Below are 72,089 nucleotides of genomic sequence, written 5' to 3'. Positions count from 1 at the left end.
TGTATAACAACTAGGCCATGATTAATTGCTTTCCAAGCATATGTATTGGTCTGCCACTGACATGTATTAGTCTCATTTGCAATATTTGGCATCTAGGCATAGCATTTTGTTCAAATTGAAGGAATTAATCAGAGGAACTAGTAGTTTGTGGTCATTCTGGAGGTGGAAACTCCCTAGCCACAACAGGCATCTTCTCACATGCCCACATACTGCAAAGCTATGTCCCTGAATCATGGCACACTGCAATAGCGATGCCTTTCCATAAGGGTGGCCCCAACACTGACCCAAGTAACTGCAGACTTATTAGCCTTAGGATTCTTGTTTGTAATGCTATGTAACACATCATCACTGACCTGATAAATCTTGGCATTAAAATTTGATCAGGTCAGATCTGTTGAGGGTAGGTCCCTACTTAAAGTTGTGAGCTTCTTTGAAAAGTTTGTGTTAATGATGGTGGATAGTGGTCACACCATTCATGCTGCCTACCTGGATCTAGCAAAAGCATTTTAATAATATACCACATAATGAGATTGTAAATAAGCTTGTGGCTTTAAACATTGGCCCTATATGGTAAGATGGATTGCTATCTGGCTCCATAATTGTATTTACAAACATACATATGATATAAGGAAGAGAAAAACTATTAACACCTTGTACAGGCATCTAAAACAACATCATAACCATGGTTTTAAATTTAGTGTTTTGGAAAAGGTGGAAAGAAACCCACAGGGGGTCCTTGGTCCATTCACCTGGAAAAACAGGAATTAATCTGGTAAATGAGGTTGGAGTCTTATAGGTATCCAGGTCTTAATGATGCAGTCAGTATAGCTTCTATTTTGAAACTAAAATCAATGGAAAGGTAGAAAATCTATTGTTTAGTAATTCTTTACATGTACATATGTAAAAGAAAAATATGTGGTTTAGAAAAATATTTTTTACTATTTTAATTTTTCTAACTGTTATTTGTTAAATAGGAACAGCTATTGTCATCACTGTCATATTGTTCATAGGTTCATAAGTTCATAGGATGATACTAGGCTATTGGCATGGAGGCCCTTATAAGCCTAGCTAAGAATTTCGCCCATGTTCCCTCAAAGTCATCCCCTGTTTCTCCTGTCCTGCAGGGACACAGGTGGGATCCCAGGGGTATATTTTCTGTTTCCCATCCAGTCGTCCAGGTTCCTCTTAAAGAGGGCTACAGAGGTACTCTGCTTGACATGGAGAGGGAGTTTATTCCACAGACTGGGGAGTCTTTGGGACACAAATCTATCCTGCCAACAAGTTCGATTAATGTCACAGACCAGGTTAAGGCCTTGCGTGTGGGTTGCGTGAGTGGAGTTTGTCTTACAGATATGCAGCAACTCCATCAAGGCTGGGTCTGAAATGACTTTGTATGCCAGACACATGTCACCTCTGAGCAGTCTGTATGAAACTGAGTAGAGGGACAGAGCTTTTAGCCTATCTGTATAGGATAGGTGTTTGAGACCCTGGACTTTCCTGGTCAGGAACCTCTGTGGTCTCTCCAACTGCTGCATGTGCTTGGCAAGGTACATGCCGAAAGGGGCATTGTACTTGAAGATGGGTCTGATAAGGGAGGAGTACAGGGATGTTATGACCTCCTTATTCCTGGATGAAATTCCCTTATTTATGAGGTGGGCCATGTAGAAGGTCTTCTGTACAACGGAGGCATCGTGGTGGTCAAAAGTCAGGTTGCTATCAACCTTGGTGCCCAACTCCCTCATGACTGGTTGCATGCTTAGTACATTGTTATCAATGTGACAATTACTGGGGATGACATTTTCCCCAAAGGGGATAATGATGCACTTCTTGGCATTTAGTTTGAGACCATGCTCCTGGCACCAGTCATTAGTTTGGGTAAGACCCTCTTGGAGGATGTTCACATCACTAGGGGAATTTAAGACAGTGCCAAGCTTGCAGTCATCTGTAAATGTGGTCAGCCACAGATCACTGGTTTTGGCTTGCACCTCAGAAAAGTATATCCGAAACAGTAGGGGCCTCAAGACTGATCCTTGGGGTACACCACTTGTTACGGGTCTATTACTAGAAGTAGCTTCCCCTACTTTGACTGAGTGGGTTCTATCAGTGAACCAGTTAGCTACCTATCTGGTAACATACATGTTGATGCCTAACTGGGAGAGTTTATCTATTATGCCTGAGTGGGGAATAGTGTCAAAGGCTTTGGCTAGGTCAAGGTAGGCGGTATGCACTGTCTTCCCCTCATCCATGGCTTTGGTGACTGATTAAAATGAGTCAACCAAGTTTAATAGGCATGATCTCCCTTTGACAAAACCAAATTGTATGGGGTCAGGTGTCTGGAGATTGCCAGTGCCCTTGTTTATAAAGTCCATGATAATGCATTCCATGTTCTTGCAGATCAGGCTAGTAAGGCTGATGGGCCTATAATTGCCTGGGTCAGTGGATGCTCCACCTTTGTGTAGAGGGATGACAGCGGCTGTCCTCCATTCAGCTGGGATGAAGCTGGTGCTCAGGGTTTGGTTGAATAGGGTGTCTAATGGAGTTGAGCACTCATGCCTGAGTTCATGTAGGAGGGATGTTATCGGGTCCCATGGAGACTGTATTTTTTACCTTTGAAAGGACATTAAGGATCTGCTCCCTGGTGATGAGGAAAGGGGAGCAGGTGCTGGGGATGTCCTGGTTTACTGATGAGGGGGGCATGGGGGTGAAGTTTTCACTGAACCTGTCTGCCAGCAGGTTGGCTATATCTATGGTGTTTGTGTATGTGATGTTATTGACCACCAGTTCAGAGCAGATTTGGGTGTTGCCTTTGATTATGGACATATGTGAAAAAGGACTTGTGATTGTCCTTGGCGGATGTGGCCAATTTGGACTCGAAGTTAGCCTTAGAGGATTTCAGCAGTGACCTTATTTGCTTGTTCAGACAAAGGAGATATTGCCTCCAACTTGGCACTTTGGTTGGTTGGTGCTGCTTTATATATATATATATATATATATATATATATATATATATATATATATATATATATATAAAATGATTTTTATGTTATTATTTTTTTGATTAGGGCAATATATGATTTGAAGTTTAAATCACATGATTGGTAATGGCTGTGAGGTCAAATGATTTCTTTATTATTTAAACTGGGAAACTCAATGTCCTGTGTATCTGAGCAAGTTTTAATGAATTGTAAAATGAAAGTGCTCATATTTTATTAAAGGCACTTGTTTTTGAGAGGTTTGTCTTTGAAGCTCTATCCTTGGCCTGGACTCATAAAATCCCGTCGAAGCTCTACTGCTCCATATGTAGCCTGCAGTGAAAGAGGAAGAAGAAGCCATCTTAGAAGAAGTAAGAATGGCACTAAGAAACTGAATTCAGGCAACGCTGCAAAGAGCTAAATTGCCCAGTGCCTTTTCTCAATTTGGCACCAGAAAAAGAGTCCTTTAAGATTTGGCTGGCACTCCTAACCTAAGAAGTCAGCCAGGTCCCATTGAGAAGCAAACAAAAAGACTGTTTATGCGTTTGAAACTGTAGCATGCAACATGCTACAACTGATACTACACACAGAGTGATGTACTTCCATACTGAGGTCCTGACATCCTGACAAATAAAAGTAGCATTGAAATTAATTTCTGTACCAGCATTCAGAAATCTTGGTACAGAAATGAATACTGGCACCACACTACCAATCAAATGGCATCTCCCAGTCAAGCCACCTAACACCTTACTGCCCTTTTGCCCCACCCTAGCTGTGCAGCTGAAGTCAGAGAAAGGAGATGAAATTAGGGGAGAAATGACTCCCAACGGTACGCATAGCATACCCCAGATGACTGGAGAATAAGCATTCAAGTGCCAGTATACAAGAACAAAGGGAACATTCACAACTGTGAGCAGTATAGAGGAAACAAACTCTTGTCACACTGCATGAAAGCCCTGGAGAAGGTGATTAATAAATAAATACACACAGTAGTAGAAATTAAAATGGGTGATGAGCAATATGGGTTCAGATAAAGATGCAGTACAACTGACCTGATATTTGCAGTGAGATTCCAGAAACACTGGTAGAATTAGTGCAGGCTATGTACAAGGACCCAATGAAATGAGCACAAACAGTGTTAGAACTCATATGAGGTTCCTAGTGGGAATGAGGGTTATTCAGGGTTCAGCAGTGAGCCCACTGCTGTTCATACTAATGATAGAGTACATTAGCAAACTGGTGAGTGTGTGTGTGTGTGTGTGTGTGTGTGTGTGTGTGTGTGTGTGTGTGTGTGTGTGTGTGTGTGTGTGTGTGTGTGTGTGTGTGTGTGTGTGTGTGTGTGTGTGTGTGTGTGTGTGTGTGTGTGTGTGTGTGTGCAGTTGGGGGGCTGCTGACAGATCAATATAGTTGGTGTATGCAGACAGTGTGGTATGACATGTAGACTCTGAACATGAACTTCAGAACTGACTACAGAGAAAGCATTTGTCATGGCAGCAGATTGGGAAAGTCAGGAGAAGCTGAAAATTTAGACAGAAGGGAAATAGTTGAACAGGTTATTGCTTCAGGTATCTAAGAGGGGTGGTTGAAGACAAGTGAAGTCTGAATGAAGAGGTGCAAGCTAGAATTAGAGGGGCTGCAACCAACTGACACAGAGTGTCAGGTGTCGTGTGTAGTAGAAGAATAGCAAAGAAGCTGAAGAGTAAGGTGGACAAAACAAAGGTGTGACCAGTACTTTTGTATGTGTACAGAAACATGGGCAGTAAAGTCATAACAGTCAAGGAAGCTAGAGTTAATGAAGATAAAGTGCCTGAAATTGATGGTAGGATGTACACTATGGCACAGGCAAAGAACTGCGTGGCAGCTAACGGAATGATGACATTAGAGCAGACGCCAAAGTAGCTCCAATTGCAGGGAAGGCCAAAGAGAACAGATTATGGTGGTTGAAGCACATGTGCAGGAATGCAGAAGATGATTTGAGATAGACAGGGAGATAGCAAAAAGAAATGAAGATATCCAGCAAAGAGATGAAGGATGGATTATGTGAGAGAAGACCTGTGACAGTCAGGCATGATTGTTGAAGAAGCCAGATCAATGGCACTTAATCAAGGGAGATGCTGAAACAACAAACCAAGCCCATGTAGAAAATGGGAAAAAGGAGGTGGAGGAGGATGGCAATAATGATGCTGACTACTGCAGCAATAACACCCCATTATCAAATGATTTGTTGTGTTTTTCTGCTTTTCCTGGTTAGGGGTTGCCACAGCAGAACTCCAGTCTGCTAATGATTGGCAGTGGATTTTTATGTGCCGAGTTGCCGGCCCTGATGCACAACCTTCAACAAAGGTACACCCATTTATGCATGTCTCCACACAGAAGACGCTCTAGCTGAGAATCGAACAGGACAACGTCTTACTATGAGGCGACAACGCTACCACATCAAATGATTACTGCAGCAATAACACCCCATTATCAAATGATTACTGCAGCAATAACACCCCATTATCTAATGATTACTGCAGCAATAACACCCCATTATCAAATGATTACTGCAGCAATAACACCCCATTATCAACTGATTGCTGCAGCAATAACACCCCATCATCAAATGATTAGTGCAGCAATAACACCCCATTATCAAATGATTACTGCAGCAATAATACCCCATTATCAAATGATTACTGCAACAATAACACCCCATTTTCAAATGATTACTGCAGCAATAACACCCCATTTTCAAATGATTACTGCAGCAATAGCACCCCATTATCAAATGATTACGGCAGCAATAACACCCCATTATCAAATGATTAGTGCAGCAATAATACCCCATAATCAAATGATTACTGCATCGATAACACCCCATTATCAAATGATACAGTCATTGGGATTTGGCTACCTGGGTTGATGGCTCCCTGGATTTTGATCACCATGTAGCAACAATAGTTAGAAAATCTTTCTACATCTCACAACTAATCACCAATGGCATTTCTTCTAAAATCAAAGAAGTTATTCCCCCACAAACTCTGCCCTGGTTAGATCCATTATTGAACATACCGTACACCATGGTATGTGTCTCACTAGACATATAAAAAACCCCCTGAAAAATCATAGAGGTTGCAAATGAAAAGTATCTCGGTCCTCAAAATCAGGAGAGGATGGAATCCCTTTGCCTGTACTCCATGTCATATGGAGTCTTTGGAGGAGACCTTTGCCTTGCTTACTGTGCCCTCAGGAATCCTACTAACCATAATCTCCTTTTTCTTGATAAGTCAAATAATGTGGCCTACACTTGAACAAGAAACCTCAATCTTTACTAGGAAATAAATAAAACTGAATAGAGGAATAGATTATTCACCCATCACCTCCAATTGCTCTAGAATAGTCTTTCCTTACATGTCAGTCAGTGTGATTCCCTGTCAGCATTCAAACACAGCTTAGACAACTAGACAGGCACCCTAAAATTCACTCCAGGACTTAAAGACCTTGCCCTCATTGAAAAGGTTAGTAGTGCCTGAGGGTGGTTATTGGTAAGACACATGTTGGCTCTGCTCTACTAACCTTTTATTCTCTATGACTTCAAAGGCTCTCTTTTTCTTTTTGTGAACATCTCTGTTCAGTATTGACTAACATTCTAGAGAAATATGTAACAGGTTTCAAAACTTGTCTTTTCATCTAAAGTAAAACAGCACCTTGATCATAGCTACTAAAAACAGCACTTACAACTGTAGGTTTCATAACATTGGAGTAGGCAAGCACTGGAACAAACATTAGCATTTGTTTAATGTTGTTGAAAGCTTGGGCTTGAACATTCCCTCATACCAAAGTACAGCTATCTTTAGCAAATGTGCCAATGAACATAGCACAATAGACAGAGCTGGTGAAAATTTGCCCAATAAATTTATCATGCCCGTGGTCTGACTTAGCTCAGGTGCACAGCTTGGACTCCTTGGTTCAGCTTTTGCTCTCACATTACCTGAATCCAGTCTGATTCCACTAGCACTAGTGTGTGATCGCTTGAATCTCAGACTTTCTAAAACAGGTTTTTGTTTCTGTTCAGTTTCAGACTTGAGTTTTTAATGGATTGGAGGACTGCCTTCAATCTCATGTCATACATTTCTTTATCAGGACCAGACATCAGTAAATCATTCATGGCAACAACATCACCATATTTGTGCTCTTTCGATACATTTCCCATCTCAGACTGAAATATTTTAAACTAAAAGGTAGTCTTCTAAAAAAAAAAAATCATCCAATTGGCGTAATGAAGGTTACCTTGTACTGTATTGCTCTAGGAGTGTTTTGCAAAACCCACATGAAGTGCCTACTGTGGGAAGCATTCTAGCACCAACCAGTTTAGGTGCAATATCCTCTAGGGTTGGTAGTATACATTTCCCTCTCATAACTAAAGTATTGAACATGTTATGGTAACACAACATATTCATACACTGCTATACTTTAGTTTCTGGAACAATCAGTGCACACTTAATTAAGGTTTCAATCACACCAAGGGATTCAATGCACTTACCTTCTGCCTCCACTTTGGACATTATTGGAAATTATGCTTCTAGGTATGGTCAAGGCATACGGGACAGTGTCTGGCTTTAATTTTATTTTTACTGGTTAACCGGCCAACTTCACCAAACACATCTGCATTAATTTCATTTATTGTGGCAATCAGCCTTGCTTGAACTGTCAGACTTGTATTGAGCAGATAGTTTCTGTATAGGACTTCCATCACACAACTTGAGAGTTAATTCTTGTGTCCCTTTCACTTACACATTGCTAGAAATCGACTAATGCTCCTGAGTTTGCCTGCAGGGTTATGTGTTTCCATTTTTGCTTCGCACAACAGTGGACAATTCTGTGAGTAGTTAGCACATAATATTATAGTAACACTGGCCCCTGCATCAGTCTTAAGAGTTATTTTGGGCAACATGAATTGGGAATTCTACTTGCCAGTCTAATTCACTAGGTTTCTCTACACATGCTTAAGGTGAAATTGCTTGAGTGCCAGTAGCATGCAAAAAAAAAAAAAAAAAAACCCCACCCCCCCAAAAAAAATGACAAATGGCATAAGACCGAACACTGTTTCTCATAGAAAATCATTGTTGGTGTAGTTTCTAATGATGCACTAGCAATTACTTACTTGTTTAGGGAAATTTCTCCCTTCTTCAAGTTGGTGCGACTGTTGAAATGGTATATATAAGTCAGGGGTAGAGGTATGCAACCTGCAAAATAACACTTAAAATGGATCTGTTCGCCCTTCTGAATTTCGGGCATTTTTTGGCCTTTTAGCTCATCAGCTTCTAAGAAGTCAATGTTTCATAGTAAAACCATTTCAATGTTTAGCATAGCAATTGCTGAACCCAGGAAAATGCCTTATGAACACTTTGCTCACTTCTGTTCTCAGTGACTACTTCTTTCACTGGCTTTGATTCCAGACAACAGCAAATGTCCCATCTTGTTGCATTTCTTACATCTTTGCTCTTACTTAGCATGTAAATGGTTGCATTGAGTGTATCTGTCAAGCTTGCATTCACTCTGCTTCTTGTGCACATGTTTAATCTGGCCAGTATCATGTGTTCTGCTAAATTTGCAATGTTCTTTGCATTTCATCTCACACACATCATTTGCAGTATTCATATTAGCCTCTGTAACAATCTGCATTGCTTTTTTTCCAAAGCTAAATTCACTTCTAGCTGTAACTTTAGAGACACTCCAGTATCATCCAGTCTAATCACAGTTCTGTTTCTCATTTCTTCATCTTTTATTGGTCAAACCCACCATTTTCAGACGGATCATATAAGCACCTGACAAAAGCTTCAATAGTCTCTCTAGCTTGAACACGTCAGAGAAGGCATGCCCTTTCATTTATAACATTTCTTTTTTGCACAGAATTGTCAGTGATCTTACTTATTTCTGGCCCGTATACAACGTAATAACTTTCTGTAAAATGTAAGTGAACTGTAAATAGCTTCCACTTTGTTCACAGCGTGAAAGGAAGGTTTCCTGCATTTCTTCACTTTCTTTATCCAGTTTGGCTCCAGTATGAAAATGTGTAAATCTCTGTATCTATGATGGCCAGCTAAACGGCTTCAAAAAGCTGAATGGTTCTGTGGGTTAAATTTGACCTTTTTCATAAATGTTCTATTATTTCTGACTAAAATGCTAACATCCAGTGAAATAACTATTGTGTGAGGTAAAGCAGCTATTTTCATTATAAAACAGTTTACTCTGAACCCTTAAGACATTCACTGAAATGCTTGGCATAGTTTTCTTGTCTGAATGGCATTTTCAATCATTTTATGTGAAAAAGATTTCACTTTTAATACCATGTCATGATGTGTACCAATGGCTATCCAGACATCTTGTTTAGCAATGTTATGAATGCTATCAGACTTCAGCATTTTGAAATAAAATAGCAACATTAATAACTCACAAACAGATAACATAGTAGAAACACAGTCTCATCTCACAATTCCAGTGTATGCCAAATGGCATGCCAAATTCAGTACATTAATGGACTGCTTAGTTCTTAAAGACACAGTAATATATCACATATCCACGGTGTATAGACACACATTAAAGCTGCACAGACTTATTATCATCAGTGATTTCATTATTTGTGATGTCTTTCAGAAGTTAGTGGCAAAAATAACTGCTTTGTCACATTCAATTAAGTCCCACGTCTTTCGCGTGACCAGATAATTGTCAAAATTCTTCACAAACAATCAACAAAGCCTTTAAAAGTCAATTATATTTTTTATTTTAAAGTGCTGTTTTAATAACCTTAAACTCACTCGTATCCTGGGTTACACTAGTCGTTGTATGCATTGCCAGATTACTAGCTGTCATTATCTGTCGAAGAAGGTATCAGTGGTAATATATATTATACTTCCCACATCATGTATACAGCAGTGATGGGGTATACCATCAAATATTATCCAATAATTTCCTGCATTGTCTAACAGTAGCTGTATACTCCAGCCTAGTATTATTGACTTCTTCCAGCATTCTGCATGTACTAACCCAATATCCCCTAGTAGTAAAATCCTCTTACTTTGCAGCATCTTCACCCACTGAAATCGTTTCACCTAGCTGTTCCTTCAGGGTGCCTTGCTACTCAAGATTCCTTTCCATACACGTATATACCAGGAAATGTGTTTTCTAACTTTTCACTTATTTGCAAACACTTGTTTTAACAGTATATATATTTTAGTAAGCATACTAGCAGATATTCATTCACTCATTCATTAACCAGTGCCCAATTACTCTATTTAGGGTCAATGGTGAACCAGAGACTATCCTGCATTCAGTATGTAAAAGACAGAGAGCTAATGTTGGATAGGATGTCAGTCCATAACAGGATGCACATACATTCACAAGCACAACATGTACACACACACACACACACACACACACACACACACACACACACACACACACACACACACACACACACACACAGGCAATTTAGAGGACCACCAAGGATACAGGAAGAAATGTGAGCTTCCAACACAAAAAAGCTTATCTGGATGCAAGGAGGACAGGCAGACCCCACACAGAAGGTAGCCCTGCAATAACTAGACTGCTAAACTAGTCTCAGTGTCAGTGTGCCACTTAAGGACACCACCTTAAGGACAGACATTATAAGTGGTTACAAAGGAATTATGGGGAGAAACATAACACGAAAAAATACTGTGTCAGCATATATGAGAAAAATAAATCCATTTAACAAACATCCCTCATTGTGTGCAATGCCCTTATCCAGTACTTAGTTCCTAAAAGCATGCATAGATTCTTATTAGCCATGCTATCCATGTATGTTGTTGCCAGGAAGGCTGTTATTCTGCCTTGCAGCTCTCCAGCAACTGGAACTCTGGATTTTCATTGTCTAGGACAGTTATAAAAGTAACCTATCTAGAGCTATCTAAAGAAGCAGCTACCATTAACAGACAGCATTTTGTTTCCCCATTACCAATTATTTTGAACTTAAAATTTAAAGATTTTAACGGTAGGAATTTACTAAATCAGTGTTTAAATTACTGCTATAATAAGCCATAGACTGCTTAGTTGTACAGTATTTTCTCTTATTATGTCCTTCCTAATCCTTCCTCTACTACCACTACCTTCTCCAATCCTATGGGTGCTTATTCTTGCTATGAAAAACAATATACTTGTAAGGAAAGAATACTTTGATTGCTGTAGAAAATGACTTTGTATGTGGTGAACAACAAATTAAAAATTGAGGCAACGGTAACACTATTGTAGGGCTCACTCAAAGAGTTTAATTAAAGGCAAAGCCTACTGCACTGATGACTTCACAGACAGTTAACCCTATGTTTTTCTTATATAATTATTCATTACTTTATGATTTATTCTTTGTGTCACTATAATTGTCTGAATTATTGGAAGGCACTAGGCATTGACCCCAGCTTTATAGCAAATTTAGCTGCCTGCCTTTGCCATTGCTAGAATAACAGGATGTAATATATAAGGTACTGGGCAAGGTGCAGGGTAGATCACATGGCAGGAAATCAATACCAATGGACCAAGATGTGGTTCTATATGAATACAAGTTTAATTTGATTGAATTTTTTAAACTTTTTTGGGGGAGGACGTAACTATTGGAAGAGCATTCATCTATACTTCATCTGTCTGCATCATACTGTGGTGAGCACTCAATAGGCTACATGAATCCAAAATGAGACAGCAGTTTTAGTTTAATGTATGTGCAAAAGGAACTGCTGATGTCTGAAGAGCCATAGGAGTTTTAAGCCGAGCACAACTGAAACACTGCAAAAAAAGGAGAAGCAGAGGTATACAAGTCTAGTTTGGGAAGTTGTGGTTGACTTGGTCAGAGACAGTGGTGACAAGAAGGGACTATTATTATAGTAATGACTGCAAAAACTGTAGTGACTAAAGTCACAGCAGGGCTCGCACTGTCAAATGCAGCAAAGCTATAAAAACCTCTTGCCATAGGTTTCATAGTTATATAGTTTCATAGTATAGTACTAGGCTATCTGCCCTGGGGCATTTGTAAGCCTAGCTATAGTGATGTGGGTTTTGCCACCCCATGACATGGTACAAAAAATGTACAGAATAAATTTAGAATACTGTGCCTCTGTCTAGTAGTGACACAATGAAGGTCCCCTTATATAATAGAATTAGTTTACTGTGCCCCTGTCTAGCAGTGACAAAGATGTGACCCTGGGGTAACTACGATCTCCCATCCACTCATCAAGATTTCTCTTGAAGAGAGTCAGTGAGAGCTCTGCCTAATACTGAACTGGGATCTTGTTCCAAAGCATGGGAAGCCTCTGGGTTATGAATCTATCCCTCCAGCATGTCCTATTCATACTTGTGCGAGGTTTAAGTCTTTAGCTCTTGTGGTCCTGATGGATTTGGGAGATCATTGTGGAGCAGGAGATCTGATTGGGAGCAGTATTTGGAGGTCTTCTTGTGAGCAGAGAATACACTGGGAGCAGGAGACCGAGCTGCTGTCTGGGTGAACTACTTTGTGGTCTCCAGATGTGGACTCTCTTGGTGTTGAAGTTGACTGCAAATGTGGGTGGATACTCATGCTGAGGTCTGGACCAGGTACATACCAAATGGTACATACATATGTATGGTGGGATTGAATAATCTCATTGTATGGGGGTGTGTGATAGATGAGGATTGAATCACTTTGTTCTTTCTGGGATGATGAGCAAAGTGAGGTGTGTTGAGTTGGTCGTTGTCAACTGGGGTCTTTTTTCTGGGTGGTTTTTCCTACTGGGTGGTGTGTCTAGGTGGGTGATTTTTGTTGGTGACTTTGTTTCTTTGTTGTTTTTTTTTGGCATTTTTGGCATTTTGGGCAGGGCCTTTTGTCCGGTGTTGTTTTGCCGTTTTTTGGAGGTATGTTGTTGCGTGTGTGTTTCTGCTGGTGTATTTTTTATTGTCTATGTTTTGTGGTGATGTTTGATTTGACAACCACATCAGCTTCACATCTGGTCAGACATTGCTGCCAAGATTTTGCCCAACAACCACTCCTCCCTGACTTTGACATGGACCACAAGGGGGTGATTTGGACTTGGCTCCAGCTGTTGACTATTGTGTTTGTTTTTTAGTGAGTGATTTTTTCCAGTTTTTTTAACTTGTTGGGTTTACTTTATGGCCCTTTTTGCCCCCATCTGTTTATCTAAGGGGTGTGAAGCAGGTATGTATTTTAAGCTGAGCCCTAGTCCATGTATTGCTGTGCTGTTTGGTGTGGGTCAGCCTTATGTAAAGTCCTGCCCTGCTAAATCAAAAGCTCTGCTGGGTGAAAAGGCTGTAGTGGTCAAAAAGAAAGGATGTGCCCTTTACAAAGCCGAACTGGGTGGGTGGGTCAGTATGTCCCCTTGTCCTGTGTCTGTCCATTTCTTGTAGAGTCTCTGGTGTGTTCCATGGTGTTGCTTGGCTGTTTGGCTGGGAGTGGGCCCCCTAGGGTCTGTAGGAGCACCCAGGTTGTCGCTGTTGTTCAGGTTCATATCCCAGTGGTTCAGTAGTTAGTTTACATTGTTTTATTTTTTTCCTATTTTTTAGGATTTTTTGATTATGTTTTTATTTATTTGTTTGATTTTGTTTCCTCTTTGTGAGTTAGTAGTTTTAGTTTAGTTAAGCACTGGGGATTTTTTACTTTACCACTACTAAACTGTTTACCAGTCCTGTAACTACAAAAGCACCAGAGACTTTGTAAGTTGAGAACTGAGAGTTATTTTTTCATTGCATGAGAAGAAAGTTTGAATTTTTTCTTAGACAGTCAAAGTAGGAATGTGTAGTGATAATAGTAGATTGCTTGCTTCTTCCTGTCTCAATTTCCCTTACAGATTAGCTTCTAACTGGTACAGCTGTTTGGCATGCAAAAAGTTATTCACATTCTGATGGTGTTAGTAATACTGTAAAACATTTAACTAGTCTCCCTCTCCATAACTGCCCATGTGATGACCCAGGTCTGTTAACAAACCAAACCATACCTCTCAACCTCTTAGAGCAAGAAATCTGAACAAAGCTGTAAATAAAATAAAAATGGGACAAAGGCCCAAAAATAGTGACACTTTTTAAATATTGCTCTTACAAACTTAGAAAGTTGATAGAATAACAGTTTTTGCATTAGCATGAAGTTATGAAGGGTATGAAGTCTGAAACTCAAATGTCTGTCATTATTTTCTAACTACAATCTTTATTAATTTGCCACTAATTTGCAGAAAACCACAATTTTATGAAAAACTGAAGAAAAATATGAGGCGAAAATCTGGACATTCTGTGAAAATCTGTACAGTTGAGAGGTATGAACCAAGCTCAATGTTTTTTTCCAAAGCAAACACTTCACTGTATTTATCCAAACCAGGGTAAGGCACAAATCAAAATTCTCAGTTATATGATTTTAATGCCATTAAGGCATGGGGAGATATGACAAGATTTAAGATCTAATACATTTGCAAATGTCGCATAGAAATACATAGAAATCTACCATAGCATATTAAGACAAATTCATGTAATGTTACATGTTCTATGCTTTTGGTGACACAGTGGGACTGAAAAACTGGTACAGGGTAACCATGCTATCAACAACTTCAGATACCAGTAAAAAAAAAAAACACGTTACATTCAGCTTAAAATAACTGTGTTGCTGCTACTGCACATAACCGGCCCCCTGCCTAACTCTTCACTTCCCTAATGCTGTACTTCCCTACTCAGTACTGCCTTGTTTGGTTGCTTTTGTTTTCTCATTTTAAATTCCTTCCAGCTGAGTTACAGCAATGTAACATTTCTAAAAAAGTTCTGACTGTGATACAAAAAAAAATAATTTAAGTAATTTTACCAGACACATGTAAACTGAGATATTTTGTTTTGCTTGCAAGAACTTTAGAAACATGCAACTTAATAAATTTAAACATTCTTGTAGGAAAACCAGAAAGAAAGAAAGAAAGAAAAGGCAACTCTTCTTTTTCTGACGTATTTTTTGTTATACTATCCTTTGTATGAATGTATACAATACTCATTTGCAAAAGAAAATATTTAACAAATCAGTGTCTGTGAAAGCAAAGCTGTATTAGTACATAATCTGAACGCCAAGTATATGCTAAACTTTATCGGTTGCAGAAAGGCATCTGCAGCAACATCCCTATGGCATGGACACACAGTGGATCCAATGCAGTAACAGCAGTTTGCAGGAAACTGCTTATTGACTTGAGCTGGTATTCATAAATGAGTCACACATTGAGTAGGGTCCCTTCATAGCATGTTATCTGAATGAGCATGTTATACCTACTAGACAACTTTGCATTATGTAAACCAGAACAACTTAAAATAGTACATGCAAACGAAAGTATATGCAACATAAAACTGTATATCATAAGCAGTGCATACATGCAAATCAAAAGATGCCAGAATTCCATAGTACACACTGATTTGTTTTAGTAGATGGGGTAAAAAACAAGCATTGTAATGGATATGATAGCTTTTAACATGGTGCAGCTGGCAGTGATGTAGGATGAGAATGCAATGGGAACTCAAGCTGAACATCATGCCAAGATGGATCACAAAACTGTGAGACACAGCTTTGCTAGTTTGTGTTACTAACAGCTACTTTACATGATGTGGAACAGGCAAGCCCAACCACCAACACATACGTGACTTATGGAGCTGACCCCATCTAGTCTGAAGAGATAACCCATCTTACTGAGACAAAGGTACTACAGCATGCTGTTTTCTGGCAAAAGGACTAACTTATCAGTCTAACTACAGTGCTCTAAGCATCTTTCAAGCACTTGCCTCCTGAAAATGCTTCAGAGTATTAGGGAATGTGTAACATTGGTTAATACCCTAGGAACATTTCACCCCTATAAAAGCATTACAAAGGGTTTATTTTTCTACTGATGGCATTAGGCTCAGGACAGTTCAGCAATACTTGCATTTTGATCCATTGAAGACGCACAGGATAATTCATCCTGTGAGCTGCCAGCTCATATATTATTCAGATAACATCATTATAAGTCTGCTCAAGACACAGTGGAAGTGCTCATATGCATATATCAGACAGATAACAGACTTTGTAAGCTGTTCTTCCAGAGGTCAACGATACGTGGCAATACCTATTTTACCCCAATCTCCCACAAAGTAATAAAGTAATTTCAGCACATTGCAATCATCTGACTCTTCAGTCACTTGTGTCAGCATTAAAAATGTTCAATATTCGGAACATTTCTACAGTAGGGCTAGCCATCTGGTGGTGTAAACCTTGGCTCTAGATGATTGATTGAAGTGACACCCCAACCCCATTTGCAAAAATGGGAAAGAGGGGTTGTGGATGGATGGATTTATGGATGGATGGATGGATGGAGTCTGAACATTTGACTAATTAGAATGTTTTATATATATAAAGATGTGTTTGTGTGCATATACGGATATGAGTTTATATATATATATATATATCTATATCTATCTATATATATATATATATATATATATATATATATATATATATATATATATATACATATACATATATATTATATATATATTTTATATATATATATATATATATATATATATATATATATATATATATATATATATATATATATATATGTATATATATATATACATATATATTATATATATATTTTATATATATATATATATATATATATATATATATATATATATATATATATATGAGTGTATTATCAAACATTGACTTGCAGAAACATCAACACTTATTCACTCAACTTCTGCAAGTCAAAATTAACTTTATCAAAGAAAACAAATGTTCAAAATTCAGCTGCTTGCAAAAGTAAAACATTTTTCATTTTTTAGCTGGTGAAGTTAAAAGCATCCAAACAGTAACCCTGGACAAACTTTGCCTGAATAAGAGGTACTACTAGAGAAAGGGTATTTCATAAGATACTGTGTAAGGCTGGGGTTAGCTTCACCCGCTCCAACTTACTCATCTACCCTTAACCCAGCCCTACACATCACCTTATGAAAAAGCCTTCCCCAGCAGTAACATTGCATAAGACACTAAGCCACACTTCCCATACAGTAGCACACACACACAGCATACAGAACCACTTACCTTTACTCAAAGCACATCCCATGTAAAAAGTTGTCATTACCTTATTCAGTATGCTCTGCACTTGATAAAAACAAAGTTTAGTGAAAAAAAAAACACATTAGTGTTCTGTTGACCAAGTCTATAGTCAACAGAATGAACTTTGAACCTATATTAATATATATATATATATATATATATATATATATATATATTTATATAAATATATATATGTATGTAAATATAGACACATATACATATATATATATATATATATATATATATATATATATATATATTTATATATAAATATACACACACACACACACACACACACACACACACACACACACACACACACACACGCGCGCGCGCACAATGGCTGTTTCACTTATAAAAATGCCATTTTGATGTACTGTATAAACACACCAGATATTATGGGAAGAAGTTGGTGGTACGTATATGCAGCATTTTATACTTATAGAAACTTGGAATGACATACTCTAATTTGATTGCCTACAAAATGCAGTTAAAAGATGGCCTAGAAGCTCAAAATATCAGAGATGTTTGCCCCTCTCAGAGGCGGATTTTGAGAATAAGAGTGGAGACTGTTAGTGGACCCTGACAAGATCAAACTGTAGAAAATACCAAAACAAAGCATAACAATGCTGAGGTGGTTCTAAGTGCATATATATTATCAAATCCAATAAAACATCACACAATGAACACAAGGAATAAGAAGGCAATCATAACTATAAAAATAACTCTCTAAGCCTCTTTTAACATTGGAATGGATAGAGACTTCATCAGATTGAAAATTGTATCTAGCACAATCCTTCGTTTTCCAAATATTTACAATGGAAGTCTGTTCTGCCATCCCTAACCAAATACAAATGGCAGATTGTGTTAGACGCAACAAACTATTATAGCTTGAACACTTCTTCTAATTTCAAGTGTCATATAAAAAAGTTGAGAAGTACTGTTTTAGTCATGTGATTTTTTTTATGACCAATCATGAGTGTTACTTGCATATTTAAATGGATGAGTGCATTACATTTTCAGTCTAATGAAGTCTTAATCCATTGTGAGATCATAAGAGATGAAAACTCTTTCCCCGTTTTATAAGAAGTTCATTTTATTAAAGTGTTATTTTTATAGTTAGAATTGCCTTCTTATTCTTTATGTACATCGTGGTGTTTTTGTTGGATATCATACTGTACACACTTGGAACCACCACAGCATTTTTATGTTTTTTTTCCATTATGTCCATTCCAGAAGTTATTTGCATTCACAAAGAGTATGAAGATGTCATTTTGGACCTTAGTACTACTCACCCTGTGATTTCCACTCAGGACCTGAGCAGGGATATTTTGGCCAATAAAGCAGTAAAAATAGCAGTTCAACACCTGGAAAGAGTGGAGCAGTGTTTTGTCAACACTCAGCAATGGCCCAGTAAGGTTATTTGTAAGTGGTTGAATGTTAATATTAAAACTGGTATGTTTAAAGAATTTTTTAATGATCTCTTTCTTGAGACTAAGGGTGATGTTTATGTTCATGACACCAGTTATCCACACAATGCATTAAATATTGATTTGGAGAAAGGAGAGATTTTTATAGAGACTGAATCATTAATTTTGAGGTACAGACACAAACAATGGGACTTAGCTTTTTTTTTAAGACTGTATAGACTCTAACAGAGTTCTCAGATGTTTACGTTTGGATAAAAAAAACTACTGGGGAGCTTAAGTCTACTGATTTTGCTAAAGAATGGCATTATATCAATCAACAAACAGTGTTGAATTTTGTCAAACTTTTATTAAAGAATACAAATTTTATTCTATCCCCTTTGGATAAGAAATGTCAAGTTCTTCTAGATAAAATGTCCCTTGCAGCTTCTGCTATACAGCTAGTGGACAGATTGAAAAGTATGAAGGATAAAGTACAAAAAGAAGATTCCATTTTGAAGAAATGTAATCAGAAAAAGTTAATGAGGGTTTAGAAGATTATAAGAATCTGTCCATAACCACCACTATGAATGAGGAAGAAGCGATGAGGAAGAAGCAATTGTTGCAGGCACATCAAATTCATATGAAAGTGTGAGGGATTTCATGGAGTCACTTCCTGTTACTTCATTATCAACAACAGAAGCTTTTTTAGAACTACCTACAACATCCAATGTTGGGCCAAGAAGATCACCCATATATATAAGAAATAACAGAGTGAACAAAACCAGTACAACAAAACGGGCAATGTTCAAAATTTTCAACAGAAACGACCAACATGTGGAAGTATTTCAATGGAACCAGATGAACAACAATTACAGTTGTTTGGTGGTTGTACAGAATTCAGGGAACAAGGACTACAGGAAGTATCAGAGTTCTTAAAAACATCAAGATTATTGGAATGTCTGAAGGTAACAATGCCTCTTGACCTTAATTTTTTTAATTTATCTAGCAGAACTCTAAGTAGAGAGGAGATTCAAGTTTTGTAAAAAGGATTTACATATGTTCCCAGTAGCAGGACAGTTTATTTCACACCATAAATGATTTGAAATATATACAGGAAATTGCATTTTAAGTTGTTTTTAGGGACTCTAAATCAGTAAACAATGAAAATGTTTCATTTAAACCAAAAGTATTTAATCCTCCTCTTCATCATGTAGAACAGGCATATGAAAAGTTATGTGAAAAACAGCTTAGACAGCTATAATCAGAACTGTCTAATCAAAGATTTTATAATTTAAGTTGTGGTGAGAGACTGGCATTAATTTGTATGTTTAGGAACAGTACCATAAGGGTCAAAAATGTGGACAAAGGGGGTGCCACTGTAGTTATCTATCAGTAACTTTTATTAGACTAAAATGTTAGATATTTTAAAAGTTACTAGATTTTTCAAGAAGGTAGATATACATAAAATTAAGGAAAATATTAGTTTATTGATAGTTGGCTGTATGAGAATTTTTAGAAGGAGTAATTTCACATAAAAATGCTTATATATTTTATAGTGAAAAAGCCTGTGGCAGGCTACATTTTTGATATATTCAAAATTCACACAACAGATCCACCTTTACAACCCATAGCTTCAGCTAAGGGTCCTAAATTGGAACTTGTGTCTAATTTTTATTGATGTTTCATTAAAAGAAAGTGTCTAAGACACCTTCTTTCATTATAGATTATTTTAATATTAAAAAAGATTGAACAAAGTTCAAATAAATCAAGAGGATTTATTGGTCACATTGGATCTGAAATCCTTATATACAGTGATCACAAAGGATATGGGGTTGGAATGCATTTGTCATTTTTTATTTGATTTTCCAGAATATTATGTGAATGAAAATTAGTTTTCTTAGTGAGTGTATTCATTTTGTTATAAAACTTAATTATTTTATGTTTAACAATTGTTATCAACAATTTATGGGGATGGCAATCGGGGCATCTTCTGAATTGTGTTAATTTGGTCACAGTATATTGACAAGAGCACTTTTTTGTGTATTAGACAATATTTTATGTCTCCTCCATTAACAATATATATATATATATATATATATATATATATATATATATATATATATATATATATATTTATTTTTCTTTCTTTTGGAATGGGGCAAGGACAATTTGTCATCCTTTTTAAGTAATTTAAATGAAGGAGTGGGATTTATGAAAGTTTTTAGCCATATCAGTAATAATATATGATGTTTTTAGATATTTCTGTTTGGAAAGCAAATGATAAGGTATAAACTGTTATTAGTTTCAAAAATTCAGACTGCAATTATTTGATGCATTACAATAGTATGCACACTGGAGTGAAAAATCTTATTTGCCATGACAGCAGTATTATATTTTAGAAGTAAATTTAAAGAAAAGATTTTTATGTAGGGGTACCTAGATGTTCAATTAATGGGGTTTGTAATGATTCATCACTAGGACCCCATGAAAAACAAAGCACCTCAAAATGGGGAACATCACTGTGTTTAACTTATGCTTTGGATATTGCAAGTAATACAAAGGTGTTGATTAACAGTTGGAGGCATTAGAATACTAATGAGGAAGTATTAAAGATTTTGGGTGATGAGCCCCTATTTATAAACAAACAAGGGCATAAAATTAGAAATATTTTGGAAAACGGTACTATTATTAGTAAAGGAGGAACGTTTAAGTGTTATAGTTGTTCAGCCTGTAGATTCATTAATGAAGGTCCTATCATTTGTTTTGTTAACACAACTAGATTTTATTCTTCTCCTGGCATGTTCACTTGTAATTCATTTTTTTTGGGTTAATAGCTGAAGTGTTTTTGTCATGTGATTTTTATAACCAATAATATATGTTCTCTCTGGGTCTCTGTGGAGTTCCTTCCACTTCACAAAAGCATGCTGAGTTTTTCCACTTTAAACTCACCCAAGAATGGAGATGTGGGCAGCTAGACAGTGCCCCATAGAGGGAATAGTTGTATAGATCAACCACTTCAGGCATCAGCAGTGGTGCACAGTATCCTCAAGACAGGAGAAGACAGATCACAGACTGTGCACCGTGCTAGCCACTCCAAGATGTAAAAAGTTGGCTCAACAGATGCAGTATCAGGTGTCTCATCTGCAGTATGATATCTTGCTAATATATAGATACAATAGTTAGGATCTTATACATTGTAAGAGATAAATTGCTTATCAGGCATACAGCAAGCATGTATGTGTGCCTGGCCTGTGATTTAATGGATGCAACACCTGAGCCATGCATACTAGGGTGTGGACCAAACATAATTCACTTGGCAGCTTTCATGACATATGGATATACACCAGATATACCTGAGGGGTAAATGAGAGCATATGTTTTTCTTTAAATGGATCACTAATGCAGTTGCATCAGCTATATGGGTTATATCCTGAACAGGATATAACAGCTGGCCAGCTTCCAAAGTTTCAGAGTACCTTCCATGCACCCAAACCATTAGTCAGCTGGAGCTGAGCTGACTAAAAAGTCAGGTCTGGGCACTAAGTCCTTCAGAACATTCCTGATGCCAAGAAAACACACTTCCGCAGACTTTCAAGGATCAACATTTTGCACCCATATTAATTACTTTTTTACTTGTGAAAAGTAACTTTTTTTCCTGAAGAACAAGTACTTTTAAGCTAGGAAAAAAAGCATTTTTGTTTACTGTCTTGTGACTGTTGTGTACTTTTAAATGGAAGTGCACGTTTTACTTTTGTGGTAAAAAGTTGATTAAAAGTTGTTCAAATATACAAAAAGCACTTGCAAGGTGTTGCAATAAATTCCAAAAGCTTCCAAGTGGTGAATCCCAAAGAAAACTTCCTTTTATTAACACAAATACAGGCTTAAGCACTTTTGGCCATGAAAATGGCCTTCATCAGAAACACCCATAATCCCAATGGCAAACACTTAAATACCCTTCAGTAACAAAAAAAAATACTATTCAATTAACCAATTAATATTTTTTATACAATTAACATAAATAACAAACTAAAAACACTACTATAAGACACTTATAAAAACTGCAATTTTACTTGCATTTATTATAGTTTGCTTTTCTACGTAAAACAACTTTGTAATTCACCCCACTATTAAGACCAGGTTTATTAAAAGCATTGAGCAGAATCTGCCATTTAAGCTCTTTGTATTCAAGCTCTCCTTCTTTGTCCCCATTAAAATCAGGAGAAACATAGTCTATTACTGAAACCATAAACTTTGAACACTTGAGACTTTCTAATGTATGTTTAAACAATGCATTATTGTTGTTGTTGTTGTGTCTTTCGGCTTTTCCCGGTTAGGGGTCGCCACAGCGGAACTCCAGTCCGCTAATGATTGGTAGTTGATTTTTACATGCCGAGTTACCAGCCTTGACACACAACCTTCAACGAAGGTACATCCATTCACGCATGTCTCCACGCAGAAGACGCTCTAGCTGAGAATCGAACCGGACAGCGTCTTACTGTGAGGCGACAACGCTACCGCAGTACCACCACCTCGGTTAAACAATGCATTATTGTAATCTTTCTTTTTTTATTCCATAATAATGTTCATAAATTCTCCTTCTCGGTGATCTATTGGTTTTTCCTAAGTAGAAGGAATTACATGCTAGGCACTTTGCCATGTATAACACAAATTCTGAACTGCATGTAAACCTACCTGGCACTGTAATGGTTTTTTCATAGGTACTTACTTCTACATAGGGTCCCTCTGCTATAAATCTGCACTCTTTGCAGTCTAAACACTTATACATACCACTAACTCTACTATTACTGGGTGCATGTTTATTTTCTAGAATCTCTTTGAAATTCCTAGCCCTTTTGTTAATGTATATGGATTCTTCTCCCACTGCAGCCTTAACTTCTTTATTTGCTACTAAAATTCTCCAATTATTATTAATAATTCCTTTGATGGCTTCACTGTCCACTGTGAAGATTAAGGGCATGGCCGCTTTCCAATTGTTATCCTGCTTTGCCCTTCCTTCTCCTTCCCTAGTCTCTTTTCTTGCACCTTCCAATAAATTACTATCGTACTGGGATATCCCCTGTGCTTAAACCTCTCATGTAATTCTCCTACAAGTCTGTCTATTTTGCTAGCATCACTTGTGAGTCTCTCTACCCTAATTAGCTGCCCCTTCACTATATTATTTTTGACGTATGTAGGATGCATGCTAGTGTAATGAAGCTATTACTAGCCACATTCTTGTAACTTATAACTGTACTTAAGGTCTGTTGTCCTTGTTCCTTGATGATGTCTAAATCTAAATAACTAATCCTAAAGAAATTACATCCCAATGAAAATTTAAAAAAACTTGTGCTGTCATTCATTTATTTAACAAAATCCTTTAATTTACCTTCTGTGCCCCGCCACACAAAAAACAAACCATCAATAAATCTGTAATAACATAAAAGATTATTGTACCCTGCTATGTGGGGCAAGAGATTGGTCTCCCAATAAGCCATAACTAAATTAGCATAATTAAATGCCATCCTTGCCTCCATAGCCACCCCCCTTGTCTGTAAAAAAATACATTTTCAAAAGTGAAACAATTATAAAACAGAATGTGTTCTATGCTTTCCAAAATAAACTTACTTTCTCCTACTTCAAATTGGTGACTTTCAACTAACATATAACCTACCCATTCCAAACCTTTTTCATGGGGGATGCGGGTGTACAAGGCTTGCACATCTATAGTAACTAATATGTCATCTTTGTCTATCTCTAATTTTCTTATTTTATCAAAAAATATTTTGAGTCTCTAATAAATTACTTGGTTCCTTGTACCAACCTAAATAGGGCCCTGTCAACACATTTAGATAGGGGCTCTAACTTGGATGCCCTGGCTGCAACAATTGGTCTATATGGTGGATTCTGCTCATTTTTATGTACTTTGGGTATTCCAAAGAAATACCCAACCTTGGGTTTGTTCACCTGAAAAAAATCAAACATAATCTCTGAAATAACCCCTTTATCCAGTTGATCCACCAACCATGCCTCAATATATTTATGTTTATTTCCACCTTTGTCACTTTTTTGTATGAATGCACATCCTTTAAAAGGTCATATACACCAGTGAAATAATCAGCTGTATTTACCACCACCATAGACCCCCCTTGTCTGCTCTCATGATCCTGATGGAAGAATCACTTTTTAAGGCTTCAAACTTTCTCTTTCCTTCTTAGTTAAATTGTGATACTTTCCTTTGCTTTTTTGTTGCAACAAACTTCTAATTTCTGTTTCACAAATATCTTCAAAGGCTTTAATAGTAGCATGAAGCGGCGGGTTAAACACACTATGTACTTTTAAAGTCACTCTTTACATATTCCTGTTCTTGACCAAATAACAGTTTTAAATTTAACTTGCTTGTGAAATCTTTCAAGTCTATAATGGTATTAACTATATCAGACCTCCTCGATGGAATAAATAAAAGACCTTTACTTAAAACTTGTTTTTCATGTATTGTTAACTGTTTATTCGACAAACTGAATATTTCAAATGTCTTAGGCATTACCTGGCTTGCCTGCTTGAAAGCCAGTTGTTCCCTTTCTGGAAAAGTAGATAAATCTCTGCCAGGTTCGACGTTTCCACCACCATTGACCAGGTTCTGCCTGCTGGACTGTTTCTGCCTCTTCATTCTGGTGTTGGTCTTATATGTCTGCTGGCTTCTCACTGTGGTTGATTTTGCTTGCATCTCCGCTCTTCTATTCTCTTGGAGCGTCTGGGAGATAAAAAACAACTATTTTCCTGCTGCTGTTGTCGATTATCATCTTGCACTTCACTATCACTGAATACTTGCCCCACAGACTGCTCAACAGTTACTTGTGTTGAGGTATTTCCTCTGAAAGCCTCTTCCACTTCCTGTGTAGCGTTTAAGGTCGTACTGCCTGCATTCTCATTATATGTAATGCGATCTCTATTGATTTTCTTCTCTTTTTTAAGTTTTCTATCTTATTTTGCATTTTTATTCATAAAATCTTAAATTTCTTGAACTGCAGCTGCCAAAGTTAATTTGTCCAGTAAACCTTCTATCCACTTGCCCAGTTTCTTTTCTTCTTCTTCCTGATGTTCCTTAAGAAGTTCTACTAACTTTAAGCCGGTTTCTTTACGTACCTGGTTCCATTTATTTAAAAATGTTGAACTAAATATACCACTTGGTTTGTTGTTGACTTTTAAGCCCTTCGGCACTCTTTGCACTTCCAAACAAAACTTAAAATAAAAACTTAAAATACTTGTTTAACGTGCTTTTAACTGTTTTTTTCAAGAAAAAGTTACTTTATTGCTACATTCCTGCTTTACTGGCTATTGATCCTAAGCTTCCCTAAGAAACAACAAACAACATTTTCTGCTTGACCTGGGAGCAAAGTCTGCCTAATGGTTGGTCCTTCTTCCAGCCACCAAAAAAAAAAAAAAGATTATTAAATGGACTTTGCCACCGAAGCAGGCTAGTAATTTGTCTCACCTGTGAGTAGATGTCCCTGCAGTGCCTAAAGCTGTTTCCTCAGATGTCATCCTTTTCTTTGGATCCCTGTGGTGTAGTTCCTACAGCCATCATGGACCATGGGTTAGCCACATCCTTTGTAGCTGTTGGTAACCCCCTTAGTAGGCAAGGGACAGACACTTTTGCTAGTCATGCAGAAGAGATGGGGAATGTGCCCCTGCCTAATGTTGTGCCCATCCCTGGAGAAACTGTTGCTAGCAATACTGGATCTGTTTTTTTCCACAATTTCCTGTCAAAAAGAGACAGAAAACTAAACAATTGTCTTCCCTGTGTCAGTTACTCTGGACAAGAGTAATATATGGTGCAGTCTCTTGACCCTTCTTGTAAGGAAGTTTCTAGTGAAAGAAAAAGGATTCCTATTTCCCAGAAGAGGTTGAAGAAATGGAACCTGTAGCAGATTGTAAAGGGACTGATGCAGCTTTTTTTTTCCTTAAGCTTCTGATTCAAATTCTGAGGAGAGTATGGTATCTGATTCCCCTGTGAGGGATTCTCTATCTCTAAGACTATTTCCAGGATGAACCAATGTTTTCATTGGGAGGATATTGAGGTTCCTTAGTACCTAAGAAAATATTATGACTTGTTAGGACTGGAATTTCCAGAACTTTCACCTTTACCTCCATTTCTGCTGGCCTTGGAAATTGTTTCTATCACAGCCTGTGATATGCCGTGGTTTGGCGGTATCATTGTTACCTCACAGCAAGAGGTTCTCCCGTTCGATTCTCGGCTTGGCTTGGGAGTGCCTTCTGTGTGGAGTCTGCATGTCCTCCCCGCGGTTGGGTCACGTTCGAAAGACATACGTGTGTAAATGGGCGTGCCTTCGTTGAAGGTTGGGCATCGAGCTGGCACTTTGGCGTTTCGTAAAAAGTCTACTGCCAATAATTAGTGGTGACCTCTTACCGGGAAAAGCCGAAAGACAAACAACAACAGCCTGTGGTTTCCCTGACAGTCAGATGGCTGCCCCTAAGAAAGCAGATAGATTGTATGTAGTTCCTCAGTCTTTTAAGTTTTTATACACAAATCCCAGATTTGGCCCAGGTATAGCTTTAGTAAATCCAGCAGCTGCTAAACATTTAGTTACTTCAAATTCTTCTCATTTAGATAGGGGTGGAATAGCTTTTGATAACTGGGAAAAAAGTGTATGCTTCTACAATTTTGATATTTTAGAATTCTGTCAAGCTCATATATTTGTTCTGATTAACTGTGAAAATATGAGGAATGTTTTGGCTTCAATTTCCTGTTATGAGGAAAAATCTGAATTGTGTACTTCAGTTTCTTCTATTCTCAGGTCACTATTCATTGTTTAAAATGTGTTTATGACTCTGTCAATACTACTTCTAGGCCTGCTGCCACTGAAACTGTTTTATGGCCGCATTCTCTAAACCTCTCAGAAGATGTCAAAAACGAAATTTTGAATTCTCCATTGGAGAATGGCCTTGTAATTGATCATTCAGAAATATCCTTGACTGTACCTAGCAGGCTGGAGCAGTGTCCTCCCCCCCACAATATTCAGATCACATGATGTGTTCTACTCCCAAAGCCAGTCTTTATGAAATGACTGGCTTCACTGTCTGAACAACATAACCTCTTGTATACATGCAGTTTGTTTTAGTTTATTTCTGAAAGTTAACAAAGGTAAATCATGGCATATACAGAAAATGTTATATTATTTTATTCAGAATTAAGCTAATGACAAAAAGAAACAAAAACAGGCAATAGTGCAATAGTGCTATAGTTACAGAAGCAAACAACAAATATGAAGGCATTGCTGTAATATCTCTATAATGGTATATTGCCACTCTGAATACTATGCAGGTAGCACAGCTTGGAAGAATGCCCTTGAGTGAGACAGTGAAGTTATCTCAGTTATATTTATTACTCAGCAATCATTTTATGGAATGTACTTAAAACCATTTATTATTCCCAAAGATCACTCATTTATGGGATGGAAAATACATAAGTATGCTTTAAATCTTCACGTCAAACGTAATACTTCTAGAAACACTGACTGATCCCATTTCACTCTATGTTGAACATGTTAGTGGTGCTTTTATTTTGTGCAATGGTGTTTTTCTATAAAACTGGATATTGTGACAGTCCTTCCTTCTTGATGCTTCTTGGCTATGGCTGTACCAAGTTTATGTAACGTTTTTCCACATGATAAAGCCTTGAATGCTGCTATGCAGCTTTTCCCTAAATATTCACTTATGCCATTCTGGTCCATAGGATAATAGATAATAGAATCACAGGAATTTCAGTTCAGTTCAGTTCTCATGATCATATGCTTCTTGCCACCCTCAAGCCATACCTATATTATCTAGGAGGGCTAGGCCAGTCAAACCCTGGGGTAAATTTGTGAGTACACATCCATTTGTTCCATTTGAAGGATAATAGTTCATACATCTAAACTGTACAGATTTTTGCAGAATGTCCAGATTTTTGCCTCATATTTCTGGTTTATTTCTCATAAAATTGTGTTTTTTTAGCAAATTGCTGCAAGTCATTGAAGATTTAAATCAGAAAATAATGACAGATATTTGAGTTTTAGAGTTTATACCCTTCAGAAAATTCATGTTAAAACAAAACATGTTCTATCTACTTTCTAAGTTTTTAAGATCAATATTTAAACATTGTCCCTGATTTTTGGGCCTTTGTCACCCCATTATTTATGACTTTGTCCAGATTTCTTGCTCTAAGAGGTTGAGTGGTATGTGTATCATACTGTCTGACCTGCAGGGCAGATTGTTCCAGAAGGGGTGAGGAGCTGCATAATAAATCCATCTCTCCAACACATTTTGTTTATCTGTTGGTGAAGATTTCAGTCCCTGGTTCTGGTATTATAGGTTCATAGGTTCATAGGTTGGTACTAGGCCCTAGGGCCTATACAAGCCTAGCCATAACAATTCCCTGGATATTTCTTCCCACAATATTTACTTCCCTGGACCCCTGTCTAGCAGGGCAACTGACATGATCCCCAGGGTGAATTTCCTATCTCCCATCCAATCATCAAGGTTCCTTTTGAAGAGGGCCAAGGAAGCGCTCTGCTTGACATGTATGGGCAGTCTATTCCAGAGTATGGGAGTCTCTGGGTCAGGAATCTATCCCTCCAGCATGTTTTGTTCATTGTGATGACAAGGTTTAGATCCCTGGAACATGTGGCTCTGAGGGATTGGGATTTATTTAAGTGGAGCATGTCTAACCGCTCAGGGTTTGACTTACAGAGATGCAGGAAGTCCAGAGTATGTTTGGCTTTCGCCACACATTTTAAATTAATTTTGCTATGCCCTTTTTCGAGGTTAGTATACTGTGCCTCTGTCTAATAGTGACGCAGAAGTGATACCTGGGGTAAACCTATGATCTCCCATCCACTCATCAAGATTCCTCTTGAAGAGAGTCAATGAGGGACTCTGCCTAACCTGGACTGGGATTTTATTCCAGAGTGAAGGGAGCCTCTGGGTTATGAATCTGTCCCTCCAGCATGTGCTATTTATTTCAGAGCTGAGGTTCAAGTCTCTCGAGCTCGTAGCTCGATGGGATTTGGATTTTTTGAGGTGCAGCATGTCCCTTAATTCCGGGTTGGACATGGCTTTATACATCAGGCACAGATCGCCTCTGAGCAGGCGGTATGCCACTGAGTAGAGCTGGAGTTTCTTTAACCGGGCAGCATATGGCATCTGTTTGAGCCCTTTGATCCTCTTGGTGAGGTACTTTTGGGGCCTTTCCAGTTGCTGCAGGTGTTTGGTAAGGTACACCCCAAAAGGGGCATTGTACTCGATTATGGGCCTGATGAGGGATGAGTAAAGAGGCACGATGACCTCCCCTGATCTAGATGTGAATCCCTTCATGATTAGGTGGGCTATATAAAATGTTTTTCTAACCACTTTGGCCACGTGGTTGTCAAATGAGAGATTGCTATCAACTTGGGTGCCCAGGTCCCTAATTACTTCTTCTGCACTTAATGGATTACCACCTATGTGGTAATTTGTGGGCACTTTGTTTTTGCCAAAGGGGATGACTATACACTTTGTGGCGTTTAGCTTGAGGCCATGGCTCTGGCACCAGTTGTCTGTTTCTATGAGGCCCTTTTGGAGGATGCTTCTGTCGGCTGGAGAGTCGATTACGGCACCCAGTTTGCAGTCATCTGCGAACTTGGTCAGCCACAGTCCTTCTGTTTTGGCCTGTACCTCCAAGAAATATATACCAAACAAGAGAGGTCCCAGGACTGAGCCTTGTGGGATGCCACTTGTAACCGGTTTGGAGTCTGACATGGCACCAGCAATTCTAACCATGTGGGTTCTGTCCTTGAGCCAGTTTGCAACCCATCTAGTGACATAGGGGTTTATATTTAAGCTGGTGAGCTTATCTATAATACCCGAGTGGGGTATTGTATCGAAGGCTTTTGCGAGGTCCAGGTAGGCTGTGTGAACCACCTTCCCTTCGTCAATGGCCTTGGTGATGGTTTCAAAGAAGTCGACCAGGTTTAAGAGGCAGGATCTGCCCTTAACAAAGCCGAACTGGGTAGGATCCAGTGTCTGTAGGTCCCCAATATCTTTATTTATGAGGTCCATGATGATCCTTTCCATAGCTTTGCAGACCAAGCTAGTCAGGCTTATGGGATGATAGTTTCCAGGGTCCGTTAAGGCACCACCTTTGTGGAGAGGGACCACTGTTGCTGTACGCAACTCTTTGGGTACATATCCTGTAGTAAGGCTGAGATTGAACAGTAGTTTTATGTTTGGGTTTAGCTCTTCTTGGAGTTCATGTATGACGCAGCCCAGGACACCGTCTGGTCCCATTGATGCTGTGTTTTATGCTTTGGAGAGGACGGCTCTTACCTGAGCATCTAAGATGTCAGGGGGGCAGCACTCTGCTGGGATAGATATTTGCCCTTTTGGTGGGGAGGGGGGAGAAGTTTGTGCTGAACCTGTCAGCTAGGATGTTGGCAATGTCTGTGGGTTCAGTGTATTTTTTGTCATTTTGGACTAATTCTGAGCATATCTGGGAATTCCCACCCAGGTTCCTAACATAACTAAAGAAAGCCTTGTGATTATCCTTAGTGTCCTGTGCAATTTTTCTCTCAAAGCTGGCCTTAGACGATTTTATGAGTGCCCATAGTTTTTTGCTAATACTGATCAGAGATGCCTTCCCTTTTTGGGATTTTGCTCTATCATGTAGTAGCTTCCTCCTTCTATTGTATAGTTTGTTTATGGCTGGGGTCCACCAGACAGGACGTCTGCCTTTGTAGGATTGGGTCTTGATTTTTTTTGGGATTGCATGATCCATGCATTCCTGAAGGTGTTCATAGAATGCATTTATAAAGGATTCTGCTGTCTGGGCTGTATTTTCCACAGGCCTGGGGGCTTTGAAGGATTCCACCTCGGTTTTGAGGAGTGTGAAATTTGCTTTAGAGAAGTTTTTCACTGTGGTTTTCTGGGCAGGGGGTGGGGTCGGGATGTGAATATCCAGTTGGATTAATTTATGGTCTGATCTTACCAGTGAGGGATACACTTCTGGTCTGGAGCATAGAGTCCCCATGTTGGTGATTATCAGGTCCAGTATGTTTTCCCCTCTTGTGGGAGTGGTAACAAGTTGTTCCATAGCATTTGAGTTTATGAATTCTATGAACCTTTGGGCTAGGGTGTTGGAGCTAGAGTAATGCTCCCAGTCTATGTTTGGGTAGTTGAAGTCGCCCAATATAATGGTGTTTGGAGAGACCTTCATATTTTCCAGTGTTCTCAGGAAGGCCGAGTGGGGTTCCTGGGTTTGGGAGGGTGGTCTGTAGCAGGCTATAAACTGGAAGGCAGTTTTACCCATTGTTAGTTGCACATGGATAGTCCCTGATGCTTCGTGCTGTGCCACCAACCTGGAGGTGTGGGTATCTTTGATGAATATTGATACTCCCCCTCCTTTTGTAGTTCGGTCCAAGGTTTGGGGCCGAAAAGCATGGTATGAGGTGTAACCTGGTAGTGCTGGGATGCTCTCGGGAGCCCTGAACCAGATTTCTGTTACTGCACAGATATCGAAGTTCTCCATGCTAAGGAGAGTTTCGAGTGCGTGCATCTTGAGGTTTAGACTTCTGCCATTGAGTAGCATTACTCTTATAGATTCATAGATTCATAGATTAGTACTAGGCTAACTGCCCTTGCGAGCCATTTTAAGCCTAGCTAATTATCCCTTGTGAGACTCAAACCCTGCACCTTGTGTTTGTAAGGCAAACACCTTAACCATTAGGCCATCCTCCCAAACCTTAGTTTCTTATCCCTTGTGATACCTATGGAGGTGGGTTTGTCTTTTGAGCTTTGCCTAAAAAAGGCACTATGAGGGTAGCAAGAGCCTTTGCCAATATCCAAAAGCCCAGGGGTGACAGGTGCAAGCCGTCCTTAGCGAAGCACCGTGGCTTGTCGAGCATATCATCCCAGGCTGACAGGCATTGGATCCCCTTTGAATGACACCAATACTTAAGCCAATTGTTGAAATTGATCATCTTGTCTTCATATTGTGGCATCATTCTTGGTGAGGGTAAGATGCTACTCAAGGCCAGGGTCATACTGGCCTGGGCTACATGCTCAGAGAGCTCCTCTATGTCTCTTTTCATGTAGTCCAGGGAGGTACGTCTCAGGTCATTCACACCAGCATGGACAATGACTGAGTCATATTTGTACTTGCCTTGGAGGGACCTGAGTGCTTGTGTTATGTGGCGGATCCTAGCACCTGACAGGCTGCTCACCGTGTCCTTCTCCTTGTTCAGCCTGGTGAGCGGGACGTCAGTGTGCCTGACGATAGAGTCACCTATTACAAGTGTATCAGGTGTGTTGTTTAGCCTTAAGGGCTGTGACTGTTTGGCACACTGGCTTTGTGAGATATGTGTTGCACGTGTTTTGTTTTGGGGTTGACAGAACAAATTCCAACTTAAAGGCACACATCCTGAAAATCATTCAAGAGGCATTTTCAAAATATAAAAAACATCAGTCTAGGAAACCAAACATAGACAATAAAAAATAAAAATAAAAAGCACATGAGTGTACCTATCCACAAAAATATATGTAAAAACATTCAAGTACATATCATATTAAAAAGCATGAACATATTAAACCATGAAGATAGCATATAATATGTAGCCAATCACCTATTTCCTATGTAGTAGTCTGGCTTTCAAAGCAGGTCTTAGTGGTATGCAGTCATTCAAACCATATCCTGCATTCGCTCTCAACCTAATGATCCAGTGTGTTTCCATTTTCTCCATCCTTAATCTCATATCGCCTCCTCTCTTATTGCCACAATTCAGTCCTATAACTAAAAAGCTAAAATGATGTGTGCTGTCAGTATTCACAACATGTTTGGCTAATGCATTAAACATGATTTTCTTGCCAATATGATAAATATGTTCCCTAATCCTATCTTTGAGCATCCTGTCAGTCTTCCTGACGTAAAATTTACTGCATACCTTACATACAGCTAGGTATATGACATGCATACTAGTGCAAGTAGCTTTGATCTTAAAATTAAATTGTTCTCCTGTATCTGGAAGAATGAAGATATGATTATTAATAATATATGGACAAAAAGAACACTTTCTACAGGGTAAAGTATTTCCTTGTAAAACTGATCTATTAGTATCCCCTGCACCACAAAGATGTCTCTTCAGGGATCTTTTATTCCTAAAAATAAACGGTGGTGTGGAATCTAAATATTTTCTGGTCTGCTGGGTGGTTGGCTACATATTATATGCTACCTTCATGGTTTAATATGTTCATGCTTTTTAATATCAGTAACACCTAGTTGTAATAATTTGTATTTCTTTTTATTTAAGACTTGCATCTGATGAAGTTGAGTAAGGTGTACTCGACGAAAAGTGGATTTTAAAAAGAACGCTTAATAAATCAACAACTTTTATATTCGTTCACGGTTATTTACTGTGTTTGGGAGCTGTAAGCGAGGTTTTTTGGAGTTCAAGCTGTTTTTTTGGAGTTGGTAACCTGAGTTGTTTTTATCAGTTTGTTCTTTAAGTTCACAGTATGTCAGAATAAAGTTTAACATATGAGCCTGACAGTATAAAATTCTGAAATTCAGAGTTGCAGAGGTATAAAGTTTGTTCCCAATATCTATCAACAATTCTCCCATCCTTATTAGAAAGAATAGGGCTAGAATATTCTAAGTGCTTAGCAGCAGAGGAGTCAACTAAGGCTATAGTTGCTGGGTCGGGTTTGGGAATAGTGTATAAAACTTTAAAAGACTGAGAAACTTTATTCAACACAGGGGCAGATGGCTGACTATCAGGAAAATTGCAGGCAGTAAGACACACATCCTCTAAAACAGAGAGGACAGGAGGAATGGGTGAAGGTTCTGGAAAATCCTTCTGTAACAACTCATAGTAATTTTTGAGGGACTGAGAAACCTCTGTGTTCTCCCACTGAAAACATTGGGACATTCTAGTAATAGTCTCATAGATAGAGAACCCCCCCCCCCACCAGAGGGAGAAACAGAAAGAGAGCTCTCCTTTGAGTCTGAATCCAAAATCTGAGGCCAAAACTCCAAATCCATCCCTGCATCTTCTTGTTCAGATTCAGAATCTTGAATTTCTTCAGGAAAGGAGGCATCCCTCTTTCTTTTATCGGAAACTACTCTACAAGAAGGATTAATAGCCTGAATAAAATTCTGAGACAGTCCTAGTAAACTGCTCCTATCTAAAGAAATTTGAGGAATAATAGATACATGGAAAAATGGGGCCAACCATGTTACTAATGGCAGTTGCGTATTCCTCAGGGATCGGCACAGGACTGACAAGAGTGGTTCTCTGTTGCTCACTGAGGGGATCCCAACAACATCAGAGGATGTGGCTAACCCACAGTCCACACTGACTGTAGATGCTATACTAGAGGGATGCAGGGTAAAAGATGAGTGGTCTGAGGTACAACAAATGGTGACAACAGAGTCACCCATCTATGGCTGAGGCAAATTGCTAGTCTGCTGTGGTGCCAAAGGCTGTTTGCTTTATTTTGTTTGTGGTTGGAAGAAGGACTAAACATAGCAGTGACAATATGTTCCATGGTCAAGTCGAAAACAGTGCTTCTATCCTGGGGAAAGCAAGCAACAATGCCAGGAAAACTACCAGTTTACAAAATTAATTTTTCTTGACAAAAAAAACACAGTAAAAAACACTCTCAAACACTATGGAACCCCCACAACCTTAATATAAAAACAAATTTTTCCAGAAAAATAGTTTATCAGTTAGATAACACTACTTTTAAAAAGTCAGAAACAACAAGTGCTCAGTTTAAAATTACATTACAGTCTGGAGACAATCCATTAAAACAAAACACTCTTAACTTTAAAATAACTTTCCTGAAGAGGAAAGTACTACAACATCAGTAAAAAATAAGAAAATGGAAGTTTTTCCCCAAAGGGAACTTTTCTGCCCAGCTAAGGAAAGCACAAGCTAACTTTTGATCCTCAAAATCCTCAGAGGAGCATACTCCTCAGTGACAGAAAAGTTCTGAAGTGCTTTGCACCCAGACTTGCCTTTTAGTCAGCTCAGCTCCAGCTGCTTGACAGTTTGGGTATGTGGAAGGTGCCTTGAAGCTTTGAAAGCTGGCAGGCTGTTATATCCTTGGCAAGATATAACCCATTTAGCTAAGGGCACTGCAGCAGTGATCATTATGAAGAACATCCTATTTGATCAAATTTACATGTTCATTTCTTTCCAAGTGTGTCTCCTGTAGCATTGCTGTTTGTACTCTGCTTTTTAAATATAGTTCAGTACTCTTTCCTTTTTGTCTATACCTGTGAGGTCATTAATGTTGCATGATAATATAGATAGTGTAGTCATTATGATAAGAGGTTGCTATTCCCACCTATAATATATGACAGTTTTTAAATGTTTGTTTCCAGCTTTTTGTGTTACATGCACCCATGAATGTTTCTTTTATAGAATTGTTTCTTGTCATCTCCATTTGAACCTATGTCAATTTCCTCAAAAAAAAACACACAGAACACCCATATAACCTATTAACTTAAACAAACAAAACTATTCTTCAAATAATGGAAGTTTAACCCTCCTGATACAAACAACTGTCCCAAAGTGACAGCTGCACACACAGGCAAGACCTAACCTAAAATTAAGGTTATCCCTGCTCAGAAACATGTTTCATCCTCTGCTCTTACTTACACTAATTGCAGTTTGTTCTTGTCTTATCTTTATTCCTCTCCTAGATCTGAAACTCAGCTTGTATATTTTCAGAAAGCATTAACTTTAAGCCTTAAAAAGTGTTATGGCTTTTATTGCACATGAGCCAGCTTATCTCCATGGAAATCTAAGAATAAAATGTACAGCTGCCCTCAGCTGCAGACTTCTCAAACTGAACATTTATTTGCTAAAGCAAAAGTTTTCATTACATTAAATGCTCTCTTATTTAGTTGCTACACACAAAAAACATGTTATTAGATAAAGCCAAGGATCTTAATCCAGAGATTCTATCTCCCAACCCCAGATTCCTGTCAAGTCCAAGGAACTCCCGATTCTTCTAGTCAACTCGTATGCTTTTTACTGTCTCTGAAACATGTTTCTTTGGAACATTGGACAAAATTTCACTGGCTCTCTATGAGCTTCATTACCAGAAAAATGAGAAGCAGTCGCCTTCTGTTTGTTGGCTCACTTTTTGTTGGACAGACTTTTGACTTTCCTCCTTAGCCTGTTTTGGATCAAAAAATTACTTTAATCCTCTAGGAAAAAATATTCTAAAGATCGCTTGAATCTCACACCTGCCTCTTGACATTTCCTGATTGCTGGGATACATTTGCTTCTCTTCTGTCTGGTGTACATTGACTATTCATTTTCTACAAATACTCTACACTCTCTGATTTTCAATACTTTAACCTTCTGCCACAATTGTGTCAGGATCAACTATTTCTGCTTGTATGATTGCAACTTTACTAATACAGGTCCATACACATGATGTGCCCTTTTAATTAACAAATTCTGCTGTGGAAGACTAGTCAGGTTGCTTATTTGTGCTTTCAAAAATTTAATATAGTCTGTTCCTTCCAGTTTCTCTTATACAGCAGAAAAATCTCAGGTTTTCCTTGTGTGCTCCGTCCTCTAACTATACTATTTTTTTGAGATCGTTCTTCTTGTACAGTCTCATACTCAGCTGATCATTTTTTTTTTATTTCAACCTTTGTGGTTTTATCAGTTCATCAATAGCTGTTTAAAGTTTCTTCCATTTTTCTAGCCTTTTATTATTTGCTCCTTCATTGTTTCATTTATTTTAATCAGCTCTGAGCACATTTGATTTATTTTTCCTCTAGATTACTAGAAGCCAGATCTATCACCAAAGCTGGAACTTGAACTTCTTTTTTACTGAAAAGCTGGAAGATTATTCCCTGTTAGTGTTTTCTCTTCACTTTCTGCAGTTGATTTTTCTTTCAGGTTCTCTAAATTTCTTCTTTTCTGGCATCCAGGCATTGTACTTACTAGCCAGTAACTGAATTTACTAAATGTGGCAGAGTTACTGGGCACTAGATCTCAGTTTATTTTTCACATTGGGAGAGCTGAAATTAAGCTATTGATCTGTGTGTAGTCATCTTGGAAGTCCCAAGCTTTTAGTATAGTTTTTAATACTCTCCTTGATATGAGGGGATTTGAATCTGTAGTATAGTTTGAGGAGTTTAGTCTTTTTTTGTAAAGTATATTTAGGTTCGGAGCCATATCATGGTCAACTGGGACCTTAGGCAGGGTAATGGACCAGCCACCCCACCCACAGCCATTATAGTGTCCCTTTACTTGGCTGTCTCCATGCTGAAGCACAGATTTATGTGACAGTGTATTTGAAATGGTACCAAAGGACATCATTGAAGCTGTTTTAAGTTACTGCTTGCAGGCATTAGCAGCTGTACATGTGAAACCAGTGCCGATAACATATAAATAAATGCAATAGTAAATCATTTTAAGTGTGCTTGAGAATGTAGTTTATCAATGGCATGTTCTGATGATTTTTTAACCTATTTGTTGACCAGGTAAGCCCACTGGATTCAGTTGTCTCTTTTAAGGGGTAACACAAGGGCATTGTGGGGTTAAGTGACTTGCAGAGAGGTACATAATAGGCAAATAAAGGAGAAAGGAATCAAATCCCTCACACTGGGCACAAAGGACAGCTCATTAAGAGGTCAGTGCTTTAGCCCTGTACATTAACTGCTAGACTTTAGGATAGAGTAGTATAAAACATTAAGATTGTGACAGTTAATTTAATTAAAAAAATAGGCTGTGATCATACTTATGTATTTAAACCCAAACATTTGCTCTATCCCTCCTAACACTGGAAAATTTGGGAGAAAGAGTGGTAGAGTCAGGATTGCACTTTATAATTAATGGCAATAATTAGAGTTACAGAGTCATTTTACTTCCAAAGAATGCATGTTGATTCATTTTCTTAATATCATTGAAGTTAAACTATATTACTAAGACTGTCTTTCCCTTTTTCTGTTAAGAAACCAGATAAATCTTTGGTAAGTGATAACAGATCATATTGTTGTGTCTACAGCACAACAGAGTTGTATTTATTTTTTGTTATTAAAATTTTTATGGCAACAGTATGGGGTAGGTACCCTATAGCAGTAAGTGGAAATACATTACTGGGACTTGACTCACCACTTTTTGCAGTCATACATGAGAGATGATTGCCAGAAGTGTTGATAAGAATATCTTAAGGTGACTTTCATATGATGTTAGGAAGGTATTCAGGCCAGAATGGCCTTTGTAAATTGACAGATTGGAACTTGTAGAAAATATTCAGTTAAAATGAATATGTAGCTCTCATTTTTCTTCAGAGAAAAACAAGCAAAAGCAATCAAAGATACAAATATATAATGATGGGATGCTAGTGTGATTTCAGAACTAAAAGGAATATGTGTTTCTGAACAAAAGTGACCTCTTTATTCTTTTCCCTTCTGCTTGAACTGGTGGTAGCTCAGGTGAATGTAAAAGATCCCATAGCATTTATCTGAAAAAGAGAAAGGTAAGTTCCCTCGTACCCTGGCCAAGTTTCCCCTAGTACTATAAATACCAACTCAGTCAAAAAAAAGGTTGGATGGGAGGATGGATAGATAGACAGATGGTTGGATGGATGGATGGATGGATGGATGGATGGATGGATGGATGGATGGATGGATGGATGGATGGATGGATGGATGGATGGATGGATTCATTCCCAGGTGCCTTAACCAAGTACCCTGTGGTAGTATAAGTAACAATTCAGTTCTACCCTGAAAAAAGGCTCCTAGCCTAGGGGAAATAGCTCAGTCTAAAAAGGATGGATGGATGAATGAATGGATAGCTAGATGAATAAATAAAAAGACTGTATTTGTTGAGGCATAAAAATGTCATTTAAATTTGATTTTTCCCATTAAAATTCAATATGCAGCAACTCCTTTGTCTTTTTGAGGGTTGGTGACCAGTTTAATTTTATTTTATAGGTAACTATGACAGTTACATTTCCTGGAAATTTATTGAATAACTGAACTATTTGGAAGATATAGGCTTTTAAATACACCAGAAACATCCTGTATTCTGGAAACAGACAGGCTGAGACTGCTCAGCAGTTAAGGGGTTACTTATTGTAACTTTACTGAAGTAAACCAGGACTCTGGTAAAGGTTCTCCTGGTATTGAGCAATTATCTATATATTACTCTTTCGTTACCCTACTCTTGTATCATTGAAAGGTTATTTAGTAGATGACTGTAGATATTTAGAATAGATTTATGTCCTTCCACTGTTCTATGGTTATGCTGGGGTCACAACACAGAAGCTGTCATTTATAAATGACAAAAACTGTATAACTGTGATAATGGCATTGTTTCTATAGTAGTATTTTAAGCAGAACTGTAGCAATGGCATTGTTTCTGTAGCAGCATATTTTGATTATCCAAAGCTTATCTTGTTTCAATGACCCAATATGTTTGCATTTTTGCTTCCTACAGTTGAAATACTAGTAGGAGTGTGTGTGTGTGTGTGTGTGTGTGTGTGTGTGTGTGTGTGTGTGTGTGTGTGTGTGTGTGTGTGTGTGTGTGTGTGTGTGTGTGTGTGTGTGTGTGTGTGTGTGTGTCCATTTTATTTTTTTAATCAAACCAGAAACCAGAATGTATTGTCCCCTGCATGATGGGACATGCCAGACAAAGCAGATGCATGGACTCTGTGGCTTCAGCCTATTTCTGACTGATGTCTAATTACAGTTCTAAGAGTCCATGTCCAAATTCACAGTATGAAGTGCACAGTGGGCCATCAGGACAATGGCCAGAAATAGACTGAGACTTCAGAGTCCCTGCTATTCAGTAATTACAGTTACTGTCCACCATTATATAGTCTGAATACTACCATGCTTAATGTCTCATAGAAGGCAGGGTATTTAACTAATGTTGTATGTTGTTTATTAACCACCTTCCTCCTTTCCTGTAGTCATCCAAGTTCCTGGCACACAGACCATCTGTGTCAATAAAGTACTCAAACACCATGCATTCAGGTGAAAGTATATATTTCACTCAGACATGGAATGGGATAAAGAAAGGCAGTAGATTAATTTGTAATTTTTATATGAAATTCCTGAACATTCTTCTTAATTCATTTCCATTTGACATTATATACAGGTCATACCGAAAAGCCGAAAGACAACAACAACAGGTCATACCATGTATATGCTTATGATAGTAAATAGTAATATCACCATGTATATGCTTATGATAGTAAACAGTAATATCATATACATGATAATTTTATTATAGTTGGGAAAAAGCTTTAAAATGCCCTTTTCAGGTCACAAGTGTCCCCACTGGACCTCTGCCACTACAGCCTTCAGCATCTTCCGACACCTCTGAAGTGAGGCATTTTACACACACACACACACACACACACACACACACACACACACACACACACACACACACACACACACACACACACACACACACACACACACACACACACACACACACACACACACACACACACATGCCAAAGAATGGTCATACCTGCAACTCTTCATTGTAACGCCAAAAGCTGCATGAGCTCTGTAAAAAAAACTCTCAAGTGAACACCTGCCCAAAAGTAAAGCTACATTTTTCTGCACTCTCATTTTGCTTTGAAATTTTATCTTATGCCATCTCTGAATGCACACTTGCACCTGTTTCATCAGCTGAAAGCAAGAAGAAACAAGATGCGGACAAAGCAGGAATTTTTTTTTTTAATACTTAAAGTGACAGCACCCAGTCACTGAGCAAAGTAAGAAAACTTTTCTTTTTTTAAATTTAATTTTGTGGCTGGGCTCCCTTACCAGCATGAGGCCCTAGGCTGCTGCCTAGCTTGCCTAGTGGTGGTTCCAGCCCTGTTTATGTTTGTAGACCACAAAGGTTATATGTTTTTGAATTTTCCATTATATTTATTTCTGGTAGGGACAACCAGTTCTATACATTTATCTAGATGGACACCAATAAATTTAGATACTAGTCATAGAATTGGATGAGGTTAGTATGTCTGTAATCCTTGAATTCACACATTAAGGGATCCATGTCAGATAACTCCTGTATACACCTATCTGCTTACCATACCTGATGGTGCTATTAAGCAGTAATAACAATAAAACAATAAAAGAGGACATCTCCAAGTGGGTGCTATCCTCAATCTCAGTCTCTTTAGGACCTTAATGTTAGGAAATAATCTGTTTTGGGGTGTAATAATAATACCTGTTAATACACATCGCAGCTATCAAAAAACAAGTAATGCAGACAAGCTAAGCAAACAATCTACCTTACGTAGTCCCATACAAAAACAAAACAAAACAAAAAGTCTGAGGCTGACCATTCTTCTCAAATAATCTAGCTTTATTTATGTTAGCTCAGCTCTTTCATCCCAAGACCTCATCAGATCTAACAGTGATGAGTTTAAATGTTTAAATGTATAAACATTGTAATATATAGCCTAAGGGTGGAAGAGGTTCCACAGTAGCTCAAATGGGGGTGGGGAGAATCTGGTACTGGCTTGGAGCCTTTTGCAATAGCAAACTAGAAGAGTATAAAAGCAGATCCAGGACTAGGTGAAAGAAGCACCACCATTTGTATATTAAATGTGGATTGCTACAGAGAATTTTTAAAGAGAAAACAAGATAAGGGCTGCTTCAAAACCTCAGGCTATATTAATGCTTGTAAATATAAACATTTTCTTAATATCAACATACAGGGGAAAAAAAAAAACGAAATAGCTCCCCTTTACAAAAGGTAACACAAATGAACGCACTTCCATGTATGTTATAAAAGTAGCAGTATATTTTATGTCTACATTCAGAATATAAGGGAAGAGATCAGCCTGCTTTTATGAGGCCTGTGACTCCTTTTAAACTATAAGTAAATGTGTGGCTATCCATGGTTAAAATATTAAAAGACATGAAAGAGTATCTTATGTAAGTCATGTAAGTGGCTGAGCAGATTATCCTTTTTTCATTTCTGAGCCTGTTATTACAGGAGTGAGAATGCTAAGGCAAACTAACTGTACATTTCCAAAATATCATGTTTATAACCATTTTAATGATTTCTATTTAAAGAAAATATGCAAACTTAGAGAACAGACTTTACTTGTGAAAGTAATCCTAGTCTCTCTGGGTGATCTTGGCTCTCCTAATGTCTGCAGCAATTCCCACTGTATAAAGTGAGTCTTAATGTTACCAGCCAGGTGTCTATATGTAACTGCAGTGTGTTTTGTGTACTCAGCACGGTTGTTATATACCTGCAGTTATTCTGTCTTATCGAAGTCTGATTTTTTTTTTAGTAGTAAACACCAATTAGCCCAGATTAAAAAAAAATCCTATATTAAAGTAAATCTTACAGACCCAGTCTCAGCACTCAGGTTAAAATGTAATAAAGGTCAGCCTATCCCAAATAACCCCACTCTGTAATGTGCTCCACCGAAAAGCATGTAGTCATGCAGATAACCACTGAAAAGTTATAAATCTTAATTTGATTACTGAAGTTGGGGACAAAACAAAGATAGTCCCTAGGATCTAATTTCTAAGGTTTTTGGGGTTGACAATGCATCAGGTATTCCCAGGAGTAGTCCATTTAGTAGCACTACTACATGTAATGGAATGCTAGTGTGGAACATGATAGAACTAGAAGTTAGTCCTGCAGTAAGAGAGATAGATGCTTGAAATCTACTAAACTGTGTTCTTGTCTTCAGGGGCAAACCATTATTAGGCGGTACAAACCTGCATGCTACTGTCCTGATGTAAAAGTCAGCTCAGTAAAACCTGCAGTGGTTTACTTTCTTAAGTAAAGCAGACGTCTAATAGAATATGCTCCATTTAGGCCTGGTTCAGCATACTTATTCAGCCTAATTTGTCATTCCAATTCCTTCTTTTCTAAAGAGCCATTAAGGTCCTCAGCAGAGGACAGTATTCTACAGCCTCAATAAAATAAAATGGAAAATCAGAGTGCCTGGGTATTCTAAAGAGAAATCTTTAAAGTGAGATTTTAGGGTCTGTCTTCCTAATGTCAGAAGTATGTTGGGCAATTATCTTTTTGAGACTACTTTCTTTGGTTTTCTCAACACAAAAGTCTTTTAAACAGAGAAATTGGAGACATAGATTACCAGTTCATGGTTATAGTTATGTGCACCTCTAATAAAAATCTTTTTGTTTGTGCACAAGCAACTAAAACTTTCTTGCCACTCATGAAGGGGCAAAATTTACAATACAGAGGGTCCTGCTACCTAGCTAGTCTGTCTTTCCTCTTCGTGCTAAGCTTCCATCCAGTGTCTTATGCCCCAGCGCTGTTTGTAAATAAAGGGGAGTTCAGACTCGAGAATCCTACTGAGGGATCAATTTCCTTTAATGAGTATCCATTGTCCTATATTACTTTTTTTATGTCTTCTACATCCTTTGATAATACCAGGATCATACATCTGTTGTATTTTCCAGCCCCTGGATCTGGGTAAGTTATTCCCAGTCTTCTCAGTACATGTTTCCAAGGTACATATGGTATGTTATCATTTTACCTTTTGATTTCTCTAACTGGCCATAGAATCTGTGAAACAGTCCTACAGTCATAACTTCACAGAGTGAAATTCTTCTGTAGAGTGCTAAGGTTGGTCATGCATTTCTCCACCTTGCTTGTAACTCTGGCCACACTTATGCCCTGAGATTGTACCTCACTTGTAACTCTGGCCACACTTATGCTCTATTACACTCCTTTTGGTGTCTAGGGGTGCGTGCTGGTGGCATGGAGAACCAGGTTCACCCCAGTACCTTTCCTGAACAAGTTAGTTGTGGTGAAAGTCCATGTAGTCTTCCTTTTTGTAAATTAAGTCCAGGAAATCTTTCCTTCCCTGGCTTGTATGACATGTGAACCTTAGGAAGCCATTGGAGTGACTAATGTGGAGTAGAAACTTAGGATTTTCCAATGAGTCATTCCAGGTGAAGAAAATTCCATCAATGAAACAGCTTTAGCAGTCATGTTTACAAGAATTCTGTGCTGTAGAAAAAAAAAATTCAGTTTGGGCAGAGTGTATTAGCTAATCTGGGTGTCATTGCAGCCTTTATGGCTACTCCTTTAATCTGGTTGTAGTATTTTTTTGATAAAGACAAAATAATTATTCAAAAGAACCAAGTCCAGTTGTGTACAACACAGACCTATTTTCTCCGAATGTGAGGTGGTTTATGATGTAAACACTTCCTTAACTGTGTCTGTGTAATATTCATGCAGGAACACAGTACAGAGTGCTTCCACATCTGTAATTACCACAATCGTGCTATGCTCATGGTGACATCCTTGATTTTTCTCAAAAAAAAAATCAAGAGAGTCCAATATAAAATAAAGTGTATTCCTTGAAAGGGGATTTATTATAAGCTTCATAATAATTGCCAGGATCTCTGTGTCTGATTCTCTTCCAGCAACAATCAGCCTCTGGGGGTGTCCTCTAGGTGTTTGAGTTCTTGGGGATACCAACGATTCTTGAGATGTATGAAAAGGAACATCTAGGAAGTCAAGTATCTCACTGCTAAGGAGACCTTCTTCATTTAGCTCAATAAGCTATGTAAGTGGTCATATGTTTCCTTCATGTCATCTGTCGAGACTGTTCTGTAAAATGTGATATTTTCAAGCATGTCTGATTTCACCCTGAGGCTATATTATAAAGTGTATGCATTTAAAAGTTAAAACTCTTCACAGCTAGACCTGATGAAGTATTCAGATGAAATAACTTATCCAAGATAAATAAAGCCAGATGACTGAAGAAGAGAGCTCTTCTGCATTTACTTGGTTTTGCTCTGCTGAGATCTGTATTAACAGGTATTACTACAGGTACTATTACACCCAAAGAGGAAATTATTTCCCAACATTAAGGTGCTAAACAGACTGCATCAGCTTTGAGTTACACCCTTTTGTTGAAATCCTTGAATTCAGAAATATTTGCTGTAAGGGCTTTAGGGATTTTGTAAGTGAAGGCCACAAATTTGTGATCCAACTTAACCAGAGAAGGAAAGAGCAGGGGCACAGTGCAAAAAGCGGCTATGTTCATAAGGACCAAAGCTACGATATTATATCCTGTAATCAGTGTGATAACTATTTGTTCCAGGAAAGGTTTGTTTATTAAGCTGAAGAATTTCAGGATATATCCCATATTGGAGGCATAGGTGCTCTAGTTTACTGAGCGGTAGTTAAAATCACCCAAAACTATGCCATTCTTGTTAAAAGAGAGTTCATGTAGTAAATTTAGGAATCTTACAATCAATGGTGGACATGAAGGGTGTTCTGTGGCAGGGTATAAGATGATAGTTTGCACCATTTAAGGCGAGCTGGAGTTATACAAGTTGAGTTTATGGGTCTCTATAAGAATCTGTCTGGAGCGGATATAATCCTTGGCAAATATAGAGATGCCACCATAGTAACTATCAGGCCTGAAAGCATGATAGGTGCAGAAACCACAGATGGAGGAGGTACTTTCTTTACATTTAAAACAAGTTAGTAATTACATAAACATTGATGCATTGCAAATGCAATAGTGTCTTCTTTGATGCATGTCAATGTCTGTTGCAAAACATCATTAAACTATGATGGATTATGGGAGGTAGATTCCTACATTCTAGCATTTCTATATAACTGAAATAATATGTGTATGAACTAAATAGGAATCTTCTTTTACAAGAAAGCCAGTTCTTCCATTAGTTATTTCAGAACTCACCACTCAATGCCAAAGACTAATGTGGTGAAAACTGACATTACTATGACATATGTATAGCTTAGTATTCATGCATATGCATGAGGCCTCATTAAAGACGAGTATTTATGATTCATGATATTTTTATGGCTATATCTCACAACAGTTAAAAGACATACCTCTGGATTCAGCAAGCTCTGCATGGCATGCAGGAACAGTGCAAGAGCTGCTGGAGGCAATATGGCCACTGAGAGATCCAGGAACAAGCTCCCGGGACGTGCATGAACTCTCTTGCACTATTCCTGCATGGACACAGCTTCTGTTTGCTAATTACCTCATTCGCAGGTGAAAACCATGCAAATGAGGTGAATTAGTGATCCAGGAAGATGGCAGCCGTCAGTGCAGGATTAGTGCAACCTGCAGAAATATACTCGGTTAGTAGCCGAGTACATTTCTGCAAACTACAAAATGGAGCCATGACAGCTTCAAATAAAGGGTGTATATAATGTGGAAGGCATGCCAATGGCCAAATATATGGCCATTGACATGGAAAATAGTTTCAAAATTAGAAAAAATAACTTTTATTTATTTTTTGGCTGATTTCGGACAGTTAAGCATAGGGCAGCAGCACGCAAATGGGATCGGGCCGAAAATAAAACTAAAACCTTGAAAAAAGCTTTTTCTGCAAAATCACAATTTTGCCATTATAGTCTATGGCAGGCAGAAGACTACAAGGTCAGTGAATAGTGGTTGCTAAGGGGGAAGGCTCAGTGTCAGACTTGTAACTAGGCATTAGCAGTCAATTCTATGCAAATGAGGGGAATGATACTGAATCACAGATTTCCCCTCATGGCTAGCCTGCACCCAACCATGTAGGTGCAGGAAAACCATGGTGCAAGCCTATGAGTTAGCTGACATCATAGAGGAGTGTGTCAGGCATACTGTAAGCTTATTGGAGCTCTGTGGCTTGGGTTTGCCCTTAGCTTAGCAGAGCTAAGGAAGGGGGTGTGTTTGAAGCTGCCTAGCAGTCTTTACAGTGCCTAAATGGGTGTGCGTGCTTTGCACCAGGATTTAAACAAACAAAAAAAATTTAAACCAGGAAATAGCAGCTCCGTTCACATTTGAGCACTGGGATTGCATAGCGCACCTCAGGGCTTAAACAAGAAGGCAATGGGAAGGGAAAACAACAGTAGGAAGGTAATCAAGGAGAACTAGCATGGCTGGCAGGTGAAATGTATCAGAACCAGCCAATTACACATGCAACAGCCCAGCACACTACTGTAAACTATGCAAACACCTTTCAGACTGCTTTTTGGGGAAACACCAGTAGGAAGGCAATCAAGGAGAACTAGCATAGCTGGCAGGTAGAATATATCAAAATCAGCCAATTACACAGGCAGCAGCCCAGCACACCACTATAAACTATGCATCACCTTTCCCTCTGGTTTTTCCCCACAAACTCTACACCACCGGTGTACACAAACAGGGAAATTTTACCTAACAAAGGCATCAAAATGATAGGGGCTGCTTTGCTCTCATAAATCAACATGTGGAAAAGGCTGAGGGTGGTGAGGATGAGAATGCGGGTGACCAACCCACAGTGAGGAGAAGGAGAAGAGTGTACAGACCCAGGGTAACCTACCAGGGGCTACATGAGCTGGAGATAGTGGAGCTCTATAGGGTGGACAAGGACATCCTACAGCAAATTGTTGAGCTGTGCCGACCACGCCTCACACACAGAACCAAATCCCAGTGGATACCAAGGTATGTGTAGGCTTAAGAATACTAGCCACAGGCACGTTTCAAAGGCCTACTGTGGATATCATGGGGATCTCACAGGCATCAGCATCCAGGGTACTCCACCATTTCCTGGATGCCATATCAGCACATGCCGGTGAGCACATATATTTCCTCAACACCCATGAGGCATTGACCAGCAATATGCATCTCTTCCACCAAATAGCAAAATACCAACAGGTAGTTGGTGCTATAGATTGCATGCACATACACATTAAAGCACCACCCGGCAAACGGGGTACAGTCTACATAAACCACAAGGGCTTCCTCTCCATCAACTGCCAAGTCATGTGCGATGCCCAGGACATTATAATGAATGTGTGTGCTGGCGGCCCTGGAAGCTATCACGACTCCCACATCTGGCATATGACGCAGCTCTACCAGAGATTTGCCCATGGGGGCATCCCATATGGCCACCCTTGTGGGGGATGCTGGTTACGCACTGGAGCTGTGGCTGATGACACCTATCAGAAATGCACACACACCCGACCAAGAACTCCAGAATGAGGTAAATGCACAGACCAGAATCATAATAGAGCATGTGTTTGGGATGCTCAAGTCATGGTTCCAATGCCTGGACATATCCGGTGGAGCCTTGCAGTACTCACCAGCTACATGTACCCAAATTGTCATTGTATGTGCCATGTTACACAATATGATCCTGTGGAAATAGCTGCAGCAGGAACAGCATGGGGCAGGGCCACACATCCCCCCACCATTGCCAAGGCCAGCACAGGCACAGAGTGACTCGGAGAAGGAACAACCTGAGCCTGCCCCAGTAGGCAGAAGGAGGAGTGCCCAGTATGCCCAGGCCTTGGCAAAGAGGCAACGCATAGCACATATACTGACACAGTAGGAACCCAGGGAATGACACCTCTCTCTCTGACTCGCACATAGAGTAAAAGGGATGCCAAACATGACACTACCTCTGCTTAACCATGTATAGGGAGTGTACTATGTGCATCTGACATAGTTAGCCCTCCAGCACCAGCCTCAATACTGGCACAGCCACAAAGTAAGTCACACTCCCTATCAACTGCTGAATGTAGTAGTATGTTCTGCTACCTGTATCTATGGTATGGATGTGAGCATGTTAGGGAATTGGCTGGCTGAATGGGATGCCAGCAGATAGTAGACATCTATACTGGCAGCATGAAATCCTTAACAAATACTGGTGTCAACATAGTAGGCAGTACTAGACAAGGTGAAAAACCCACTGCAGGACATGTGGTGGGCCAAATGTGTGTCCATAGGACACACACATGCATGTCAGTGAGGCTCACATACCCAACAACAGTCTCAGCCAGCAGGGCAGGTGTAGACAAACACAAAGAAAGGCTGTGCTAAGGCCTCTGATTGATGGCAATGGAGAACAGCCCCCCTCCAGACCTACACAAGCAGACTACAACAGGTCAGGCAGTGGATGTTAGTTCTGAAGGGTAAGAAGTCTGAAACTAAAATGTAGGTCAATAAAACCTAAGAACTGTAGTACACTGATATGCCTCTAGTCTGCATGATAGGTCAGAATACAGAATGAAATGGAGTACCTGAAATACCAGTACAGTCATAGCAAATGTTTACAGCTGTCAGGTGTGCCCCCCTCCCCACAGTCCTATGTAGAAATGTAGTAACATGTATGTGTAGGTATAATAACATTGGAGCACAGATTACCTGAGCTGGCCAAAGTAGCAGGATAGATTGTAGCATGTGTACAATATGCAGGGCTCTCTGTGTTAGGTTGTTGTGTGTTGTATATTGTGTGAAAGTGGTCAGCATTTAGGCATGGAGGGTTGTGTCCTGGTGGCCAGTGGCCAGTACTGTTGATGACAGGGCCAAGTTTTAACAAATGCAGTGCCAAATACAATGCATCCCAGCAAAACCCAGTCCAGCAGTAATCCATACTAATTGTTCAGATGTAATGTCTGTCATCATCTGAAAGATGGACATGGCATGAATGTGAGCCAAGACATACACACAGTACTCAGGTGGAAGTACCCTAGACAGAAAGTCTATAAAATGTTACTATCAAATGGACACACCTTTGGAATTGTACATACAGATTAGTAGCACATTAGTTGTCTGTGTAGTATGGAATACTGTTGTAGTCTGGCCAATCACTGGCAGACCACAAAAGGCACAGTTATGAAGTAATGAGAGAATGCCTATGTCCCCACACAAGACAGCATACGAGGAATGTCCCAGGTATATCTGTGAGTCAGCTGCAAAAAGCTTCTATGGCACACATGCACACAGCTCACCCCACAATCAGCCACAGGTACCTCACAGGTCTTATCCCTGCTGTTGGGAATGAGTACAATATGACCCCCACCTCTGTATGGGAATAGTCACATAATGCAGCATGCTGAAGAGGTGTCCCATGCAGGTGTGTCCCTAGCTGTAAGCAGCACCCTGCCAGCATCCAGAACAATGGATTAATATGGACAGGAACTATTGCCATTAACACCTCACATACTTACCCTGTCACCCCAGGGGAATATAGTGGCTTACAGCCTGGGACTGTAGAAGTGACACAATGCACCAGCCTGCTACAGATGGCCTGCATCACTACCAAATGCCCTACAGTCCTCTGTCAAAGGCCTGTGTCTCACCCATACTGCCAATGTATTTTATCTCATGGACTCCCAAATAACAACATAACACAGTCCACAGAACACAAATGCAAGGCCATGTTGACAAATCCCAGTAGCATGTCCACCATGTCCTACTGCATGAACTGTAGACCAACCCCTAAATACTGCTGGGATGAAGTAATAACTATAGGGATACTTATCAGATAATGTTTGTATAATGTTCGGAAGAGGACAGAATAACGAAGGGAGTGGGTAGAAGCATGGACGTCATGGAGTGTGTGAAGTCTAAAACTGAGATGTGTGCACATACTATCCCTGCCTGCAAACACAGGAATGGGTGGCTAAAACCTGCTCGTAAACCACAATGTGAAGGGGTAATGACCAGAAATATGAGCCCTGCCTCTGGGTAACCTGTGTGAATCTGTACAGCTGTGAGGTATGGCCACAGCAGGATACAGCCATACTGTCACGTTGATGGATGTACAAGCATGGGATCCTTAGCCACCACAGAACCAAGGTGATGAACCATTTACACAGACCCATCAGCTAGTGTCTGCAGCCCCCCCTCCATAATGGCATGATTGTGCAAGAATATGTAGGCTGCAGACCACAATACTGGACACAGCTTCATTCATTTTGTGTTCCCCAGGAAATTACTGCAAGCAAATATGTATACCTCTCAGTAGCTGATGACATAAAACATCACAGTGTAAAACAGTAAATATGTCTGAAAATCTCTGCTAACAGCAAAACCATGTAGCAGAAGCAGCACAGACACAATTAGTTACATTATCCCACTATCCTTTGCCCATTAAGACCCCATGTTGTCAACCGATCTACAGATATCCTGTAGAAACAGGTTACCAGCTGTAGGTGTAGAAAACAAGGCTGCAGTGGAGTACAACCTACCTGGAATGGATTCACACATTCAATACAGAAGGCCATACTGGGCATGCTCCCACACTTAGAGAACAAAGCCCCTGTCTGACAACAAAATACTGCAAGGTCATATTGGGCATGCTCCCACACTTACAGAAATGAAGCCCATGTCTGGCAACAACAGTGGGCTATACATATCTGTCAGTCACAAATGTTTGTGCGCACACTCCACATTGCACACCAGTCATGCTTTGCACACACATCGGATAGGAATACACACATGTATCCCAGGACAACAAACTATAATAGTCCAAACTTACACATACATAGATGTATGGAAGAGAGTGACAGACAGTGACAAACAGCTTCCCATCATGAGGCCTGTCCCACCCAGCACACATCCAACTGGCCAATACCACATGATGTGCAAATGCCAATCACTGTAGACATTTGCTTCTGGCATCCCTCGGCACTATAGTATCTGTGGTGCTTGTGATAAATGTGTAACATGACTGTACAAGTCATTATTCATCTAGCAGTTGTATACACATTCCTGTTAAATGTAAACCTGTGTGTGACTGAGTGTTGTGGGTGTGCTTCCAGATGAATGGTTTATGGCCCATTCACACACACTGCACTCCCCATTGCCCTACTTTGGCAAGCCTGCTGATGTCATTCACCTTGAAATACACCTTTGGGGAAAAACTAGCCCTATAATCTCTGTGGCATGTGCTATAACTGTGTAATTCTGTAGTGTAATGTACTAGTTAGGTAGGAGTTCTAATCCCAGACATGGCAACTGTGAGACTCTGTGTGTGTGTGTTTGGTTGTGTGTAGGGATCAATGCTCTTGAAGCCATTTGCAGTCACTACACTTTCCATTGCCCCACTTTGGCATGTCTGCTGATGTCATTCACCTTGAAATACACCTTTGCCAAAGGGCCAGCCCTATAAGCTCCATGGTGCATGCTATAACTGCGTAATGCTATAGTGTGATGTACTAGTTAGATAGAAGTTCTAATCCAAGACATTCTGACTCTGTGTGTGTGTGTGTGTGTGTGTGTGTGTGTGTGTGTGTGTGTGTGTGTGTGTGTGTGTGTGTGTGTGTGTGTGTGTGTGTGTGTGTGTGTGTGTGTGTGTGTATTTGTCTGTGTAGGGATCAATGCTTTTGAGGCCATTCACAGTCACTACACTTTCCATTGCCCTACTTTGGCAAGCCTGCTGATGTCATTCACCTTGAAATACACCTTTGGGGAAGGAGTAGCCCTATAACCTCCATGGCACATGTTATAATTGTGTAATGCTGCAGTGTGATGTACTAGCTAGATAGAAGTTGTAATCCCAGACATGACACCTCTGTGTGTGTGTGTGTGTGTGTGTGTGTGTGTGTATGTGTGTGTGTGTGTGTGTGTGTGTGTGTGTGTGTGTGTGTGTGTGTGTGTGTGTGTGTTTGTCTGTGTAGGGATCAATGCTTTTGAGGCCATTCATAGTCACTGCACTTTCCATTGCCCTGCTTTGGCAAGCCTGCTGATGTCATTCACCCTGAAATACACATTTGGGGAAAGACTAGCCCTATAATCTCCGTGGAGCTTGCAATAAATGCAGTACACTGTAGTAGTAATACATAGGTAGGTAGTGGTTTGAATCTCAGCACTGTCAAATGTGTGTGTTTATCATCAGTATCCTGTGTGGAGGTAGCTATGATTGTGTAATAACAGGACTCATTGTGGGGTGGGTTTTGCAAATTTCTTATATGGTGGGCCTATTATATGTCACAATGTCCATCTTACAAGGACAACAGATGTCAAACAGCAGAGAGGCTGGTGTAGACAATCCATACCCCTACGTGTGACATTATGGATTGGGGAACAATATAGGCAACCATTGTATTAGCCAGAGAACACTCTCCACCCATCTCATACACAAACACACTTGGCTAGGCAAAAAACACTATGTTGGTAGTTTCCTGCATATTGCCCAGAGATAGTAACCATGGTGTGATTGCAGTGGACTACAGAGGACAAAGCACCCTGTTCCATCCCTACAATAAGCAAATAATTGCTTACAGTGGTCCTTGGCTATGTTCCCCACTGGACACCTGCAACAACTGCAGAGTCAGCAAATGTAACCCACAAAATAAATACCATGCCTTATACACATGCCCTGTATGGACAGATGCCACTAACACCAGTGAATACCTGTATCATGCTGCCAATGTAGGTGCAGGATCAACCTCAGTTCCATAGCCAGTTCTCACCACCTGTGGTCAGGAATGCCACATCAGATGATAACAATTTCCCCAAACAATATGCCCCAGACACACCAGGTACACTTTCACATGTCACAGAACATGCATATGGGACATGTGCACATCCCAGACACTGTCCATGTTATGGAATATAGAACGCATACATGGCAAGCATTGCACAGCACTGGCCACCCACAATAGTAACCCAGATGAGTGGATGGCGAATACAATACCCACCTGTGTGGGCCAATCCAGGGACTACACCCCTGAGCCTCACTGCAGACCATTGTCATGTGGCCTGATGCCAAGGTATACCCTTTGACTAGCCTTGTACAGCCTTCTGGCACAGTCAACCACTACACACCTGTGAAGCAATGAACTCATGCATGTCAGTATTGGCAAATCTGTGTCTGTGTGTATGTGTGTGTGTGTGTGTGTGTGTGTGTGTGTGTGTGTGTGTGTGTGTGTGTGTGTGTGTGTGTGTGTGTGTGTGTGTGTGTGTGTGTGTGGAGATTAATGAGTTGGAAGCCATTCACACTCACTACACCTCCCATTGCCCTACTGATGTCAGTCACCTTGACATACCCTTTGCCCATATATCAGCCTGATAGACTCTGTGGTGCATGTGAGACCTGCTTAATACTGTAGTGTAGCAAGCTAGTTAGTTAGGAATTCTAATGCTGACCCTGCCAACTGTGATAATGTGTGTGAGTCCCTGAGAGAGTGTGGTTGTGTCTTCCTTGACACCTGCTTTTGTGGACAGGCACATGTACTACACCTACCTTATCCCTCTTTTATCACTGTTGCTGATTTCACTCACCTTCAAATATACCTTTGGACAGCTCTCCAACATGTAAGCTCTGTGGTGCATGCAATAACTGCATATAAATGTAATAGCAATACATAGTCAGGCAGGGGTTTGTTACCCCATACTAGTAAGTGTGTGACACAAACATGCTTAGCTCTTACTCTCCTACCCCCTTCCTTTCTTACTTTGTCTCTGTCTGTCTCTCTCACTCCCTCTCTGGTGGATGAGGAAAAGTACACCTGCTTTGCTTAGGCAGCAGCTTGCATTTTGTAAGTGATGCTCATGATCAGCTGATGGTCTGTGCACAAATTGCAGTCCCCCACTAGCTGATTGCATGTGAAACAGCTGTGGTAATATCCCCATAACCAATTGCATGGAAACACACTCCTATAACTGGGAACATCATATGGGTGTTGGCCCTTTTCTTTCACTGTGAGGAGGACTTCATGTCGGTGTTTGGCAAACAGCATCACAGAGGGTAGTGGGAAACACCTCTTACAACATACACTGTGGAGACAGGCCAACAAACAGGAAGGGGATGTTCCGGACATGAGGACGGAATGTAAGTCTTGCTCTTCTACATTTGAAGTAATGTTGGTTTAACAGGGTTTGTGTGGATATGGCTGGTCTACATGATTTAATACCTGTCATGACAGTGTTATGTGGTTGAGGAAACTCTCACCTGTAGGGCTATCTGCAGACTGGCCAGTGTTTGGAGACTTACATGTGTTGTGTTACTCACAGATGACCTATCTTTAGAAATGCAGTAGCATAGTCTGAGGATTGCAGTCAGTACATGGTGACAGCCATTAGAGTTACTGACTTCATATCCCTCAGAAGACATATGTCACAACAAACCCTGTTACACCAGTAAATGTATGAGTTTATCACAGCATCATGTCAATATTGGCCCTGTGCTTGTGCCTCCAGCCACAACTCTGTCAACTTTTGTACATATGTCATGCGGTAAGAGGTGCATATGTTCAGTACACCATTATTTATTGACATCATACCCGATAACAAGCCAGTGAGATATCAGACTGCTAGACATGTTATGTATAGTAGGGCTTATATTTGAGGACAAAACCTGGACATTCTGTTGTAGTGTGTACAGTAGTGAGGTCTGTGTACTTATGGTGATTGTCTACAGAGTGTGTATTGCGAATATGTACCTTGGCCTGTGTACAGACTGTGGTAGATGTCATTGTTCTTGGTCCTGTTCTACCTTATGTTGCATGCTGCTCCAGTGTATGGTACCCTATTGGTGTACATGTTTGTAGGGCCAAACCCACACATGTCCCATACCACAGTCAGGCATCAGAATACACTGTGTATTGGCTCAGTATATGTAGGGTTAGTGTGTGAGTGGCACATATGAGGATGGTGTTGATTACACAGTCCATATACTGTAATATTAACCATGCTTACCATATGTGGCTGTGGCTGTGTTTAGATTGGTTGTGGGTATGCGCTTTCACACAGGTGTCTGTTACTCCATGCTGTTACATGCCTGTAGAGCCTGCTATATTTGCAGGTACATGTGTATTCCTCCATAAGAAATGTAGGCCAGTGTTGTGGCAGTCTGCCTGTAGGTTACACAGTGCTTTGTGACATGCCTAGCAGCTGAGTGTACTAACCCAGTGTAATGTTATATCCATATATATGTCAGATGTACTGCTGCGATCGGCCCACCATAACTGTTGTGTATTTCTGACAAAGCAGTGGGATGCTGTACAGATGTACGTCACTAACTAGTGTGTAGTATGTTGGCTTGTGACCTCTGCTCCTCTGGTTATTATGTGTCAGGACAGATAGGAGTGTGAATGCATAAACTGTGTGAGCATATCTATTCCAGTATTTATGTGATATCCCCATTTACATGGCTGTAAACATCCACTTTGTCAGGCTTGGTCCACACATCTTGCACTAAGGAGTTCTGTGTATACCTCTGGACTGACCAGAGTGTGTCAGACTGTCCACATTTATTGGTCATATCTCTGCTATATTCCACAGGACCATTACTGTGATATCTGTGGTACTGTACTATGATGGTCTTAGGATGTCTGTCAGTAACTGATGGCATACATGTCAATATCAGATGTGACTTCCCACACACAACATTTCTGTTAAGACAACCCCTGCTACAGTAGCAACAGTCTACATTTATATCTGCAATACTTACATGACATCCCCTTGCACTAAGAGGTTGCAACTATTGGTGCTGAGGTATGACTGCACTACATGTTCTGGAGATATGTTAAACATATATATATATATATATATATATATATATATATATATATATATATACACACAAATACACACACATATATACATTTTATATATATATATATATATATATATATATATATATATATATATATATATATATATATATACAAATACACACACACATATATATTTATAGATATCTACATATAGATACATATAACTGGGAGAACTACTCAAGTACTAACTCCCTTGCCCAACGCTTCCTAGAATTTATAAACTCGAATGCCCCAGATCAACTGGTCAACACCCCCACCAGAGGGAACAACATATTGGACCTGGTCATCACCAACATGGGCGACCGGTGTTCCACACCTGACGTCAACCCCTCGCTGGTTAGATCAGACCATAGACTAATCACTCTGGATATCCACATTCTGCCCCAACCCCATTCAAGGAAACTACCGTGAAAAACTATTCAAAATCAAACTTCAAGTTACTTAAGACCGAGGTGGAAAGGTTCACAGCCCCCATGCCAATGGGCAATGCTGTCCAAGCTGCTGAAACCTATGCAAAGGTACTCTATGACCATCTGCAGGAATGCATGGATCGTGCTATCCCAAGTAAAACCAAGACTCACTCCTCCAAGAAAAGTAAACCAGTCTGGTGGACCCCTGCCATAAACAGGCTCTACAATAGAAGGTGGAAACTAGTACAGACAAGAGCAAAATCCCTAGAAGGAAAGACATCCCTAATCAGTATCAGCAAGAAACTATGATTCCTCATTATATCATCCAAGGCTAGCTTCGAAGGAAAAATTGCCAAGGACTCCAAAGATTACCACAAAGAGTTCTTTAGCTATGTCAAGAACCTAAGTGGAGCTCTCAGATCTGCTCTGAGTTGGTGCAGAATGGGCCAAAATACATTGAACCAACTGATATTGCCAACATTTTGGCAGACAGGTTTAGTGCAAACTTCACACCCCTCTCACCCCCTAAAGGGCCCATAACCACACCAGAAGAATTTAAGGCCCCAGCAATCACTGACACACAGGTTAAAACAGCCCTATCCAAAGCCAAAAACACAGCCCCAATGGGACCGGACGGTGTCCCAGGCTGCGTCCTACAAGAGCTCCATAATGAACTAACCCCCCCCACCTAAACACACTATTCAAACTCAGCCTCTCTACAGGCTTTGTACCCACAGAGTGGCGCACAGCAACAGTTATCCCACTCCACAAAGGTGGCGCCACGACTGACCCCAGGAACTATCGCCCTATAAGCCTGACTAGCCTGGTCTGCAAGGCTATAGAACGCATCATCATGGAGCTCATTAACAGAGACATTGGGAACCTCCAAACTTTGGACCCCACCCAGTTTGGCTTTGTTAAGGGCAGATCATGCCTCCTAAACCTGGTGGACTTCTTTGAGACAGTTACCAAGGCATTAGACGAGAGTGAGGAGGTCCACACAGCCTACCTAGACCTCGCAAAGGCTTTCAACACCATTCCCCATTCTGGTATTATAGACAAGCTCACCAACCTGTACATTAACCCCTACATCACGAGATGGGTTGCAAATTGGCTTACGGACAGAACCCACACGGTGAGAGTTGTAGACTCTAGGTCCGACTCTAAACCAGTTACAAGTGGCATCCCCTAAGGCTCAGTCCTAGGACCCTTCCTGTTTGGTATATACTTCTCAGAGGTACAGGCAAGCACAGGAGGACTTTGGCTGACCAAGTTTGCAGACGACTGCAATCTAGGGGCCATAATTGATTCTCAAGCTGATACAGACACCCTCCAGAAGGGTCTCACTGAGACAGATACCTGGTGTCAAAATCATGGCCTCAAGCTGAATGCCAAAAGGTGCATAGTCATCCCCTTTGGGAAAAAGGCCTTGGGAGAGGCTAATTTTAAGTTACATGTTTTTTGAAATCAAAAGTTTAATTTTTCAGGAGGCAACTGGGGCGAAAGTCACAGTGAGCCGAAAAGGAGACAAGATAAGAACTATACATCCATCAGAGACATGATTTTTGGGTTTGAGAAAAAACTTTACAAACTCAAGACTTTGCAGATGGAAATGTTTTATTTTAATGAATGTATTAAATTGAAGGTGGTTCCTCGGGTACTACGTGTTTTTAAATTTCCCTTTGGGTTATACTACAACATGGATATGGTGCAAGATTTCACTAACCTGTTTGATAAATGGGGTATTGAATTGCTTAACAAAGTGATGGTTTTTCAGGAACAAATGAAGGCTAAATTACTTAAAGAAGTGGAAATACTTAACAAGGACATTTTGGAAGATTTACTATTTCCTCAGTATGAGGAATTGTATTCTAAAGTCCTTGAGAGGGTTGAAAAAAAGTGTAACATACAATTTCAGAAAAAGAAAAGGAACTTAATAGGGATGTTCAACAATATAAATCCAATACAGTATACCCAACAGACAGGCTTTTTATTGATGGTTATGGTCAAGAAAATGTGCCAAGGAGTTTCAATTTTCAAAGAGGTGGAGGTTTTTCAGATGGTTATTCAGAGGTTACTGGGAATACCACTCCCTTTGAATAACCATTTAATGAAGGTTTTTATGTAGAAAAGGATTTTCCCACCCTAAGATGCTCGGAAAGAATAGCGAACAGACAACTAGGAGTCCAACAATATTACAATTACGATTACCCTGCCCGCAGGGGTTCATACTACAAGGGAAGATGCAGGGGCAGGTATTAGATGGGAATTCCTTCCATTCTGATATCATCTGTACCTCTAAAGGATTTAATATTTACAACTATACAGACAGAGTTATTTCTGAAGAATATTTCTCACTTTTTTCTAAAGGGTTTAAATTTGTTCCTGCTAAGACACCAGATATAGCGGAAGTATTACTTGATATTCACCTGTTTACTAGGAAAATTAATTTTTGATTGCTGTTTCCTAAAAACAATATGGGTAATATTCAGCATAAATCTATGGCCTTGAGAAAAAATAGTGTGTTCAACCCTCCCTTGCACCCTTTGGTAGCTAGTTTTGAGAATGTGGTTAAACAAGAGTTGTACCAACTTTGGGCTAATAACAAGAAGTTCTAGTTTAATTTGAGTTATAAAGAGAAAGAACTACTTTTTTCTTTAGAACATGACAGAAGTATCCATATAATGACCCTTGACAAGGGAGGGGGGGGGGTCGTAATTTTCAACAGTGAAGACTATAAAAATCTTATTCAAGGTATTTTGTTTCAGGAGGAAAGCTATTTGCAGGTATCCAAGAATCAGATTAATATTTCCTAACGGTGTATTGATGGGTTTTTGGAAGAATATTTACTAGAACAAAGGATCAGTCCGGAAGTTTACTGTTTTCTATTAAATAATCTTCCCAAGGTACCAAGTATATTTGGCATCCCTAAGATCCACAAAGATGTTTTGTCACCTCCATTTAGGCCTATTGTGGCAGCAGGGGGGTCTAAAACACACAATTTGGCAGTCTTTGTGGATCAGATGGTTAAGCATGCAGTTGAGAGTATGCCACATCTTGTGAAAGATTCTTGGGACTTTCTGGGACAGATTAAGCAAGATTTATGGAATCCTGATCTGATTTTTTTTGACAATAAACGTACAAGATTTATTCTCCTGTATTCCTAGAGTGGAAGGTTTGGATTATTTTGAAAAAATGCTGTTTGATCATTCTAGTTTATCGCCAGAGCGTGTACAGCTTGTTTGTGAAATTATGGCCTTGATTTTAGATAACAATATTTTTTTTTTGAAGGGCAATATTTCCAACAAACCAAAAGAGTTGCTATGGGGGCAGCTTGTGCCCCCATTTATGCAAACCTTGTTTTATTAGGGTGGGAGAAAGAGTTTATTTTTGAAAGTAGGTTTCATTTGGATATTTTGTTTTACAGCAGGTACCTGGACGATATTTTTATTTTACGGAAGGGTACCAAGGAAAGTATTGCTGGTTTTGTTGACTATCTAAATGGCACTACCCATTATTTGAAATTTACCTATGAGTGTAAAGAGAAAGAAATTCACTATCTTGATATCACCATCATTAAAGATGTGTGTTGATTTAGATCCAAGGTGTATAGAAAGAAAACTTTTTGTAATTCCTACCTCCATTTCCAAAGTCACCACCCACTATACCAGAAAAAAAGTATTGTCAAGGGACAGGCAATCAGAATTTCTAGAATAACTTCCCATCTTGAGGACATCATTAAGGAATTCAGTGACCTGAGGAACATGTTTCTGGAGAGAGATTATCCACTAGAATTTGTAGAGGGTATTTTACAAGAGGTTTTCAGAGAGTGGGGTTCTAAATATGAACCTTTGCTAGGTAGAGGTCGTTCTAAAACCAAAAATTGTGAAACAACAGAGAGTTCTACCCATAACTTCTCCCAGGCATGTGTGGTGCAATACAGTACACATTATAATGATATCAGAAATATACTTTGTAAGAATTGGAACATTTTTAGGAGTGACCCTAATATTTTATAAGCAGCGGGTGAACAGCCTATATTTTGTACTAAAGTGGGCCGCAACTTGAAACTTACCTTGGAGGGTAACATAAACAATAGCAGTGAAAAAATGAATGAATTCACCAAAGCTTGTGGTTGTTGTACACAGTGTAGATATATACTATCGGCTGCTAGTTTGAAACTTGATAATATCAACCAGGACACAGTGTTTTTCAAAAAAGGTAACTGTCAGACTAGCAAAATAGTTTATCTGGCAAAGTGTAATTCCTGCCCGGGGTTTTATGTTGGGAAAACTGAGAGGGCTCTCAGGTCCAGGATATATGAACACTTATATGACATTAAGAATTCAAAAGAAACCAATGCCTTATTTAGGCATAGTAAAATATGTGTTAATTTCTCTGGATTTAAGTTTGGGATATTAGATACCATTGAAATAAACCCCAGGGGTGGCAACTGGAAAAACACTTTAAACAAGAGGGAACTGATATGGCAGCTTCATTTGGCAGCTAATCTGTGTCTAGGATTAAATGATTTTATATCTATCTTGCCTGCTTTAAAAGAACGAGCGGAAAGGGTTTAATTTTATATAATTTCTTTACAGAAATGTATTTTATTGTATTTTTAGTGTTTATAGTGTATGCCTTCAAGGTATTAATTTATTCAAGAGATCTTTTGTTTGACTGGTGGGATTCCTCACCTATCCTGTGACAGTGTAATATATTTAAATCCACATGACTGTTTGTATATTGTTTTGAGGAAGTCAATTTTACTTTGATGAAGGCACTTAACCTGAAAAATAAACTTGTGTCTACTAGTCCTACTGGTGAATTTGTGGTTTTTATATACTTCTCAGAGGTACAGGCAAGCAGAGGAGGACTTTGGCTGACCAAGTTTGTAGACGACTGCAAACTAGGGGCCATAATTGATTTTCCAGCTGATACAGACACCCTCCAGAAGGGTCTCACTGAGACAGCTACCTGGTGTCAAAATCATGGCCTCAAGCTGAATGCCAAAAAGTGCATAGTCATTCCCTTTGGGAAAAACAAAGTACACGCAAACTACCACATAGGTGGTAATAACCTAAATACAAAAAAAGTAATAAGGGATCTGGGGACCCAAGTAGATAGTAATCTCTCCTCTGATAATCATATTGCCAAGGTGGTTAGAAAATCCTTCTATGTGGCCCACCTAATCTCAAAAGGGTTCGCATCCAGATCAAAGGAGGTTATTGTGCCTCTCTACTCATCACATATTAGACCCATTATAGAATACAACGCCCCATTTGGGATGTACCTTACAAGACACCTGCAACAGCTGGAAAGACCACACAAGTACCTCACCAATAGGATTACTGGTCTCAAACAGATGACCTATGCAGCTCGACTAAAGAAACTCCAGCTGTACTCGGTTGCATACCGCTTACTCAGAGGCGATCTATGCCTGACATACAAGGCCATGTCCTACTCAGAATTGATGGAAATGCTCCACCTAAAAAAACCCAGTCCCTGAGAGCTACATGCTCTAGGGATATAAACCTTACCACAATGTTAAATAGGACGTGCTGGAGGGATAGATTCCTGACCCAGAGATTCCCCACGCTTTGGAACAAAATTCCAATATACATTAGGCAGAGCCCCTCACTAGCACTCTTCAAGAGAAGCCTTGATGGGTGGATGGGAAACAGAAAATTTACCCTGGGGATCACTGCAGTGGCTCTGCTGGACAGAGGCACAGGGAACTAATCTAAGGGGGTGGTGAAAGCCAACACACTCTGGCTAGGCTTATAAATGCCCTTGGGCAGATAGCCTAGTACTTACCTATGAACCTATGACCATATATATATATATATATATATATATATATATATGATACACATACATATATATATATATATATATATATATATATATATATATATACATGACCACATATATAATGCAATATACAGATGTATATAAATACATATATATGAATATATATGTGTATGTACATGTACGCATATATCTACATATGTATATATATATATATATATATATATATATATATATATATATATATATATATATATATATATATATATATATATATATATATATATATATATATATATATATATCCTTATGTGTAAACATGACTGTTGTATGTACGTTCTCAGATGTATCACACCGTATTTATCTGATATGTGTATATTTAGATATAACATACAGGATTCAACAGTAATATCACTGACAAGTACTGCACAATTGTAGAAGTCATAGCAGTTGTTCAATACTATTCAGTATGTGTAGTGACAGATATATTGGAAAAAACAACAACTGTCTTCACACCTTAGTGGTTAACTGCTGTGACTATAGTGTAGAGGGTCCTGGGTTAAATTTTGTTGTTGGGCAGAACAAGGGTTGTTGTATACAGAGTGATTAAGGCACTTTCAAGCAGTTGTAAGTGGGTTTGCGTGATGGTAAGCAATGCTAACTTCCGGTTAAATATGCTTACAGAGAGTTAGCTTCAAAATTGCTTATTTTGTGTGCGCATTGCTTACCCCCCCCCCGCAAACAGGATTAAACCCACTTACTGCTGCTTAAAAGTGTTTACTCCTGCTTACGCCCATGCTAATTTCTTTAAAAGAAAAGAAAACTGGGTGATAGGAAAAAGGTGAAAAAGGGGCACAAAGAGGGAAAGACAGTAGGGGAAAGTAGCTAGGAATGTGCAGGATGGGTGTAGGGAAGGTCCATAGCTGCCCATTTCTTCTACAGCAACAACTGTGCATATACACTGATTTGGAGGTAGATTTGGACACTCTAACCCCTGAGAGAGAGGAGAGGACAACAATAATATGTTGTGAAGCCAATTAGGCAGGATTACATGTGTCCAGTGGACACATGTGTGAAATGGACAGCTAAGTATGGGGCAAGATTTTTTTTTTGGGAACAGATTGCCCTTTTTTTTTAAGGTGAGAGTGGGATGTTGGGGAAGGATAGTAGGTATATTTGGGGAGGTAGATTGGGTAGGATGACAGACAAGACAGCCAAGACAGCATGCAGGGGTGGTATATGACACATGTGGGGGGTAAACACCTTGGATGGGGAGGGGTGTTTGGAAGTCAGAAGCCCATGAGCCCCCAAATGGAAACAGTGGGACTGAGGTTCCCATCCATGGGCAGTCACAACTGCACCTTCATAGCCCCAAAGGTGACTGTGCTGGGGACTGGGTAGGAGGGGCAGGCTGACCCTGTAAATGCTCCATGTGGCCCTCAAGCTGGCGTAGCTGATCACCAAACTCTCTGTGGAGCTCGCTACACACCAGACCCCAGAACTCACGATGGGTGACAGTTTCCTGTTTGCACTCACTCCCGGGGGGGTGAGCCCCATCCCCTGAGATGGTTCCACCCAAAGGTGGCACAGGACCAGTGGACAAGAAGGTCTCGGGGTGGGCCCCAGATGTGCTGGTGCCCAGTGCCATGGCCAGATGAGGTGGGAAGAGGTGGGTCCGCTGGGACCGGCCTTCCCAAACGTGCTATGGTGTTTCAATTTTAAAACATATTTGAGTTAGTAATAGTCAACACATTCCAGGATTAGGTATAACAGCATGCATAGATATTCCCATTAACCCAAAACACCAGATATGGAACAGTTGCATAGCAAACAGAACACATGCATATATGGAACCACAGTGGCCATTACAACAGCATGCAGGTTACATTGATGGCAGCATGCCACCAATGTAGGAGTATTTCAACATGGCTCATACATAGAAACTAATTTTAATATTTATCAAACAATAGGACATATGTCCCAACAATAGATTTAATTGTACACATACCCATTGAGTTGTGTATTTAGATTATTGTTGCAGATATGGTGGGGGGTGGAGAGAGATGTCAATTAACAACTTGTATATCCCTGTAGTTCTCAATACTTTCTTAGTCACTGCTGTAATCTGTACCTTACAGGTATTATTACACTACCCTATGGCCTTAGTGTGGACAGTGGTATGTTTGTAGACAACTATATACACAAACTGTGTTTTACCTGCAGTATACACCTCTTACCTGGTATACCTGTGGAGGTATTTTTTGTTAACACTACCTGACTGTTTCTACGCAAATTCCCAGATTCCAGGGAGATGTTATGCACATATGTCTCAATCTCTTATTGCACACACTCTGGTCAAGGATTGACAACATGCAGGTGAAACTGGAACATATTTTGACAATTGCCCTCATAAACCTTTGGTTTGTTGCTACAATGACAGGTTTGTTTTCATATACATTTTCTGAATATTTACAGGTCTGACAGTCAGTTATATGTCATTAAATGCTGCCTAAATGTCAGAGATCATCACACTGACTTGCCAGGGGGACAGGGCAACAGGCACCGGATATGGGCCAATTATCTGGACATTCTGAACAAATCTGTACAGTTGAGGGGTATGATTCTGCATACAGCTTACTACCACTCCCAGGATTCTAACCATGGCTGTGTCTGCTAAAAATAAAACAGTGTGAATCACAGTTGAGTGTACTATTTAGATATTGCTGTGTATCTCTTCACTAATTTCTGTCTATAAGTCTCCCATGGTTTTACAGTCTGTCCTTGTAATTACAACACTATTATACAGGGATTCCTAGACAGTTTCATTATGTAGCACAATGTGGATGACAGTGATGAGTAATACATTATTATTCAGAGCAACTGCAACACTAACAATGCCATACAATACCAGACTAAACAGTACCAGTCCAGGATTTCAATCTTTTATTTCCAGGCACAGTTTTCTTATCTGACAGACCTGTGGAAGGAATGTTTGTTAACAGTACCTGAATGTTGCCACACATATTACCAGATTCCACGTTACTATTATGCACATACATCTCACTCTGGTACTGCACACACTATGGTCATAGCTTCACAACATGGGGGTAGAGATGGGACATGCTTTGCATATTATTCTCATAACATTTTGGTGAGTTGCTAGAGTGACAGGTTTGTTCTTAAAGATATATCTCTGACGGTTGTGATGTCTGACAATCAGTTGTATGTCATTACCTGCTGCCTAAAATTCTGGGATCATCCCACAGATTTGCCAGGGGGACGGGTGACAGGCAGGAAATGTAAGCCAATTATATGAACTTTCTGACAAAATATGTACAGTTGAGGGGTATGATTCTGCATACAGCTTACTACCACTCCCAGGATTCAAACCATGGCTGTGTGTGCTAAAAATACAACAGTTTACGTCTCACTTGAGTGTGCTATTTGGATTTTGTTGTGCATCTTTTGACTGTTTTCTAAGTCTCCCTCAGTTGTACAGTATGACCTTGTGATTACAACAGTTGCATACAGACATTCCTACACATTTTATTTATGTAGCACAGTGTGGGTAACAGTGCTTAATACAACAGTACTATTAAGAGATTGCAACACTACATCACCATATGATACCAGAGTAAACACAAGCAGTTCAGTAGTTAGACCTTTATTGCCAGGCTGGTACCCTTTTATTTACATACAACCTATATGAGACTCTTCCTGCCATATTGTCTGGTTTATTCAGTACATCTCATACACAATATAGGTTTTATACTGGCAATTAACTTTCTACTACTTTTAGATTTATTTCTTATGACAGTACATATGCAAGATTATTACTAACCTGCCTCGCGACACAGCCTCTTCAGCCTACATGCATGGGCTTCCTGATTCACAGCCATCTCTGCTGCCGCTGTCAAAAACATAAGAGGAATATTTAGCCATACCTATCCATAATATACATGAGCTGGAAATTATTAAACAGGTAGTAGAATGAGTACTTACACACGGCTGAGTCATCACCCTGCCTAGCTTTTTGGATCCACTGATCCAAGCGTTCCCTCTTCCTCCATTTCAGGTCAGCATAGTGATGCCTGACCTGCTCACCAGTTCAAGGGATGCCAGTGACACTGGTGAGATCACGGGCGAGACGGTCCCAGGCTTCCACTTTATATTGGGAACCCCGGTACTGGCCCTGCAGCAGTCTCTCTTCATAGTCTTTTACCAGGAGTCCTGCCATAACCTTGGACTCCTGGATGCCCCAGTGCTGCACTCGGAAGCGTGATCCTTCCCTGACACCAGCCATTGTGCCTACAGGAGGAAGCTGCAACCAGTTATGAGATGTATTCCCACCTGTGGGGTTTAAATAGGGCCTATTTCCTGCACTTTACCATGATTGGACAGTTTTAACAATGCTAAGCTATGGCAAACCTGCTTATCTAAGGTTGGCATTGCTTAAAGGGCATACCAATGGGCAAATCAATTGAGCTGGGCTATGTATTGCTTCCACCTAGTAAGCAGAGGTGTGTAATGCTTAGCATTGCTTATTTTTAAATTTACACACTATTTGCTGTTTGGCATTGATTTATCATTTATTTAATGTTATATATTTGCTTTGTATCCGTGATTCATGTGTATGTACACTGCATGGGGTACTTGTGTTTATCGGGGGGATTTTTACCACTTTATTACAATGACACCTCACACCTGCACTTAATGCAGTACTCCAGTTCACAAATATATGTTATTTAGTAGGTTATACAATATTAAAATGTTTATAGATTCTTTTCACGTGTAAATTGTGATTTTGCTATAGTGAGGATCTGTTTGGGTATACCTCAGTTTTATGTAGAGGTGTGATGGCTTACTGGTTAACTGCTGTGACTATAGTGTACAGGGTCATAGGTTCAAGGGCTGTTGATTTTGTTGCTGGGCAGAACAGGGGCTGTTGGATACAGGGTGATTAAGGCACTTTTAAGCAGTTGTAAGCAGGTTTACGTGACAGTAAGCAGTGCTAACTTCCGGTTACAGTTTCTTATACTCATTTAGCTTCTTAATTGCTTAACCTCTGTAGGCATTGCATACCCCTGTGCAAACAGGCTTAAACCCACTTATTACTGCTTAAAAGTGCTTACTCCCACTTACCCCCACAGTAATTTAGAAAGAAATAAAACATGGGTCTTGGGAAAGTGGTAGATTTGGACACTATACATTTTTTACACTATTTGCTGTATGGCATGGATTTATAATTCATTACACATTATAACTTTTTTTGGTATCCCTGATTCATGTATACGTATACTGTATGGGGCACTTGTGTTTATCTGTGGATTTTACCACATTATTATAACACCTGACATCTGCACTTAATGCAGTACTCCAATTCGCAAATATATGTTATTTAGTAGGTTATACAGCAAAAAAAAAAAAAAAAAAAATGCTCATAAATTCCTTTCACATGGTAAATGGAATTTACAACAGTGAGAATTGACTGCTCACAAAGCGAATGCTATGACCACTACACTATTGCTACAACTGAATCTATCTTGCTATTTACCTTCTTGTGCTATTTAAGCTAGAGTATGCATAGCTAAGCAATGGGCAAACCCATGCAACTATGGTTAAACTGAATCTGATAAAAAAAAAATTAGTGTTATTTTCTCTAGGAAGGGACAGGTTTCACTTATTGCTGTGGATTTCTGTATGCATCTGCAAATTTGATAGATATCCTAGCGTATTTCAGTTGCTATCAGCTTAGGGTTTTCCTGGGAAGTGAGGCTTTGACGTTTGCAATGACTGTGGGTGTACTTCCTCCTGCAACATGTCATGTTTGTACACTAACAGTCTCACTTTGGGCATTTGAAGAGGTGGTAACCCCCCCGTACCTCTCCACCTCTTCATGCAAGCTATTTAGACAAAGCTTGGAAAAATGAGGTACAACTAGGGGCATATTTTAAATATTGCTCTTATAAACTTAAGAAAGTTGCTAGAGTAACTGGATTTGTTTTAATATAACTTTTCTGAAGGATTTGGAATCTGAAACTCAAATGTATGCCATTATTTACTGAGTTCAATCCTGAGATCATCCCAGTGATTTGTCAGGAAAAATGAGGTACAGGACAAAAGTATGAGCGAAAAATATGGACATTCTGTGAAGATCTGTACAATTCAGAGGTATGCAACCCCCTATGAGCATTCTCGCTCATTGTAATTACTGAACGGCAATTCTTGAGTGCAGGGGCATGTATATTGTGAGAGCCCTGCTCTCAGGCACACCCCCTGCACTCATCCAAGCTCCATGTCCATTTAAGTGCAGAGGCAGTGCACCTTCATAACTATGCATGGCGCTGCCGTGCTGCTCTTAAACAGTCATTTTCGTGCAGGAATAAGCTATTCCTGCATGGAACCTTACTGAATCCCAGAGATAATGATGACATTAATGTGATACTATAGATGTTAGTATAAGCTTTACCTGCTGCTAGCATTAACCAGTACGGTAAATGTACTTAGCATATGTCGTAAATAAAATTAGTATATATAGTCTGAATTTAAAATGTTCCTGTGTGTGACATTAATTTAAAAATCACTTGCACGCTGCGTGCAGTTTTGCAGTTCCTCTCTACAATGAAATGCTGGACTTAATGTTGATACTTCTGCTAACCTGCGAACTAATTCCTGGATTTTATTTATTTATTTATTTTTAGGATATCAGAGCTGGGCACAATATGAGCAGCTGTCAGAAATGGGAAACTGTCCTAAATGAGCACTAGCAAAACTAGTTGTTTGGTCAACATCCCATCAGTTAGGCCTAGTGAGACCTTTGACATGTCACTGTAAGACAGCTTCCTAATACTACGGGAATCTCTAGGGATAGTCAGCAGTTCCTTTACTGCTGGAACTACCTGTCCCATGGGACTTCTCTGCTGTAGCAGCAACTGTAGTAACAGCCTGTAATCTTCTTTTTCTAGTGATAAACTTAATTTTACAGCCATATGGGATAGCAGTTTTTTCTTAGGCTTTTGCAGACGTCTACAGCTTTTCACACTAGCTGGGTCAGTCATGTTCATATGCACGGTTTTCTGATAATGTATTTCTGTATCCCTGTATATCTTTGTAACATGTATGCTAGACATACATTGTCATGTTTAAAGTCATAACTCTCAACCTCCAGACATTGAAAATAGGTGCAAGAGCCCTTTAAAAGTAGAGACATCTAGCTAAAAAATATGCACATCTAATTAGTATAAAATTGGAATACCAAATATCCCATAATTCTTATTGCTTCTACTAGGAATGTGGACTACTACTCAGATGCATGTGTGAAAAAATAGAGAGTGACAAAATAATGGGAAAATATAAGTTCATTATCAAAGAGACAGTGTCAGATCTGAAGACTTTAATGAACTTTATTGCAAAATTCTATGGTATAAGGTCATTTATTTTTGCTTCTGAAAAATGAAGATGTAAGGTGTGCATCTTCTTTCTTTATTGGTGCCACTAGCATGTTGGTTGATTTCTACATACTAGACAGCTTCATGAGGTGGGATTCAGAAAATTGTGGGTCAGCGTAAATCAAGCCAGAAAATAGGGGCAACATGATATCGCATAGATGTTCTTTATGTTTATAAGGTCATAGGTGGCTACTAGACTATTGACCCAGACTGATTTGTAAGCCTAGCCAAGCTTACTCCAAATTTACCCAGATAGTGGAAGGCATTTTTCTGTTGTGATACAGGCTTGTACACATCCGTTACGGACATAGGTGTCAAACCAGGGCTAAATTTGTGATTTCCCACCCACTGGTCCAAGTTACATTGGAATAGTGTTAGGGATGAGCTTTACTTCCCACGAATTGGAAGCCCATTCCTGAGAAGGGGTAATCTCTGAGGCACGTACTTTACGTGTATTGACTTCATGTGTCTTCATGTTTCTACAACTTTTCTCCTTTGAACTCTGCTGAAAATATTGACTTCACAGTCTGGCATTCCCAGGAAAGAAGATAATAACTAAATTAAAAAAAGGATTGCATCTGGCCATTTCTTGCAGTGGTTTAAGATTATATGCTGCTAGAGCAAAAGCTTGCAGTAATCCTGGTTTTGCTTAAAATACATTGCATTTGCCTAATGCATGACATAAAGCAAGTCACTTAATTATAGACTGTACCTGGGTCACCCACTGAAAAGAGACTATGTGTCTGGTGCTTATCCAATTAACAAATATCTGAAACTTCACAGCTTTCAGCAGCACAGCTTGGAAGCTCCTATTTGCAATAATACATTATATTTATTTTCTTTTGCTTTGTGGTTATTAAGCATGATTTAAAGTATGTTCCTTTCTGTGCATTGCTAGCTTTAATTAATTTGTACTGCGGACCGCTATTTTAATACCTATGAACTGCAATGGGCATTTGATGTCACTTTGCTTTTCTACAGTCATAAGAAATACTTTCCATGTTATTATGTTTACTTTACTGTACACTGTTGCATTCTTACGACAAATGTAGAGTATACTCTGCACATCTTTCTGGTATTATGTGATGCTGTGAAACAGCCATGTGAGTACATGCAATGTGATACCTTCTGTATTGCTGCAGTACTTTGTACTGCCAGAACAAACACTATATATACAGAGACTGCAGTCATGGTAAAGTAGAACACTGTAAAATATTTAACTACATGTCTAGAGGCACTTTTTTTTTCATTACATTTATCCTTTGCTACCTGTCAGCCATCATCACCCCCCACACACACGCAGCTAGTTGGTCCATTCATTCCCCGATGTGGGGAGAGCTAATTATGAGAGACTGTTATCCAGGCAGCCATAGGGGTTTCTTAGTTTAGCTGTAAACCCTCCCATGACAGCCAATGTGCATACTCACAGATTTGAGGGCCTGTAAAACCTTCTCATGTGGGTCCATACATTCTAGTGCATGAAGGCTGCAATGAGCACATGGCTTTGCAAAACCACTGCATGTTCTCAAACCTATACACTGCAAGTTATTTACTTCTGTCTCCAGTAGATGCCAGCCTCCCCCCCCAGATGGGTAAGCT

This window comes from Protopterus annectens, chromosome 17.part0 (assembly GCF_019279795.1).
Source record: "Protopterus annectens isolate FY-2018-M chromosome 17.part0, PAN1.0, whole genome shotgun sequence".
Taxonomy (NCBI): domain Eukaryota; kingdom Metazoa; phylum Chordata; order Ceratodontiformes; family Protopteridae; genus Protopterus; species Protopterus annectens.
Note: the sequence above shows the minus strand (reverse complement) of the source record.